Source organism: Delphinapterus leucas, chromosome 21, assembly GCF_059928025.1.
Source record: "Delphinapterus leucas isolate spDelLeu-1000000601 "Yukka" chromosome 21, BTC_Dleu_Yukka2, whole genome shotgun sequence".
In the NCBI taxonomy this organism is placed as follows: domain Eukaryota; kingdom Metazoa; phylum Chordata; class Mammalia; order Artiodactyla; family Monodontidae; genus Delphinapterus; species Delphinapterus leucas.
Window position 1 is genome coordinate 23,065,576 of NC_143149.1, and position 63,773 is coordinate 23,129,348.

The following is a 63,773-nucleotide window of genomic DNA, read 5'->3' on the forward strand; positions in this document are numbered from 1 at the left end:
ATTTACATGGTTTCCACTAACCAGAGGTTTGAGAGAAAACCTAGAAGTGTAAGAGAAAACGGGCAGGCGCCAGGCGCCGACCTCCGCCCGCCCCACACCGCGAGACGCAGGGCGCCGCCTTCTCAGCCGCCATCACGGCCCAGGCGCTCGGGCTGCAAGGCGGGCTTTCCTTAGCTCACGCTGGGCCACCCAGCAACCCCCTCCCGCGCATTCTTTTCGAAAGAAGTCCTAAGCCACTGACCTAAGTTGCCCTGCAAACGTTTATGGCCCAGACGGCGCGTTCTGTGGAGGACACCCAACCCGGAAGAAGGCACGGGGGCAGGTTCCACTCTGGCGGAAGGGCCTCTGCCCGTTGCCCCAGCGGCCAGCCGGCGCGTCTCCCCTTCTGGTTTCTCTCACCTGCTCTCTGGGTCCGCGACGGTGCTGAGCGACCCAGCCCCCGCAGCCAGCTCTCATCCCGCCACGGCCACGGCCATGGGCCCCCGAAGACCCCCTTCCCGCTGCCTCCCCCCTCGCCCCCGCCGGCAAAGGCCGCTGCGCCCACCCTGCGCCTGCCGCCGACCCCCTTCCATCACTGCCCCCGAGTTCTCTTACCTGGTGCAGCTGGGCTCGCCGCCATCGCGGAGAAGTTCACCCAGCTTGTGTGCGGAGCGGAGAAACCACGCTATCACGTGACGTTCTTAAAGCGAGACTCTGCGGCCCGCAGCTGCTCAGCTCATTTTCCCAAGGGCTGAGGGTTCTCGCGCCTCCGCATTTCCTGCCTCCCTCACCTCGGGACCTCTTCGGGGTCTCCAGCTCGCCTTTCACCAGAGCACCTCACAGTAAGAGCCAAGGCACAGAGGCCACCGTCCCAGGGACTTGGTGGAGGAGGTCATGCAGAGGACGTGACTGCCGGTTGACCTGTGAGCCCGAGCGCAATGGGAGGCTTCTCACGCCCTCCCCTGTCCAGAACTTCTGAGATTCTACCGGGAGATGCCGAGATCTACTCGTCTCGCAGCAGCCCAAGGCAAACCTGTGTGTAAGTTCCCTTGCCTATTGAACCTGCCACCTAGCAATCTGCCTCTTTCTTGGTCTCTCCTTGCCCTCCGTATTCAGGTCCAGTTTCAGATTCCACCCCGGAAGCTCCTGAGGCTTTGAGCCAACAGGACCACAAGGCCCTGTAGTCACCATTTCCACCCCTGCCCTCCTCCACCCTCACATACTCCCCAAACTTGGTCCTAACAGACCCTGCCTCTGGTGCCAGAACACCTGAGACCCACACTTCCAGAGAGAGAAAGAATCCGTACACCAGATGCTTTCCGAGAAGGGAGGGGAAACCTGCAGTTGCATCTGGAACCATCAAGCCTGACCTCTCCTTCCCTCCCCACATCCTCCTTCCTAGGACCAGCAGCCACTCCTCAAAATCCCCAAGTGCGCCAAACCTTTGGATTACAAATTACAGCTCCTTACTTAAACCTCATAGGTGAATAGCACAAGTACATCCCAAACACTACAGAAGAAGTTGGTTGTGTGTTTCTCTCCAAAAGCTTACAATCCAGTTAGAGAAGCAAGAGTGGCCCACATAAAATAGAGCCAGAATAAATAGCATAAGGGCATATAACAGTTAAGAATTGCATGTAAATCAGTGGGTTTTTTTTAACATCTTTATTGGAGTATAATTGCTTTACAATGGTGTGTTAGTTTCTGCTTCATAACAAAATGAATCAGTTATATATATATACATATGTTACCATATCTCTTCCCGCTTGCGTCTCCCTCCCTCCCACCCTCTCTATCCCACCCCTCCAGGCGGTCACAAAGCACTGAGCTGATCTCCCTGTGCTATGCGGCTGCTTCCCACTAGCTATCTACCTTACGTCTGGTAGTGTATATATGTCCATGCCTCTCTCTCGCTTTGTCACAGTTTACCCTTCCCCCTCCCCATATCCTCAAGTCCATTCTCTAGTAAGTGTGTGTCTTTATTCCAATCAGTGTTTCTTTAGCACCCATCAGACCACCTGAAAAACTTACTAAAAACAGATTAAAACTTCTGTTTATAAAAAAATAAAATAAAAAACAAATACAAACCATCACACACACAAAAAAATTTTTATAGTATGTCCAGGGTAGGCTTGTGATCTTTCTAAGAAAACCCCTGGGTGATTTTGATGCTTGAGGGCCAAGGATACAGCACAGAGATATGGCACAATAAGCATCAATCATTAGTTAGCAGTTCTGTTGCAACAACCAAATAACAACTAAAGCTATTAAAACTGTGTTTTCTCTACCACCTGGTTCTGTTACTGTACCAGTCACCACTCTTAGCAAAACCAATTACTCTATTTCAAAAAGTAGAATCAGAGACTACAGGAGAAATGCCGCTCTGTCTGGAAAATCTCAAACGCATTCCTTGACCTACAAAGCACATGAAAAGAAACAAAAAGCCCATTTTGTACCTCTGAGCATCAGGCAAAAAAATATATTCACGTTTTCTTTGGAGAAATTACTAAATTTTGTTGCTGTGGGTTGACTTAGGTATCTGGCACAGCTGCTTTAGCTGGTACTATGAAACTCGAATATTTTGAATTTATACAGGCCTTAGAACCTGAGAGCATCGGTAGCCACCCCACCTCCACCAAGTCTTCCTGCGACTTCAACACTTTATCAGCAGGACCCAGCTCAGCATCACTAGGGGGAGAAACATTCCGATAAAAGAAAACCATAATTTGGTTCCATCTGTATTTCCAGCTCAAACAAGTTCTTAATAAATGTTCTTTACTATAAGAATGACAAAATTTTACTCTAAGTTGCCCAAATTATTTTTCTCTAACTGAAAGACATCTGAAAAGAGAAGAAAAAGTGAGTTCAGATTAATTTTTTAGGGAGGGTCAGATTAATTTTTTTGGTTGACCCAGAGGTAGAGGAGACTTCTGGCTTCTGTGGTCTTGATCAATCTGCTCAGCCCTCAGGGCCATCAACCTTAGAGCCAGAAACGAGGCCACCCATGCTGCCCCATACCCACCCAGCAGACTCTCCTGCGAGCTCTTAACAATGCCAACTGCTAGGATAGAACCCTGCAATTCAAAGATGTAAGACATTGTGGTCATCCATCGTTCCACTTTTTACCAACCTCTTTATTTTACAAGTAAAGAAACAGATGCCCAGAGATTCAAGGTCGCAGAGCTAAAGCCACCTCTCCTGGAAGTGGGAAGGGCCCTCATGCCCCCTGCAGCCCAAACTCGGTGACTCCAACTTTCTCTCTTTTGGAAAGAGGGTTACAGAGATGGGAGTGGGTTTCTCTTGCCACTTAGCCTTGTGTGTTTTGAAATCATCCATTAATCCACTTGGCAGCCTTGTGATGACAATATATTTAACCCTGCTGGGGGCCCAGTAAAACTTGCTCACTAGTGGGGATCGGGCTAAATGACTTGCAGTGAGTGAAATGACTCCCCAGGGAGACAGGACGCCAGGAAGGCAACGTGCACTCGTGGGGCCACCATCTCCCTACACAGAGCCCGGAGCTAAAGGAAACAGGGAAAGCACCCGCACAAGCAAGGGATCAGGTTAAGCTTTGGTTGCAGGCTTCCTCTCTCCGGGTGTTAGGAGCCTGCAAGAAAGAGGGGGAAAAAAAGAAAGAGGGGGGTTGGGGAGAGCTCCATCTACACCCCAAAGGACTAGCAGGGCTGGGTTCGCCTAAGCGCACAGAAGAGTCTCAGCGTCCAGTGTAACCTAGAGCCGGTCTGGGGGTCTGGGCGGTCGAGGGCTGGCAGGGCCAGGAAGGGAGGCTGGGCTGGCCTCCGGGTTCCAGTGCCAGCGGGGTGGGCAGGCGAGGAAGGGGGAGGCTCTTTCCGGCTGACTCACCTCCCCCCCTGCAGCTGCTCTCTCTCCCCACCCTGCCCTCCTCCTCTCTCACCCTTTTCCCGGTCTGGGTTCAAACCTTAGCAACTAGCTCCGGCAGCTAACAACACCTGCTTACTCAAAAACCTGGCACGCCGTCAAGGGACCGGCACAGAATCTACTATTTTGACACCGCACCTTCCCGCGATGCCAAGATGCTGGAGAGAAAGAGCACAGCCCAGTGGACTGGCCCCCGGCCACGTGGCCGCCTCGGGCGCTCACATTTGCATCGGCTGCCTCGGCCCCCCTCCCCTCGGGCCCCGTCAGTGGGGCGCACAGAAACAGGTGGCAAGCGCGGCCCCTGGTGGATGCGCTGAGCGGCCACGGCAGATGCAGCGTCACTCTCCTTGCAGGTTTCTTGGCATATTCCGGCCCTTCCTGAGCCAGCGGCTCGCAGGAGCTTGCTTCCTGGGGCGAGATCCAGCCCCTTCAGCATAACTGTCCAGGATCTGGCACTCACCCCACAGGAACTGGGCACTGCGTTTTCTAGGTCATGGAAACCTCTGCCTACACCTCATTGCCTGCAGCTCTTGACGGGTCACAGAGACAGCCAGGTACAGGAGAGACCCAGATCATGGAGGCCTCGAGGAGGAAAATCATCATCCCTGGGCAGGGCAACGGCAATAGCAAAAGGAGAATTCTGGGACCCTCTGGAATACAGGTCTCCAAATCGAACCACTTACTTGTCCCACCCTGGACCAGCCAAATGATGCCCAATTTTCATAGAGCTCTCCCCACGCTTGCAACGGTTTGGATTTAAAAAAAAAAAAAAAAGATTTTTTTTTTTTCTATTGAAATGGCTATTGAGTTTTAAATTTCAAATCTTCAAATCACTGGAAATTTCTGTGCATGAAATCCAGTACCTGACCTCAAGGTGCCTATGTTCTCATAAGAAAACTCAGGTGGGCAACTATAGGTAATATATGTGTAGCTGGTTCACACAGCTCCATGACACAAGAGGCATAAAAAATGCCTATTTATTTTTTAGTCAAATTAAATCTAATAAGACCCTCCTTTCCAAAAGTGATGAAAAGTCCAGCGTCCGTCATTTCAGAAGGTTCTTTTCCCTCCCATGAGCATAAGAAACCATGGAGCTTATATGATTTAAAAAAAAAGAGGATCCTGACCATCACCCCAGGATGATATATACAGCCTTGCTCCTCATCCAGGCTGTATGCTAGGTGTATTCAGTGACAGGCAGTTTTAATCCCTCCTTTATGCCAAGTTCAACCATGAGGGAGAGTCTGCACACAGCCCAGCAGCCGCTGCCTTTGTAGGTCTTTCCACCTCTGAGATGTTGAGTTCAAGTGAGCTCAGCTCTTCCCTGTTTATGAAACTCACAAGCCTCTTTCCAGCCCTGGGGGACGTAGCCACTGCCTCCCCGTCCTTCCAGGCCTCAGCTCAAACAGCTCCTCCTGGCACTCTGTATCCCGCAGCCCTGTCATAGCTTCTTCATAGCACAGATCAGTATCAGAAACCATTTGATTTATGGACTTTTTTTCCATAACCACTTTGTTATGGTTTTCTGGGTTCTTCAGAAGAACATAAATTCCATGACAGCCGAATTTTTGCCAATCCTGTTTGCTGATATATATCCAATGCCTAGAAAAGTGCCTGGCACACGCCAGTGATAAATATCTGTTGAATGAATAACTGAGTATGCCAGGTCTCCAATCTCCTCCTTTCCTTGTACTATCCACCGTTCTTCTGCCAACAGACCCCCACCCCTAACGGACCTACGTCTTCAAAAACAGCATAACTCAGGGGTGGAAAATGGGAAAGTGTTTTTCATGCTTTCAAGCTGAGTCCACAGCAGAAGAAAAGTTAATTTTTCAATTACTTATCACACACACATATATATACAGATACATCTTTCATGTCAGGATTATTTTAAGGGAATAGTGGATTAGGATCTGAGCTGGACCACATCACAAAACTGATCTGATTTTCAGAATGGTGATTTGGACTTAGTTTAAGGTTATTTTTGCTTCTGTTTTCTACCTAGCTACCCAATGAGCAGTGAAGTGAATATGCACGAAAATAAGCTACGGTTGAGTAGCATACTCCTGTTGCCTCCTAATTCCTCACAGGGAGCCCCCCAGAACTGAGTGTTTTCATCAGGTCAAGTAGAGTAAGGAATCCACCAAGATGGAAGAGCCCAGAATCTCAGTTTGTTGACTTTCATAGGAACTTCCTAAGCCATATGGGAAATTCCTGCCGCACAGAGGGATGTATGTCTGTCCTCTATTTCTAATAGCACCAGGTGTGGCGGACTAGGCTTGGTCATAACCCACCATAGAAATTATGGTAGAAAATAGCTTGGTATCGTCAAAATAATAATAATAAATTATTGGATTATTATTTGAGTTGATGTATGGTTTAAGCAAGGAGAGTAGTGTGCTATGGAAGACAGGAAGAAGAAGATGCCTTCAAACCTAACCTATGAAGTGGTTTTGTTTAAAGACTTGGAGAAGAGTAGAAATTGTGCAGAGGGGAATAACCCACAAAAGCAAGCCTGGCTCAAAAGCCGGCTGTGGGCAGGGGTTTACATTGAGAGAATAGAGCCACCTGGTGGAGAATATTGAAAACAACCAAGAATAGTAAGAATCAGTGGAAAATCTGCTAGTGAAATCAAATCCCAGAAGTGGTGACTATAAGAGACCATTTATTTTCATATGTGATGAAATTGAGACCCAGGGAATTTAAGTGATTTGCCTAAGCTGAAAGAATCAAGTAATGGCATTATTAAATGGGTCACACTTTGATATGATTTAAATCCAATATGAACCAAAAAGTAGAGATACTGTTTTGTTTTTTATAAATTTATTTATTTTATTTATTTATTTTTGGCTACATTAGGTCTTCCTTGCTGCGTGCAGGCTTTCTCTAGTTACAGCGAGCGGGAGCTACTCTTTGTTGCGGTGCACGGGCTTCTCATTGCAGTGGCCTCTCTTGTTGCGGAGCACGGGCTCTAGGTGCGTGGGCTTCAGTAGTTGCAGCACGCGGGCTCAGGAGTTGCGGCACGCAGGCCCTAGAGCACGTGGGCTTCAGTAGTTGTGACACGTGGGCTCAGTAGTTGTGGCTTGCGGACTCTAGAGCGCAGGCTTAGTAGTTGTGGCACACGGGCTTTGTTGCTCCTGTGGCATGTGGGATCTTTCCGGACCAGGGCTCGAACCCATGTCCCCTGCGTTGGCAGGTGGATTCTTAACCATTGCGCTACCAGGGAAGCCCGAGACACTGGTTTTGAAGAACCTCAGTTATCAGGGGGGTTTTGTAATCCACCCTAATGCATTTCAACTCTTGTCTCTCCCTTAAACCCAGGAATCTATAAAAGATCAATCATGATCTCTTAGTCAGTCTTGATTCTTTACCTGGTTGATCTCCGAGATCACACGTCGGATTCACAGCTATTTGTCACAACTTCACTGCCCAGCCTGAAGGACTCCCAACAGGGAGGGAAACAGAGGCAGCAGCTCCCCTGCTGGAAGGAAGATTGCCTTCTCCACACCACCTCTTATCATTTGTGGCAATAATAAGATTCCAAATAAACTTCTCTCGATGATTAGATGAGCCTATCCTACCTCAGCTGCAGAAGAATTATGAAAATGTACCTTGTTCGGATTTACAGAGCTGCCTTTGGACCTGAAACTTGCAGAATAGATCCACTGGAGACATGCTTTTGTACACATGTGAGCACAGGCTTGATTTAACACAAGTAGAGCATGGAAGCTGCTATGCAGACAGGAATAAAACGCCATTACTTATTTCAGTAGAGATAGTCTCTGAGGCCCTATCTCAAGGATAAATACAAGTAACCAAAAGAAAAAGGAAAGCTATAACACTCAGAATTTTTAGCTACAACCTGTGAAGTCCACTCAGGCTACTTAAGCAGAAAAGGAACTTGCTGAAGTATATTAGACAGCCAAGAGAATTCCTGGGAGGGGTAGAAGGCCAGGCACTAAAACTATGCGGGCAGGAACAACACCCAACCACATTGCAGAGACTTCTGGTGAACCACCTTTGCCACACGGCTCATTCCTATGGCTCTCAAGGCTGAACGTTCAAAAGCTCACTATCACTTTCCCAAGAAACCAGCCATCTCTCACCACACTAGTCAAAAGAGCAATTCCACCATGTGGCAGAACTCCTATGCACTCACCAAACCCATGACTAGATTATATTTCTGTTGCTGTTAGGTGTGGTATGTACCTGAGTTCTGACCAATAGTATGTAGGAAGAAAAGAAGCATACCACTTCTGGGAAGAGCCTGTAAAAACCTCCTACAAATGGTTCTCTCTTGCTTCTTCAACTGCCGGAGTTTCTGAGAGCCCACGTGGAAGTCTGCTGCACCAAGAGCTCCGATATCAGACTTTGTTATGAGTGAGAAGCACGTGTATATTGTGTTTCAGTCCTGAGGAAGAGATTTATCTGATACAGCAGCTACTGTTACCCTAAGGACACCACTCACATTGCTCACTTCTAAATTGTCTTCTATGGGAAAAATCTAGGTTAAACACTGCACCCTCACTGCAAGAAAGCCTGGGGATGTAGGTTTTCTGACATCGTTCTTGTGAAAGCAGGATTCTACATGTGGACAGTTATCAAGATGTAGAGAAAATACTTAGAGCAGTGATAAATGAAGCATGATCCCTACAGAAGGGAACAAATGGTTCACAGAAAATGAAACCTCAATGGCCAGTAAATATGTGAAAGGATTGTCAGTTTTACTACTAATCATGGAAATACAGATTTATACCAAAAATAGAGTATTTCATAGCCAATAGATTGCAAAATGTTCTAAATTTTTCACAAATTGGGTGCTGATGTGGAGAAATGGCCCTTTCTCATCACCTTGGCCAAAATGTAAATTATCACAACCATTATGGAGAGCAAAACTGGACATTATATAATAATGTTGAAGCTGTACATGACAACACAACCCAGCAAGTCTGCTTCTAGACATATATCTTAGCAATGGAGTGCCTCACACCAACAGATAAATGCTGCAGCCCAGAAGTGACAAGTATTGCTTTTATTCACATACCATTAGCCAGAACTAGTCAGATGCAAGGGAAAAGGGAGAGTATTCCTCCCAAGTGTCCAGAAGAGGGAAGAAAACTGGAGATCACTTAGCACTAGAAATCTCTGCCACACTTTTTCAAAGAATGTCAATGTTGAAGCCTTTCTTGCATGAATCAGTAACAAAAGCCTGACTGCAAGAGCTTCTCACAAAGCAGAGACTTGTCACTGAAGGATTGCAAGAACTTTTGATTGAAACAGAACCCATAGTGGGGTTCCATAGAGGAATGGTTAGCCCTCGAGACTCTGAAACAGAACCCATAGTGGGGTTCCATAGAGGAATGGTTAGCCCTCGAGACTCTGAAACAGAACCCATAGTGGGGTTCCATAGAAGAATGATTAGCCCTCGAGACTCTGAAACAGAACCCGTAGTGGGGTTCCATAGAGGAATGGTTAGCCCTCGAGCCTCTGAAACAGAACCCGTAGTTGACCACTCTTCCTGCCTCCTGCTTCCGCTGGAACAGAAGACTCTCCACCCAGTAAGGGTGTGTGTGGAGAGTCCAGGAGCAGAGGGAGCAGCTGATCTCTCTGAAACTTAACAGAGAAACCCAAGAAATGGAGGGGAGTGTATTCATGGATAGCATTATAGAATCACATATTCACAGATAATATTATAGGATCACAGACTGACCCCTAGAGTTAGAAGGGGCTTTAATTTCACACCTTCATTTAACAAATGAGACCCAAGGTTGCCGAGATCACTGATGGAAACAATCACTCTTTTGTTCGTTTTTGCTCTTCCATTGCAGCTCTTTCTCCACAGAATTCAGTCATGAGACTATGAGGCTGGCGGGGGGGCGGGAGCAAACCCAAGAACAGACCTCAAATTGTGCTCAGAATCCCTTCTTCTCTGTCACTTTGCCCATTGTTTTTGAAGGAAGCATGTACACATGACTTTTTCATCCCTAAGGATGAGTTCTTTGCCAAGACGTATGTCTGCCCTCACAAAATGAACTCTCAATGGGCTCATTCACTGTCCTCCACCATGTGCGTATCTGTTTGACTTTCAGAGTAGATAAAAGTTGGACTTTCAGGCTAAGACCTTTATGACATGAGAAAAATCCAACTAGCCACCAGTGAACCAACCATTCACCTCTAACTGTACCCTAATGGGAAACAAGTCTCACCTTTCAGCCAGTCATGTGTTCCTTGGGTGAAATTCTCTGGAATGCACTGGTTGGTAAAAATATTTCCCTAAATCAAAGGAATTAACCACACAAAAAAAAAAATCAACCAAAAAGTTATCTTGCCTACTCCCTTCTTTCCTATAACAATAGAAGATGGATTTTTATAGCTGCTTTGAAAGCTACCAGCACACAGTTTCTTTTAAATCAGAAAACATCATATTCTGAAAATTAAGCTAACAAACGTTAACATAAGATGGGTGATATTAGTTATTAACTGAAATACCCCAGTCTTACAGATTGCAATTCTATTTCTATCTCAGCCCATGGAAGGTCATCATATAAAGATAACTGAAGTAATCATCACATACTAATGATGTGCATTTATCATTGGTTGAGATGTAGTCTACAAAGCATCTAGAAAAAGGGTGGAAGAAGAATGGGTCCATCTTACTTACAAGGAACAGAACTTCCTTCCTAGACTGTGGGTCTGTATAAAATAGGAATGACCAAGCCTTCAGGGTTCCCTGGCAGAATCCCCCAAATTATCCAAATCCACATTCTGACTCTGCAGATCAAGTAAATATCTGGTATTAATTTAGTTTCCTGAAAGAGGCAATATACCATAGGATTCCATTACTGAGTAACATCAGTGTAAATGGTAGAGTAGGGAAATCTAAAAGTCCATCTCTCCATAAAAGCAGTGAATAAACTGGCAAAATTTGTCAGAATCAAGTTTTTCAGAATGCCGCAATCTAATCAGCTTACAGTAACCATTAATCAAGAAAAAAACAGCTGACCCTTGGGAAAAAGAGCTCTGTGGCACTTTTAACTTACCCTGGCCCCATCCTTGAGTGGCCCAGCTTGGCAGTGGCCTTGAAGGCAACAGCCCACATTCCCAGTACAGGTACCTAGTACTGGAGGGGGAAGAGCAGCTTTTTTCTTAAAGATTGTGGTTGTTTGTTTTGAACTGTCGGGTAGTTCCCTGAAAGACTAGCTCAAAGGGCTTGCCTTTATTTCGAGAAATTCACAACTTTCCCAAGGCTGAGACTGCTACCTGGAGCCGGGAGAGTGGGTGAGGGACTCATTTGTTAAAAACATTTAAAAGAAAATATATTAGCTGATGCCACCTGGGGCAAGGAATAAACACTGGAATAAACAATAGACAAACTGAAAAGCTTAGGAGGAAAGGCTGGGGTATGAAATGCTTTGTAGAATAAGGGCTTTGAAAAGCTCCCACGTATTCCTAGGAACCTAGGAGGGTACACACATGTCCAGGGCTGGACATGCATTCGGAAAAGACCTGAGAAAGCTCTGATCTCTCACTTCTGGCCGGTGTTCGGGCTCTGCACAAGCAGGAACTGAAGGATAAAGCAGGGCTGTAAATGCCCTGGCGGAGCGCTGAAGACATTACCCAACATACCCAGACCATCTCCAAAGAATAGGAGATGTTTGTTATGGTTCCAGACGTGAAAGACATCTCTGTAGAATCACTGGTTGATCATTAAACTAACAGAGCAGAGATTTCATTGGCTACAATGACGAAGAATATAGACTTTATAAAATTAGTCCATAAAAGTCACTAAACAAGCAACAGCTCCAACAAGCAGTAACAAAATACCCTAGGTAGTGGGGGAGAATCAGATTAGCAGAGTTACCATGTGCTAATATCCAAAATGTTCAGTTTTCAATTAAAACTTACAAGGTGTGAAAAGAGAGAAGAAAGCCAATAAACAGGAAATAAGGAAATTAATAGAAATTTCCCCTGAGGAAGCCCGAGTTCTGGACTTACTAGACAAAAACATATTAACTATTTTAGATACGCTCAAGCGGCAAAAGAAATTATACACAAAGAAATAAAGGAAACAGAATGATATCTCGCCAGACAGAGAATATCAGTAAATGCCTAAAAATTATAGAAAGGAACCAAACAGATATTCTGGAGGTAAAAATAAAGTGCAATAATGAAATTAAAAATTCAGTATTATCAGTCATTAAGGAACTGCAACTCAAAACCACAATGAGATGCCACTTCACACCCACTAGGATGGCTGTAATTTTTTGAAACTGGGGAATTCCCTGGTGGTCCAGTGGTTAGGACTCTGCGCTCTCACTGTTGAGAGCCTGGGTTCAGTCCATGGTCGGGGAACTAAGATCCCACAAGCCACGCAGTGCAGAATACAATAGGATAGAATAAAATAAAATAAAATAATTGGAACCCTTATACATTGTCAGTGGAAATGTAAGATGGTGCAGCCACTGTGGAAAACAGTTTGGTGGCTCTCCAGAAAGTTAAACAGAGCTACCATACAACCCAGCAATTCTACTCCTAGGTATTACCTAAGAGAACTGAAAAATGTATGTTGAAATAAAAACTGTACACAAGTGTTTAGAGCAGCACTATTCATAATAACCAAAAGTTTCCACCAAAAGGTGGAAACAACTCAAATATCATTAACTAAAGAATGAATAAACAAAACGTTGCATATCCATATAACGGAATATCATTCTGCCATTAAAAGGCATGAAGTGCTGAGCTGTGCTGCATGATGAGCTTTGAAAACTAATGAAAGAAGCCAGACACAAAAGGCCACATACTGACATTTACGTAAAACGTCCAGAATAGGGAAATCCACAGAGACAGAAAGCCGAGTGGATGCAGGAAGCTGGTGGGAAGGGAAGACAGGAAGTGACTCTAATGGGCATGGAGTGTGTTTTTGGAGGGATGCAAATGGTCAGAGTTAGATGGTGGTGATGGTCACAAAGCCTTGTGATGTACTAAAAGCCACTGAATAGTGCACATTAAAATGGTGAATTTATGTTATGTGAATTTCATCTCAATTTTTTAAATGTGTGTGTGTGCATGTGCACACACATAGCATAGGATTAAGTTATTCAAACTGTGGTGAGTCCATAGGCTGTATTTGACACCCAGCTCTACCAGGTAGGTGAATGAAAGCAAAACACTTAACCTCTCTAAGTCTCAGTTTCCTGTGTAAAAAATGGGGATAATAATCATACCTTGCTCATAGCGTTGTTATGAGGATTAAATGAGCTAATGAAAGTAAAGAACATACCATGGGACTAGAACATAGTAAGCACCCAGTAAATAGTGCAAAACATAACTGAATGCACAGAAAATAGATACCTATACAGAGAGAGAGAGAGAAAGAGAGAAGAAAGAAACAGACTCCTACTGCGAAGGATGTGCTAATCAGCCCACAGGAACTTTCTTGTCTTGAAACTTTACTGGTAGGAATTTTGTAATTTATCATTCTCTTTTAGATTTGCCTAGAATGACTCAGCCCCCTTAAGGCAAAGTATTTGATAAAATGACAAACTGAAGTCATTGAATTAAAATGTCAAGATCCTGTTCATACGCACGCACACGTGCACACACACACACACACACACCCCGAGAGCCTGTCTGACATAGCATATTATTTCCTTTCTAAAACAGCATCAGCAACGACTGAGGAAAGCTGTTCGTTGCAAGGGAAAGCAAATGTTGTGAATTTCCACTTTGTGCAATGCATTCTCCAAAATTACAGCTCCACATAACTTGCAGCCTCTTTGCCCATACAAATCTTTCCAAGACCAGCTCAAATCTCACCTCGATTGAGCCTTTCTAATCACCCCAGCAGAAGATACTTCATCTTCCATTGAGCTTCTCAGAAAAAGGAAGGAAAGAAGGAAGGAAGGGAGGGAAAGAGGGACGGAAGGAGGGAGGGAGGAAAAATAAAGAAAAGGCACTAATTCAAAAATCCCAATCTCCTACCATAACCTTTGCTTTCACATCACTTTCTCAAGTTCCTCCAATCCCAAGACAAGAGTTCTTTGACCTCATCAATGTCCCCAACACACCGCGACACTTCCAAACATTTTATCCAGCGTGTCCTTCCTCATCCAGCTGCAATTCCAGGATCTAACACTGCATTTGCAAATACCTGCAACTCCTTGATCTCCTGCTTCCAAATCAAAACCCTAACTATGTATGGATCCAATACCACCTAACTCCTCTGTGCCTCAACCTGAAACACTAGTTATTGCTGGAGAAAAACCCCAACTAGGCAGAATGGTAAAAGGTCAAATCATAGTGACCAACCTCCAACTTACACTCAACCATGCTACAAATCTTCCTTTCTCTGCTGAGGACCTCTCCCATTTTTCATGATTTCATACCCCTCCCCTCCACTAAAATTCCGACTTCCTCCTTCCCTTATACAATGAGCTGATACTCATTCTTCGCACTTCATGAAGAGTACAGAGCCCTCCAAGCCAAGTCCCTCGTATTTCAGCCACCAAACCTCCATTTGCAAGTACTATCTTCTTTCTCTTACTGTTATGCGGAGGAAGTGCCTTTCCCTTCATGAAACTCATTTTTCTCCATATCTGCTCTGGACTGAATTTTCTCTCCACTCAGGGTCTGACTGTCCACCCAAGGTGTTTATAAGCCAGGTCTGAGTGATCATGGGACAACTGACTCTGGTTTTTCCTTTTGTTTATCTTTATTATGGAAGTTATCACTGATTACTTATATACTTTTTTAACAGAAGAAATTAAGAGAAAGGTATGATGCATTGTCTTCTGAAAGTTCTGACAGGCTTGGTGATATGGTAATACCTCCCCCCCCGCCCCCGACCACTGTCATTTGAGTCAACATTCAGCCCCCATTCCCTTTGGGGGCAGGAATAGATACTAAATTCCACCAGCCACGGAACTAGATGGACCCAAGTCTTGAGGAGATCATATTAAGTGCTACTGAATATAGTAACTACATCTTGACAGGCTGTATACAGGCTCAAGCCTCTTCCATAGCAGATATAATTGTCACTAATTCTCTAATTTACCTTACTCATAAAAACTGAGTCAGAGAGGTTACCTAATCGCCAATCTCTGAAAGAGGAGTGAATTCAAAAGGCATCTGACAGCATTTGAGGGGCTTGGGTGTGGGAGGGTTTACCTCCGGGGAGCCACTTTTCTTGTCAGTGAATCACACAGTCAAATTATAGGAGCAAGTGACAAGAATTCGGCTAGATTCCAGCTCCCGGTGTCGGAAGGTTATTCATCAACCCTACAGCAGGAGCTGTCTGTTTGGCAAGGATGTTGCTTCTAATTAGTACTGCTCCCCGTGGGCCACCCGGCAGGACCTTTATTTTCTCCACAGTTATTAATCAGCTCTCCGGTGTTAACAAGAAGATCAGATCTAGAAGTACGTAAATTCACTCTCGATTCTTTGTCCAAGTCACTCAGCAGGCCACCTTACCAGCTCACTAACGAGGTGCCGGCCAACTAACTAGCAAGCTGGGCAGCTGCTGTTCCCAATGATGACTTCCAAAATGGGATTTTTTTACATTTCAAATACATAGGCCAATCCAACCCACGGAAATGTATAACTTTTCGGCAACTTCCTGATAAAACTTTATCTAAACTAGGCCAAGTTAAAACTGAGTCACTAAATTACAATAAAATTGAAGAAATGCCCAGAATTGAAGGATTCAAATGGGCACAAATTCAACACCTGGGGACTTTACTGTCTGTCCCCAGAGAGGGAGCCTTCATCTGTATTCTGTTATCAAAATTTCATCCTTCTGATGTTTCTTCCTCTCATAACTTCAAAAATAGAATTTATACTCTGAAGCAAGCATTAGATCGAACCTTATGAAACTGCCAATTTTTGATGTCTTTTGACTTACGATCATGGCAATTTCATACAGTTCGACCTAACGCACAGGCCTTTGGAGGGTTTTTGAAGGGGACTGAGTTTTTCAGGCATAAAAATAAATAATCAAAAAATAAAAATAAATAAATAATCATAGGAACAAAGTAGAGAGCCCAGAAATAAACCCATGCATATATGGTCAATTGATCTACAACAAAGGAAGCAAGAATATACAATGAGGAAAAGACTGTCTCTTCCATAAGTAGTAATGGGAAAACTGGACAACTACATGTAAAAGAATGAAATTAGCACATTTTCTCACACAATATATTGATACAAAGGAAACTCAAAATAAATTAAAGACCTTAATGTAAGACCTGGGAAACCATAAAACTCCTAGAAGAAGACATAGGCAGTAAGTCTCTTTGACATCGGTCTTAGCAATATTTTTTTGGATCTGTCTCCTCAGGTAAGGGAAACAAAAACAAAAATAAATCATTGGACCTAATCAAACTTAAAAGCTTTCACACAGCAAAGAAAACCATCAACAACATAATATCTTATATAATAGTTTGTATATATAATAGATATTATATACATATAGATTGTATACATATATAATAGATTATAATATTTATTAGGTGGATAGATTGATAGATCTGAAATAGATATAATTTTAAGATCTGATAAACCTGGGTAGTAGATACAAGAATATTTGATATACTTTTCTCCATACTTTTCTCATATTTGATAGTTTTGTAATATATTTTTAAATTAATAACTATTCACAAGAAAATGTAAAACTGATCACTGAGGATGAATTCACTGGTTTGGTCTCTGCCGACATCTGACACAGGAGAGAAAACTAGGCGTCCAGATGTTCCCCACCTGTTCTCCTCACAAAATTCCTATCATAAGTGATGTCACTAGTAAGAAAACAGCCTAGCACCTGGGATGGGGAGGAAATCAGACTTAAGATGTACCTAAGGAAGATGGATATAGTATATATTAGGGCAGAGATTCTCAATACTGTTTCCTCTACACCATATCTGAGGAAGAAAAGTCACATTTGAGAAGCACTTCCAAAAGAGTAACCCAGATATTTTTAAATAGCTAAGATTAGCTGTGGGTTGTGAGCAGCATCATGATCTGTTGATTTGTCAGCCATAAGTCTGCGTGTTTCTCTTCCTCATATCAGAGGGAACAAAACCTTGACCTAAGGTTTGAAAAAAATAAGGCATTGACTTTAGGCATCTGACCTCCTAACCAGACTAGACCAGAGAACCAGTCCTATACCTGACCTGGGGCGTGGTTTGGGAGGGCTGGTGACGCCTTCTGGACAGCCTCTGCAGCTTCCTGACTGCTTCCTCTCTCTTTCCCTCCCACAGCTGCTCTGAGAGCCAGTCATCACCCCAAAGGGAGGTCTGGGAGTGGGGCATATTAGGGACGCTGAGAAAAGACTGAGGGATTGAAAGAGGATGCCACTCCCAGTGCTGGAGCCAGTGGTTGACAATGGTGGTTGGAAGTGGGGTAGGGAGAGGTGCAGCCAGGAGAGCTGATGTTTCCATCTTTCCTCTCCCTCTCACTACCTCTTGTGCTATTCTACCAACCCTAGTCATCTACACTCCCCCAGAGCCTACCCTCTAATAGTGTGAAAAGAAAAGAAAAGAGGAGTGGCCGCAGGCAGAAAGAAGAGAAGTGAGGGGAACAGAATGGAAGGCAGTAGAGACAGGAGAGGAGGTCCCATGACTGGACCGTTGACCCAGTGAGCTGGGTCAGTGTAGGTAGGGGATTATCAGATGGGCCAAAACTAATAGAGGATAGGGAATATACAGGGCAATTTTTCCAAAACACTAATGAAAGCTACTTTTAAAAAAGGAGATTAGATAAGCAACAAGGATTTACTGTATAGCCCAGGGAACTATATTAAATATCTTGTAATAACCTACAGTGGAAAATAATCTGAAAAAGAACATATATCTATATATGTATATATATAACTGAATCAGTTTGCTGTACACCTGAAACTAACACAACATTATAAATCAACTATACTTCAATTTTTAAAAATGGAGATTGGGAGGAATTCCCTGGTGGTCCAGTGGTTAGGACACCCCCTGCTTCCACTGCAGGGGGCACGGGCTCAATCCCTGGTCGGGGAACTAGGATCCTGCATGACCTGTGATGCAGCCAAAAAAAAAAAAAAGTGGAGATTGGAATTCATACTTTACATGATGCTTATATTTTTTTTTCTTTTTTTCAACATCTTTATTGGAGTATAATTGCTTTACAATGGTGTGTTAGTTTCTGCTTTATAACAAAGTGAATCAGCTATAGTATACGTATATCCCCATATCCTCTCCCTCTTGAGCCTCCCTCCCACCCTCCCTATCCCACCCCTCTAGGTCATCACAAAGCATCAAGTTGATCTCCCTGTGCTATGCATTAGCTATCTGTTTTACATTTGGTAGTGTATATATGTCCATGCCACTCTCTCACTTTGTCCCAGCTTACCCTTCCCCCAACCCCATGTCCTCAGGTCTGTTCTCTACGTCTGCATATTTATTCCTGACCTGCCAATATGTTCCTCAGTACCATTTTTTTAGATTCCATCTGTATGCGTTATATGCTTACATATTTTTAAGTGAAGGCAAAAGAGTCTTATTTTTTTAAAAGTTTGTCTTATTGGAACTCAAAATTTTAGTTAGTAGGTATTTCTGCTGTTCTTGAACAGGCAGTCAGTAATTTGAGGAAATCTGGCCGTTTAAGATCCTAATACTATGGGACTTCCCTGGTGGTCCAGTGGCTAAGACTCCGTGCTTCCAATGCAGGGGGAGCAGGTTCGATCCCTGGTCATGGAACTAATATCCCACATGCTGCGTGGTGCGGACAAAAAAAATAAAAGATCCTAACACTTGTTCCAATGGGCCCTGGTCTTAATTCGATCCCACACATACCCCATATTCTGTCTGCCTAAAAAATTTTTTTAAAAAATGTTTTCTGTGACTTCTTTGAAATCAAGGTAACCATCAAACCTCTCCATTCCTTCACCATTTTTCCCTCCTATGTCCAAGCTTACAGGGTGAAGCAGGAGAGGAAAGCAAGGAGACAAAACAATTTCAAGTTTCACATTACTATTTCTAGAAGGTAGTATTGGAATGGAGGCTGACAAGTCCCAAGATCTACAGGGTGGGTTGGCAAGCTGGACACCCATGAGAACCAATGGTATGGTTCCAATCCAAAGACTGGCGGGCTCGAGACCCAGGAAGAAGCTGATGTTTTGGTTCAAAGGCAGTCAGGGAGAAGGAATTCTCTCTTATTTGGGGAAAGGTCAGCCCTCTTGTTCTAGTCAGACCTTCAACTGATTATGTGAGGCCCACCTGCACTAGGGAGAGCAATCTGCTTTACTAAGCCTACTGATTTAAATGTTAATCTCACCCCAAAACACCCTCACAGAATAATGTTTGTCCAAATATCTGGGTACCCATGGCCCAGTTGAGACATAAATCTAACCATCACAACACTTAAAGATGGAAGCCAGCCAAGAGTGTGTCTTTGTCTATTTCCCACCAGTGCTACATTTGCCCTACAGAAAATGACAGTAGATCCTTTCATTTCCATGACATCCATTAACAAATTGTGAATCACTTTACAAATATGAAGTTAAGCAATACTGAACTAATACTAAGAATGTCTATGTAATGAAGATTCTGACTCCATTTTTTTTTTTTTTTTTTTGCGGTACGTGGGCTTCTCACTGCCGTGGCCTCTCCCGCTGTGGAGCACAGGCTCCGGACGTGCAGGCTCAGCGGCCGTGGCTCACAGGCCCAGCCGCTCCACAGCATGTGGGATCTTCCCGGACCAGGGCACGAACCCATGTCCCCTGCATCGGCAGGCGGACTCTCAACCACTGCGCCACCAGGGAAGCCCTGACTCCATTTTTGATGTCTGACTGCTAACAGCTTTTAAGTCTCACCCCTCCCTCTCCCCCTTGTGTCCCTGGCCCTGCATAGGAGCTCTCACCCCAGCTTCACACCCTAATCATGATTAAAACTCATTTCAAACCTGCTTGAGAGGCCTGCCCTATTCTCCCATGACACCTCAATTATGTCAGTAATAAAATTTTTTATACCCTCTTGTGTATGTGAGACACCATCAGTCTCAAAATCCAATCCACACTTTGGGTGGACGTCCATGTGCCTCTGCAGGGACCATAACAGCAAGTATTTAAAATGATTGATTATGTGTTTGCCACTATATGTGAATCCAGCTGTCAACATACTACAGTAAATAATATTATCAATCTGTTTATTGTCATGATGCTTTTGGAGCTCCCAAGTTCAAAAGAATTCATTCTCCCAGTAAGATTTCCTACTTGCAATGACTTTCCTGATTAATATGGTTTCGAGTAACTGTAGGAAGTAATTTCTCTAATTCATGCCACTGTCCCTCTCTTGCTAGCCAGAGCGTATATAGTGGGCTATTGTATGAGAACAAAACTTGTATATGATCAATTGCTTATTCATTCATCCAGTATGTGCTCTTTGAAGGCCTGCTATAAGATAGTCACTGTGCTGAGCAATGCAAATATAGTATAGAACAATATAGACAGAACCCCTGCCCTTGTGGGACTTCTACTCTAGTGAGAAGAGGTAGAAAAAATAATAATAAAGCATATAGTAAGTTATAAGATAATAAGTGCTATGGGGAAAACATGCAAGAGAGTAAGGAAGATGCAAAGTCCTAGGGCAGAAATGGGGAGTTGGAAATTATTTAAAATTGTAAAACAGAGTAGTTTGGTTTCGTTACTGTTGATTAGTAAACATATTTGGTTTTCCATTTCCAGGCCCGTGTTAGGATTGTACTTCCCTACCATATTAAAGTTAGGCATGGCCATGTGACCTGGTTAGGCCAACGAAGAGCAGAAATGACATGTCATTTCTGGACAGAAGCTTTAAGAATAGCGCGTGATTCTCCACATGCCCTTCCCTCTGCTGCAGCCACAGCAGAACACGCTGAAAGGAAGCTCTTGTGCACCAGAATCCCCGAGTAACTCTGATGAGCAGAAGGCCCTACTCATTTGATTTAACCCAGTGGGAACAGGGGATTATTTGTTACTGGTCTATCCTAATGGATGCAAGTAGTCGGAGTAGACCTCACTGAGTGACAGATGATGGTGACGTGAACCGGAGTGGCCACAGTGAAAAAGATGAGGTGTCATCAGAATCTGAGTTTGTTTTTATGTATAGAAAAGAATTAAGTCCTATGTGACAGAAAATGGGGAACCAGTGACACTGGTTCTACTAGTATGTCAGAAACATCTCATGTGAAAAACAACTAATATAAGCAACCCTCATCTTCCAGTAGCAGTCTGGGGGGAAGATTATCTATCTAGTAGGTCTACAACAGCATCAACAAACCACAAAATATTCAAAGTAGAGACTTCACTGCCCACTAACTTTGTATACTGGAGCCTTACTGCCCTCTAGTGATGAAAGAAAAAAAGGTTTAGAAAAAGCTAGACCGTGGCCACCAATGTTGCTAAGAAACATACATTTTGAACTTTTCGGTTCTCCTTGTGCCATGACAGGTTACTTCATAAGAATTTTTGATTAGGAGATACCATGAGCAATTCCTTTTTTTTTTCTTAACATCTTTATTGGAGTATAATTGCTTTACATTGTTGTGTTAGTTGCTGCTATGTAACAAAGTGAATCAGCTGCACGTATACATATATCCCCATATCCCCTCCCTCTTGCGTCTCCCTCCCTCCCACCCTCCCTATCCCACTCCTCTAGGTGGTCACAAAGCACCGAGCTGATCTCCCTATGTTCTGTGGCTGCTTCCCACTAGGTATCGATTTTATATTTGGTAGTGTATATATGTCCATGCCACTCTCTCACTTCATCTCAGGTTACCCTTCCCCCTCCCCGCATCCTCAAGTCCATTCTCCATATCTGCATATTTATTCCTGTGCTGCCCCTAGGTTCTTCAGAGCCTTTTTTTTTTTTTTTTTTTTTAGATTCCATATATATGTGTTAGCATACGGTATTTGTTTTTCTCTTTCTGACTTACTTCACTCTGTATGACAGTCTCTAAGTCCATCCACCTCATTACAAATAACTCAATCTCGTTTGTTTCTATGGCTGAGCAATATTCCATTGTATATATGTGCCACATCTTCTTTATCCATTCATCTGTCGATGGACACTTAGGTTGCTTCCGTGTCCTGGCTATTGTAAATAGAGTTGAAATAAACATTGTGGTACATGACTCTTTTTGAATTATGGTTTTCTCATGGTATATGCCCAGTAGTGGGATTGCTGCATTGCATGACACTTCTATTTTTAGTTTTTTAAGGAACCTCCATACTGTTCTCCATAGTGGCTGTATCAATTTACATTCCCACCAACAGTGCAAGAGGGTTCCCTTTTCTCCACACCCTCTCCAGCATTTATTGTTTGTAGATTTTTTGATGATGGCCATTCTGACTGGTGTGAGGTGATACCTCATTGTAGTTTTGATTTGCATTTCTCTAATGAATAGTGATGTTGAGCATCCTTTCATGTGTTTGTTGGCAATCTGTATATATTCTTGGGAGAAATGTCTGTTTAGGTCTTCTGCCCATTTTTGGATTCAGTTGTTTGTTTTTTTGGTATTGAGCTGCTTGTATTTTTTGGAGACTAATCCTTTGTCAGTTGCTTTATTTGCAAATAGTTTCTCCCATTCTGAGTGTTGTCTTTTTGTCTTGTTTATGGTTTCCTTTGCTGTGCAAAAGGTTTTAAGTTTAATTAGGTCCCATTTGTTTATTTTTGTTTTTATTTCCATTTCTCTAGGAGGTGGGTCAAAAAGGATCTTGCTGTGATTTATGCCATAGAGTGTTCTGCCTATGTCTTCCTCTAAGAATTTTATAGTGTCTGGCCTTACATTTAGGTCTTTAATCCATTTTGAGTTTATTTTTGTGTATGGTGTTAGGAGTGTTCTAATATCATTCTTTTACATGCAGCTGTCCAGTTTTCTCAGCACCACTTATTGAAGAGGCTGTCTTTTCTCCATCATATGTTCTTGCCTCTTTTATCAAAGATAAGGTGACCATATGTGCATGGGTTTATCTCTGGGCCTTCTATCCTGTTCCATTGATCTATATTTCTGTTTTTGTGCCAGTACCATACTGTCTTGATTACTGTAGCTTTGTAGTATGGTCTGAAGTCAGGGAGCCTGATTCCTCCAGTTCCGTTTTTCTTTCTTAAGATTGCTTTGGCTACTCGGGGTCTTTTGTGTTTCCATACAAATTGTGAAATTTTTTGTTCTAGTTCTGTGAAAACTGCCATTGGTAGTTTGATAGGGATTGCACTGAACCTGTAGATTGCTTTGGGTAGTACAGTCATTTTTCACAATGTTGATTCTTCCAATCCAAGAACATGGTATATCTCTCTATCTGTTTGTATCATCTTTAATTTCTTTCATCAGTGTCTTATAGTTTTCTGCCATACAGGTATTTCATCTCCTTAGTTAGGTTTATTTCTTGGTATTTTATTCGTTTTGTTGCAATGGTAAATGGGAGTGTTTCCTTAATTTCTCTTTCAGATTTTTCATCATTAGTGTATAGGAATGCAAGAGATTTCTGTGCATTAATTTTGTATCCTGCTACTTTACCAAATTCATTGATTAGCTCTAGCAGTTTTCTGGTAGCATCTTTAGGATTCTCTATGTATAGTGTCATGTCATCTGCAAAGTGTCAGTTTTACTTCTTCTTTTCTGATTTAGATTCCTTTTATTTCTTTTTCTTCTCTGACTGCTGTGGCTAAAACCTCCAAAACTATGTTGAATAATAGTGGTGAGAGTGGGCAACCTTGCCTTGTTCCTGATCTTAGTGGAAATGGTTTCAATTTTTCACCATTGAGAATGATATTGGCTGTGGGTTTGTCATATATGGCCTTTATTATGTTGAGGTATGTTCCCTCTATGCCCACTTTCTGGAGAGTTTTTATCATAAATGGGTGTTGATTTCTGTCTAAAGCTTTTTCTGCATCTGTTGAGATGATCATATGGTTATTATCCTTCAATTTAATATGGTGTATCACATTGATTGATTTACATATATTGAAGATAACTTGCATTCCTGGGATAAACCCCACTTGATCATGGTGTATGATTCTTTTAATGTGCTGCTGGATTCTGTTTGCTAGTATTCTGTTGAGGATTTTTGCATCTATGTTCATCAGTGATATTGGCCTGTAGTTTTCCTTTTTTGTAACATCTTTGTCTGGTTTTGGTATCAGGGTGATGGTGGCCTCACAGAATGAGTTTAGGAGTGTTCCTCCCTCTGCTATATTTTGGAAGAGTTTGAGAAGGATAGGTGTTAGCTCTTCTCCAAATTTTTGATACAATTCGCCTGTGAATCCATCTGGTCCTGGGCTTTTGTTTGTTGGAAGATTTTTAATCACAGTTTCAATTTCAGTGCTTGTGATTGGTCTATTTATATTTTCTATTTCTTCCTGGTTCAGTCTTGGAAGGTTGTGCTTTTCTAAGAATTTGTCCATTTCTTCCAGATTGTCCACTTTATTGGCATATAGTGGCTTGTAGTAATCTCTCATGATCCTCTGTATTTATGCAGTGTCAGTTGTTACTTCTTTTTCATTTCTAATTCTATTGATTTGAGTCTTCTCCCTTTTTTTTCTTGATGAGTCTGGCTAATGGTTTATCAATTTTGTTTATCTTCTCAAAGAATCAGCTTTAATTTTATTGATCTTTGCTATCATTTCCTTCCTTTTTCATTTATTTCTGATATGATCTTTATGATTTCTTTCCTTCTGCTAACTTTGGGGGTTTTTTTGTTCTTATTTCTCTAATTGCTTTAGGTGTAAGGTTAGGTTGTTTATTTGAGATGTTTCTTGTTTCTTCAGGTAAGATTGTATTGCTATAGATTGTATTGCTATAAGCTTCCCTCTTAGAACTGATTTTGAGGCATCCCATAGGTTTTGGGTCGTTGTGTTTTCATTGTCATTTGTTTCTAGGTATTTTTAGATTTCTTCAGTGATCTCTTGGTTACTAAGTAGTGTATTGTTTAGCCTCCATGTGTTTGTATTTTTTACAGATTTTTTTCCTGTAATGATATCTAGTCTCATAGCATTGTGGTCGGAAAAGATACTTGATACAATTTCAATTTTCTTAAATTTACCAAGGCTTGATTTGTGACCCAAGGTATGATCTATCCTGGAGAATGTTCCATGAGCACTTGAGAAGAAAGTGTATTGTTTGGGGATGGAACGTCCTATAAATATCAATTAAGTCCATCTTGTTTAGTGTATCCTTTAAAAGCGTGTGTTTCCTTACTTATTTTCATTTTGGATGATCTGTCCATTGGTGAAACTGGGGTGTTAACGTTCCCTACTATGATTGTGTTACTGTCGATTTCCCCTTTTATGGCTGTTAGCATTTGCCTTATGTATTGAGGTGCTCCTATGTTGGGTGCATAAATATTTACAATTGTTATATCTTCTTCTTGGATCGATCCCTTGATCATTATGTAGTGTCCTTCTTTGTCTCTTGTAATAGTCCTTATTTTAAAGTCTATTTTGTCTGATATGAGAATTGCTACTCCAGCTTTCTTTTGATTTCCATTTGCATCGAATATCTTTTTCCATCCCCTCGCTTTCAGTCTGTATGTGTCCCTAGGTCTGAAGTGGGTGTCCTGTAGGCAATATATATATGGGTCTTGTTTTGTATCCTTTCAGCCTGTTTATGTCTTTTGGTGGGAGCATTTAACTCATTTACATTTAAGGTAATTATCGATATGTTCCTATTACCATTTTCTTAATTGTTTTGGGTTTGTTATTGTAGGTCTTTCCTTCTCTTGTGTTTCCTGCATAGAGAAGTTCCTTTAGCATTTTTTGTAGAGCTGGTTTGGTGGCACTGAATTCTCTTAGCTTTTGCTTGTCTGTAAAGGTTTTAATTTCTCTGTTGAATCTGAATGAGATCCTTGCTGGTCATCTTGGTTGTTGGTTTTTCCCTTTCATCACTTTAAATATGTCCTGCCAAACCCTTCTGGCTTGCAGAGTTCCTGCTGAAAGATCAGCTGTTAACCTTATGGGGATTCCCTTGTATGTTATTTGTTGGTTTTCCCTTGCTTTTAATATTTTTTCTTTGTATTTAATTGTTGATAGTTTGATTAATATGTGTTGGTGTTCTTCTCCTTGGATTTATCCTGTATGGGACTCTCTGCACTTCCTGGACTTGATTGACTATTTCCTTTCCCATATTAGGGAAGTTTTCAACTATAATCTCTTCAAATATTTTCTCAGTCCCTTTCTTTTTCTCTTCTTCTGGGACCCCTATAATTTGAATGTTGGTGCGTTTAATGTTGTTCCAGAGGTCTCTGAGAGTGTCCTCAATTCTTTTCATTCTTTTTTATTCTGCTCTGTAGTAGTTATTTCCACTGTTTTATCTTCCAGGTCACTTATCTGTTTTTCTGCCTCAGTTATTCTGCTATTGATTCCTTCTAGAGAATTTTTAATTTCATTTATTGTGTTGTTCATCACTGTTTGTTTGCCCTTTAGTTCTTCTAGGTCTTTGTTAAACATTTCTTGTATTTTCTCCATTCTCTTGTATTTTCTCCATTCTGTTTCCAAGACTTTGGATCATCTTTATTATCATTACTCTGAATTTTTTTTCAGGTAGACTGCCTATTTCCTCTTCATTTGTTTGGTCTGGTGGGTTTTTACCTTGTTCCTTCATCTGCTGCATATTTCTGTCTTCCCATTTTGCTTCACTTACTGTGTTTGGGGTCTCCTTTTCTCTGGCTGCAGGTTTGTAGTTCCCATCGTTTTTGGTGTCTGCCCCCAGTGGGTAAGGTTGGTTCATTGGGTTGTGTAGGCTTCCTGGTGGATGGGACTGGTGCCCGTGTTCTGGTGGGTAAGGCTGGATCTTGTCTTTCTGGTGGGCAGGACCGTGTCCGGTGGTGTGTTCTGGGGTGTCTGTGAACTCATTATCATTTTAGGCAGCCTCTCTGTTAATGGGCGGGGTTGTGTTCCTGTCTTGCCAGTTGTTTGGCATGGGGTGTCCAGCACTGGAGCTTGCTGGTCATTGAGTGGAGCTGGGTCTTAGCATTGAGACAGAGATCTCTGGGAGAGCTCTCGCCAATATTACATGGGGCCAGGAGGTCTCTGGTGGTCCAATATCCTGAACTCGGCTCTCACACCTCAGAGGCTCAGGCCTGACACCCGGCCAGAGCACCAAGACCCTGTCAGCCACACAGCATAGAAAACTGTGGTAAAAATCTGACTGGTATCTTGGATTTTTCTTTGCTGGGCAATTTATCCCATTCTGCATAGATGTAACTAAGCTACAGGCCTCTAGTTTCAAAAATGCAGGCACTTAACAGGATCTGAAGGTGGAGTTTTCAGCCCTCTGATGTCAAAAGGTCACCAAGCCAGATACTTGCACGTGCCACCATGAGCAATCCTATGTCAGGGAAAATACAAGCTGGCATTGCTCTCCAAAATTACCCTTAATTTTCAAGAAAGCAAGAATCCTGGGGGAATTCCCTGGCGGTCCAGTGGGCAGTGCAGCCAAAACAAAAAGAAAAGCAAGCAAGAATCCTGAAACCCATTGGTTAAGATACAATGACTACTGTAGGTATAAGAATTAGTATCTACACAGATATAGAGAACAAAATAGTGGTTACTAGTGGAGAGAGGGGAGATAGAGGGGTAATATAGGGGTAGGGAATTGAGAGGTACAAACTATTAGGTACAAAATAAGCTACAAGGATATACTGTACAACACAGGGAATAAAACCAATATTTTATAATACCTATAAGTGGACTATAACCTTTAAAAATTGTGAATCATTGGGCTTCCCTGGTGGCGCAGTGGTTGAGAGTCCGCCTGCTGATGCAGGGGACGCGGGTTCATGCCCCGGTCCAGAAGGATCCCACATGCCGCGGAATGGCTGGGCCCGTGGGCCGTGGCCGCTGGGCCTGCGCGTCCGGAGCCTGTGCTCCGCAATGGGAGAGGCCACAGCTGTGAGAGGCCCGTGTACCACAAAAAAAAAAAAATTGTGAATCACTATATTGTACATCTGTAACATATATTTACAGCAACTATACTTCAGTAAAAGAAAATCAATCAATAAATAAAAAGAATTAGTAGTATATGTAGTGATAATAACAACACAAATCTGTTCTTGTCTTTCCTAGCAAAATAATGAAGTTTAATGAATATAACTGGGAATTCCTGAATTTAGGTTTTTTGTGTGACCAGTAGCTAAGGCAAGACTACCACAGGAAATTACTGTTTAGGGAGAGAGAACTTCTGCATGAACCCCCTTTCCTTTGGAAAAAAAAAGGTAAAAAAGTAACACCAATTTGTGTCAAGGCTGGTAGAAAGAAAGAATAAAACCCTTTGCTTTTATTTTTTCTGTCATTTTAATGTAAGATTGACACAGACTGCTACAACATCTGAGATTCCACAGAGAACTACATGCTTCTGTTATTAGAAAACCTTGAAGCACTTGAACTTTACTTCTTAAAAAAATGAATATGGAGGCTTCAAGCATTTTTGTCAGCACACTGCCATTCACAACAACCTTCTAGATACTTATTTTCTACCTTTTCCTAAGAAGGTAGTTCTCACTTACCAGAACCCCACACACACCACTGACAGGTTCAAAGCTCCTGAGCTCAGAAGTGATCAAAACACACAAGGAAGTATAATTAGTAGTCCAAAGTTTGGTTTAAATGTTTGAAGAACAGCAAACACCCAATAACACATACCAAATAGATTATTATCGCTTCTATGATGTAATGAATCAACAACTAAAACCACCTAAGACTGAAAATTTCTGTACTCAGTGTCTATTGGTATAAAGCCTTCATTCTTAATGCTTCTTATGGCATCACAGGTGTCAGAAATCACACAATACATTCTCAGCATTCTACAGTAGTCATCAATTTCAAAAACTATAATATACATCTGCATGTTACACAAACATGATTCTCTAGATAAGCATTTTGTCATATGTCAACTCCTAGCCTCGAATAACAGAACACAAAAAGCTATACAGGACAAAACACCACAGAACTTTTGCATATTCCCTTTCCCCAGTTGTTAGCAGGGGGCACGTTTTATAAGAGAAAGTGATGAAAAATCAGAAGTTTTGCATCCAATGTTTGATCCCAACTTTTTACTTTCTTATCGTCTTCTGGTACCACCATATCCTAGAATAAGAAGAGTAAATTTTATATTAGTTTTTTTAAATGCATTAAAATTGCTTATAAAATTACAACAGTAATACACGTTTACTGTTAGCAAATGATACAAGACACAAGGGAAGAAGGAGAGAATGAGCTTGCCAACCAAGGCTGCAGGACTCAGTGCATCAACTCCCCAGAAGAGCCCTTCCAGACATCCAATCAGCATCAAGTCTGCTAAACACACACATGCTTGCTGGCAATAACTTTTAGTCAGGAAACCAAAGACATGTTCTGTGCTGGGGCCAGCGTGGTACAGGCAAGACCCAAAGTCTGAGCCAAACAGCAGAGAGGCCAGTGGAGCCTAAGCCAGGCCCTGCTACCTCTCACGACTCCAGCGGTAAATAGAAGTAACATGGGGGAGGGTCACAGACTTTTGATGGTAAAGGTTACCTAGGCACCCCCAGCTCCCCCAAGATGCAAACATGCTAACAGACAGGTTACAAGACCACAGTGTTCCCATCTGGAAACTCAATTTTTCTCAGATCTTCCTGTAGGTTATTTGGTAATGTCTTATGATTTTCTTCACCTAAGTCCCATACATTTCTAGTTGATATATACAGTTTCTTACAATTCTTGTTTCCACTGAGAATGTGGTTTCTTTTGTCACATTATGTCCTACGTAGTTACATCTTTATATATCTTCTCAATTATTACCACCTCTTTTTCTCCCCCAAAGCAACCACTATCTTAACATCTAACACCACAGATTAGTTTTGCTTGTTTTTAAACATGTATATTTATAAAACATGAATGTTGCAATCATATTGTACATATTCTTGTGTGTCTGGCTTCTTTCTTTACATCTGATAAATTTATCCACATTATCACATACAACTATTTACTTATTCTTACTGCTGCACGGTATTCCACTGTATGAATATAACTCAATTTATTCATCCATTTTACTGCTGGAAGATACATGGATTTCTTCCAGTTGAAGGCTATTATGAATAAGGATGCTACAAACATCCTTGTACTTATCTTTAAGTGTAAAAGTGTACGCACTTCTGTTACTATGTATTTGTGAAACTGCTGGATCTTGAGTATGTTTATGTTCAATTTTAGTAGGTAATGCCTAACAGCTTTTCAAAGTGATCATATCAATTCATTCACACCAGCACTATGAGAATTCCACTCTGACATTTCTAAACATATTTAAATATATTTTCTGTCAATTTCAAGAATTATTCATTGTTCTATAACTTCTTCCCTCTGCTGAAGAAGACAAATCCAACCCCAGCAATCTATCACCGCCTCATTATCCACTACCTCCAATTCTCTGCTAATTAACTAGATATTTAACTCCAAATAATTTGTTTTTTATATTTTATCTCTGCTTCTTTACAAAATTTCCTCTTAGTCATTGCAATAAACATATTTTTGACAATGATTTAAATAATGGCTCAATACATTTTTATTGAGTTTTACCAAACTGAAAAGTTCAACCTTCTACCTAGAAAATTCCCATTTTAGAGCTTAAAGGACCCCTAGAGATTAACCAGAATTAAACATACATGGAAACCAACGTCCAGGAAGGTTTAAGTTAAAACCTTGGTTAGTGACAGACATGAGTCTAAACCAAATTTCTGTTTGAGTTTTAAAGAACAGAAGTGGGAGGAAAGAATAGATCTGAATTATATTTTAATCTCAGTTAATTGTGCAACTAATATTTCTGGTGGGTATACCACATAAAACCATGACTGCTAAATGTATAGTTAATCATCTAAGTTCCAAATTGTTTCTGTACTTTACTGAATAGGAACTTCTTGATTTTTTGCTCTCACCTGACGCTGTTCTGGTTTTTGGCTCTGAGCTTGAACACGCTGAATAGCTTCCTGGGTCTCCACGAAGTGGTGAATAAGCACGACTATTCCACGAGCTGGAGTATGAGGATGGGTAGTACCACGAGTCAGAAAAGGGTGTTGCTGCTCTATAAAGACAAAAGTGTGTCAGGCATTTTTCTTGTGACTATGATTTTTAAAAACCCTCCTATTCCTAAACCATCAGAAAACAATTTTTATCAAGTGTTTTTTCCTCAGTGTTCTGGTATATTAGGATTAACATAAAATAAACACTGTTTTATATTTCTGCCATTCTTATGGTCATTGCTATGAGGAAAGAAAATGACAGGGAATAAAGGTTCTTTCTTTCTGAATTCACATTCAAATACAATCTAAACTTAAACTACTATTTAAACTGAAGACATTCCAAAATCTGGTCACAAGCTCTTTCCACCCTTGCTTCTATCATTCTCCAACCAAACCAGAATGCCAACTGTGCCCCAAATGTTGTGTTATTTCCTGCCTTCTCAGATGTCGAGTCAACAGTCTTGCTTCTAACTCATATCTATAAGCATGACATGTGAAAGAAAACAACACATATAATATTGATCAAAGCACAGATGGCATTCTTTCCCATCCCCAGAGAATCTGATTTAATAGGGTAATGTCACCATAATTTATTTTCCTTAACAAAACAAATCCAGTCAAATTGTAAGTAAAACAAAGAAGCCTCTAAAGCAAGGCTGAATTAAAGAGCAGGTGAGATAAATGCAAAGCTTACCTATTGCTGCCAAACAAATATCCTAATATTCCTCCAGTTCCCAAGCCAGTCCAGAACCCTGGTCCTGAATTTTCATGTCCTTGTTGTCCAGTGAAAGCACTGCCAAAACCAGAAGTTGCACCATGCGGTCCTAAAAATAAAAATGATTATGTATCCTCTCTTAAACCATAGTCTACAGAACTAAAGATAATATGACATTTCAATTGTTTCATCTGTATGCTTTAATAATACTACTCAGGGGACTTCCCTGGTGGCACAGTGGTTAAGAATCTGCCTGCCAATGCAGGGGACCAGGGTTGGAGCCCTGGTCCAGGAAGATCCCACGTGCCAAGGAGCAACTAAGCCTGTGCACCACAACTGCTGAGCCTGTGCTCTAGAGCCCGCAAGCCACAGCTACTGAGCCTGCATGCTGCAACTACTGAAGCCCACACGCCTAGAGCCGGTGCTCCGCAACAAGAGAAGCCACCACAATGAGAAGCCTGCACACTGCAACGAAGAGTAGCCCCCGCTGCCTGCAACTAGAGAAAGCCTGCGCACTGCAACGAAGACCCAACGCAGCCAAAAATAAATAAATAAAATAAATTTATTTTTAAAAAGAATAAAAATAAAAAATAATAATACTTCAACTTATAAACAAGTGTATTCAAAAAGTGTATTTATAAAATACTGGTTTAGGGCTTCCCTGGTGGCACAGTGGTTGAGAGTCCGCCTGCCGATGCAGCGGACATGGGTTCATGCTCCGGTCCGGGAAGATCCCAAATACCACGGAGCGGCTAGGCCTGTGAGCCATGGCTGCTGAGCCTGCGCGTCTGGAGCCTGTGCTCCGCAACAGGAGAGGCCACAACAGTGAGAGGCCCGTGTACCACAAAAAATAAATAAATAAATAAATAAATAAAATCAAATAAAATACTGGTTTATAACTAAGGAGCACCTGCCTTTCCCAAACACAAGGAAAAGGAGGGATATGTTTTTAAGGCAGGGGAGGGTGGTTTCTTCCCGTAAGGTCACATCTGCCCTGCTCCAGATCAGCTACTAGAAGATGACCCCACGTGTCAGAGCTACTTCCTTTCTACTGTGTGGACACGTCTAGAAGCTCCAGGTTGAGAGCTGTACCTGAGTGTCTAATGGAGGAATCCAAGTGGAGGATATTTGTTGGTTGGGAAGTCGGGTCTTACAAGGGACCAAAAAAAAAATATCTTCTGCTCAGAGGAAGTTTTTCTTAAATTGCTGTATCATATACATAAAGGAAACTGTGCTAATCCCACATGTACAGCATAATAAATCTGTATGTATGTACCCAGGCATGTAATCACTACCCACATCAGTAAAACCTTTCTAGCACCCAGAGACTCCCTCACGACAACTCCCAATACATACCCACCCATGTCAGAGAGAAGCCAACTCTGACTTTTCTCACCACACTTTGGTTTTACCCATCCTTGAACTTTTTATAAATAGAATCATACGGAGGTACTCTTCTGGTGTATCATTATGTCCATGAGAGTCAACCTCCACCACTGCATATATCAGTTTTGTTTTTGTTTTTTCCTAAATTTATGTATAGTAAGTAGTCCAATGTGTGAAAAAAAACAATTTGTCTCATTCTAATGTTTACGGACATTCTATTTCCAGTTTTTGGCTGCTGTGAATACAGCTGCTGTGAACATTCTCGTGCAGATCTTTTTGCACACACATGCATGCATTTCTCTTAGGTATGCATCTAGGAATGAAATTGCTGGGTCATTGGATGGCGTATGTCTAGTTTCAGTAGATACTGACAGTTTTCCAAAGTGTTTTATCCTTTTAACTCCTTCCAGCAAGTTCCAGTTAACTACATCCTTGCCATTACTTGGTACTCTGTCTTTTTAATGTTAGCCATTAAGATGATTAAATGGTGGTTAATTAAGAACTCAGGTTTTAATCTGCATTTTCCTGAAGACTAATGATGCTGAGCACCTTTTCAAATTTTTATTGGACATCTGGATATCTTCTTTTACTATAAAATGGCTGTTCATATCATCTGTCCATTTTTTTAATTAGGTTGTCTGTCTTTTCTCAGATTTGTGGGAGTTCTTTATGTACTGTAGACACACGTGCTTTGTTGAAAATATGTTTTACAAATACCTTCTCCCAGTCTGTGGCTTGCCTTTTCACTCTCTTAATGTTGTATTTGATGACTAGACATTCTTAATTTAAACAAAGTCTAATTTATCCCTCTTTTCTCTTTGGCTGGTATTTTTTGCATTCTAAGAAAGTTTTGCCTACCCTGACAAATATTTTCCTATGTTTTCTTCTGGAAACTTAATTGTTTTACTTTTATGTTGAGCTCTGTAATACTCAGTGAATAAAATTTTGTGTGTGTTGTGAGACAGAGTTCAAGGTAAATGCTTATTACCAAATCTGATCAAGTTTGATTGAGATGATTTGCAATTTAATCATGCATCCTTAAAATAGTAATCACAATTAACCTTATAGAGAAACAGAACACAAGAGGTAAAAGAAGTTGAAGGTAAAAAAATAAGACAAATCTGCTTTGGTTTCCCAGTGCAACCATTTTCTATATCAGAAACCAGCACAGGATTCACTACCTGACTTCTATCCTACTTACTGCCATTGCCTAGGAAAACATACCTGTGAACTCAGACTTAAAGCCTGCAGGAGAGGGTCCTTCAGAGTTGGTGAATCTCTGATAACGATGGGAATATGGAGGATACTCAGAATATGGTGGAGGAGAATCATGACCATTACTAAGGAAGAATTTATAAACTCCAAAGGCAATAGCAAGTAGCACCACGATGGTAAGCACTCCACTGATGCTACAAGATTCTCGGGAGTACAACTTATTATAATAATCAGAGAAAGAGTTAAAGCCATGGTTTTTTCCAGACTCTCTCGATTTTTTCAGGCCAAGTTCCGTGTAATCTAAGTGATACTCCAAGCCACAGGAACCTCTCAGTACATACTGGTCTTCAGAGGATTCATAGCCTTCACAGCTCACCACAGTTTTTCCAAATTTGTACGCGATATCTAAATCGGTCTTACATTCCCACTGTGAAGAAAAGTAGAAACAGGTTATTAGAACCAAAAGATTTTTTTTTCATTTAATATACATTATTTGGGCTAAACAGCTGTCATAAAACAGCAAAATGAAGCAAGGGAATGATAATCAAAATTCAGGACGAGTATTTCTGTGTTGGGGGAGGGCAAACCAGGGGCTTCCAAGATACTGGTGATATTAACGTTCTACTTAAGCTAGGTGGTGGGTACATGAGTGCTCATTTTATTACTATTCCTTATTCCTTACATATAGATGTAAAGAATTCTTTTGTACATATCAAGCATTCCCTAATTTATTAATTTTAAGCAAATTTTTTAAATGTCAACTTTTTAACCACTGTTGAAGATGCTTTCTTTAAAAATAGGGGTTTTTTCAACATTAAGGCTCAAATATCAGCATCATATATGAATATCTGGTAGCTGTTGCTATAACCTTCTGAGAAAAACTTCCTACACAAATTCTATAAAAACCATGGACTACCTTTCCCAAGGTCCAATCCATTAAGTAATTTTCTTAAGTTTTTTTAAAAAGACATTTAGAAAAACTGCAAAAAGAATCTATGCTAGCCTCAAAATTTTCCAGCTTAAAAAAAAGAGCCCAGGTCTACTTTGAATTCTATAACTATTTTGAGCTGAGTAGGTAATATGCTTCTCTATCAACATTAAAAAAGATATAAGCCAAAAGAGATCTGATTGGTTCTATTGCTTTTCTCTTTTTTGGACAAATTATCTTCCTCTTTCAAACTTCAGGTACACTATATCAGCTTTATTCAGATATAATTCACATACTAGACACTCACCCATTTCAATGGTTTTTAGTGTATTCACAGAGCTGTGCAACCATCATCACAATCAATTTTAGAATATTTTCATCGCCCCCAAAAGAAATCTCATCTCCTTTAGCAGTCACTTCCTGTTTCCCCCCAAGTCTCTTAGCTCTAAGCAACCACCAATGTCTGCAAGGATTCCCCTACTCTGGACATTTCATGTAAACGGAATCATACAATACGTGGTCCTACGTGACTGGCTTCTTTCACCTGGCAGAATGTTTTCAAGGTTCACACATGTTGTAGCATAAATCAGCACTTCATTCCTTTTTATGGCTAAATAACATTCCACCGTATGGATATACCACGTTTTGTTTCTTCATTCATCAAAGACGGACGCTTGGGTTGTTTCTACTTTTTGCCTTTTATGAATAACGCTGCTACAATGTTTAGTACGTTTCTGTGTGGACACACATTTTCAAGTCTCTTGGGTACACACCTAGGAGTCGAATGACTAGGCATTCAGTAACTCTATGTTTAAACCTTTGAGAAACTGCCCGTTTTCCAAGGTGGCTGCGCCGTTTCACATCCCTAATGGCAGTGTATGAGGGTCTCTCCACATCCGCACCAACACCTGCTACTACGCCTTTCTGATCACAGGCATCCTGTTGTAGGAACTGGTGTCTTACTGTGGTTTTGATTTGTATTTCCCTGATGCTGCACACTTTTTCAGCTAATGATGCTGAACATTTTTTCACATGTTTATTGGCCATATGCATATCTTCTTTGGAGAAATGTCTAGTCAGATGCCTTACCCACTGTTAAATTTGGTTATATGTCTTCTTACTGAGTTGTAATAGTTCTTCATATACTCTGGACACAAGTCCCCAATCAGATATATGACTGCAAAAGCTTTCTCCTATTGTGTGTGTCCTTTTCGCTTTCTTGATGGTGTCTGTTGAAGCCTAAAAGTTTTTAATTGGATAATATACAATTTTTCTATTTTGTTGTTGTTGTTCTACACTATTCCATTTTTTAAATAATTTTATTTGGAGGAAGATTTATAAGCTTGTTGATTTAGGTAAATAAACTCAATCTCTATCGGTATTTCATGTTAATTGTCATTTCCTTAATAGCATATACTAAAAGAGGCTTCTAATTATTATATTTATACTCTTGGAATTAGAAGAGGCTCTCTCCTGCTACTAAACATAAGTCAATGTATGACATCCTCTATACTTTGCTCATGCCATTCACTCCCTTCTCTATCTCTTCAGCTCTAAAAATGTTATCCTTCCTTACTAACACAGTACATATAATACTTTCTTCTTCAAGTCTTTCCCAATCCCCCCAACTGGACGTGACTTTACAATACTTTGTTGGCACCTAGATGTAATGTGAGTGCTTGTCTTATCTATTCTCCTAGGAAGAGAGTTTCTTGAGGGTTGTGACTCCATCATTCATTTTTGTATAATACTGTTTAATATATGTTTAATGAATGACTTTGCCGTTAGTATCTTTTTTCCATCAAGACTGGAAAGTAATATAAAAGTAAAAGTAATTTCAGCTTTAACCTGAAGATTCTGCAATTTGGTTAGCAAGACTAGGAAAAAATGTTGTGAAATACATATCACCAAGCAAATATGAACTCTCTCCCTGAACTGCATACACTAGGCACAAAGGTTGTATCAAACAAGAATATCACTCTGATGGAAGGGAAAACTGTCAAAGCAAGTTTCTGGCCGAATGACCAACCATCTTAAATCCTTTCTGAAAGCAGGCAGAATACAAAGTAGAAATCTATTCATATTGATTTAAACTGAATTCACTTAAAATCTATTCCATTTCTAAAGGATAACAAATTTTGGAACTTCAAGGAGGTCGTCTATCCTAAGTACAAAATGCCAAAGACCTGAAGACAATAAAGCCCACTGAAATGCTTTCACTCGTAAGTAACCACCCTCAGCTCTAAAACAACTTTTTAAAATCAAGCATTTGAAGCACAGTAGGGACACAGGAACCCCACCCCCACTTACAATCTACAATTCCTTATCATCTTAACTTTATTTTTTAAGGATAGGTTGGTATTCTTTGAGGAATGACAGAGAAATGACAATCAAAAGAAATCCTCTACCCCCCACCCCCAACTATATGAAAAGTTTTGAAAATTTACTAATGTCTTATGAGAAAGTTTTGGTATAAAGATTACAATGAATATTTCCAGGCTTTAAAATCAGTTCATTTCTTTCAGAGGATGTTCCTTTCAGAGACCGAATCACTGATTTATATTTATATATTTTAGGTAACCGGAGATTTTCTATATGTACTTCCCCAAAATACTGAATAATGTCTCAATAAACACTTCACTGAAAAGGATTCCATTTAGACTTCCATCAACATAAAGAGTATTACCTGTACATCATAACCATCCCAGCCTTTGTTCTGACACTGTATGACTTTGGGGGTATAAGAATCACATCCAGCTGTGCCTCCAACACATTTCAACTGTGGGATCGGATCCAACCTACGGGAAGTAGTATAGCGGTCATAGTGGAGGGTAAGAGCTTTTATATCCCGCAACAATACTCTGTCTGAAACAGTAAGAACACAGATAAACAGATGGTAAATATCTTGTCATATAGAAAGATTCATTCTAGTAAAACTCTTGTCATCGAAAATACTTTCAAAAGTAAGGCTCTTTCTTGCCTTTTGAGGATGACTAAGGAAGAGAAGATGGAACAGTTTCCCAAATCCCAAAGCCATCGCAACAACCTTCACGCCTTTTGCACAAAAGTCAGAAAGTCACTCCTTTAAGGTCTCCCTTCATTTCAGGATTGATGTCCCCTAAACTGCTTCTATATCGTGAGTTCCACATAATTTTTGCAAAATCAGAACCAAAAGTTCATTAACCCGAAACGTTGTACTACTGTATGACAATTGACAATAATATCAATGGTTAATTAAAATAGCAAAACATATACATGAATGTTCCTGAAGCATACTTAATGACTTAAACGTCTGTCAACAGATGAACGGTTTAATAAAATTTTGGCCTATTCACAAAGTGGAATATTCTACAGCAGTTAAAATGAGTGAACTAGAATTCATGTATCAGAATAGAAATAGTAAAAACATTTTAAGCAAAATGCAAGTTGTAGAATGTTTAGTAGGATGGCTTTACATAAACCACGAAAACTGGCAAAACAGTACTACGTGTTTTTAAGGTCTATACGTGTATATACCAGTAGTATGAAAACATTCATAGGAATGACTAAACATCAAATTCAGAGCACCACTGAGGACAGAGGGAGAGCAGAGACTTTCGCTCTCTATCCCTAATGTTTTATTACTTTGCAGGGGGGAGGTTTGCTTGCAAATATAGTACAATGTAAAGATTCAATAAAACTGGGTGGTGAGTACGTGGGTTTTCATCGTGTACTTCTGTGGGTTTAACTATTTCACAATTTTAAAAATTAAAAAGTTAAACTATTTCACAAATTAAAAATCATATTGACAAAGCAGTTTAAAAAGAAGAAGTCAAAACAAGGAAATTATGGCCGGCACTGATGTATCAATACATAAGTGAATTTTGAAGTGTTATTGGAAAATGAATAGTCTTCCTACTTATCATCCTCAGATTATGATGGAAGATACTGCGGATTGGTTCACTCAACACCCATTTTGCCCTCAAACTGGTATGACTTCTTGCAAAGCTAAAAGACTCCTAAAACCTCTTGCAGCTACAAATCCCAAAAGTGATTTCGGTTCTGTCAACCGGAGGGACTTAAGCGAGATCCGGAGATCAGAGCTTAAACTCAGACTGTGCCCAGGCTAGCAGGCAGTCATGGGGGCTCAGGGTTTTCCTGACACTGTCCAGTGTTCCGTAATTAGCGTCGTGGATGCGAAAAGGCTTGATGTGAGCCATGCAGTGTTCACTGCTGCAGATGTAGCAGACATCACTTTCCACCATTTTGTTAGCACCCAACTCCCTATATTCAACCTGTCAAATTAGCAAAATTTGCTGCCTCTCAAATTCCACTGAAAGTACAATAAATGAATTGTTTTGCCGATGTGAACAAACAAGGTCAGGCAAAACAGAAAAGGAGATGGTAACAGAATTTTGGAAGGTGAAAGCAGATGGACCAATAGTTAGGTGACTAGTCCTAAATATAAGTGAAGTGCCAGACCAGCAAGCGGGAAAACTGAGAACCAACCTGACACACGTAATGGAATCCCTAAAAGCAACAGGAAATGGCAGCTCTTAAATTGGAGCTGACTAAAGTAAGCACTACAAGGTGAAAGCTGCTTGAGAAGAAGCTACATCCCTAGATGGTCTCCCAAGCTCTTTTCATTCATATACATATATATACACACATACATACACACACATATATACATACACACATACATATATATACATATTTCACAATTTTTTAAAATCTAAAAGTAACACTTTTTCCTTTTAAAAAGAGAAATCCATTGCTCCTCCAATTTCACATTTCTGTGATAACCAAAACTAGCAGCCTGGTCAGTACCTTCTTCTTGCTCACACAAACAGATACATATTCAGGGGTTGTTTTGATTTTTGTTAGTTTATTTTTATAAAATTGAATCATACAGTGCACATTACTCTTCACATGCTTTTGCACTTAATCAGACATCAACGATATTCCCTCACGTCAGCAAATACAGATCTTATTTATATTTATTTACCAAAAAAAGAGCTTAATAAATTTGACTAAGCTGAGACTTACTGGTCACGCTTCTCTCACCAAAATACAATAAAACTAGAAATATAATAATATAAAGTAATATAGTAACATATAAAATGGTAAAAAGACAGCTGAAAACCAGTAACAACAAAGAAAGGAAAATTGGGTTACAGCAATCAAAACATATCTGTAATTAAATCTATAATAATGTAAACAGTAACACAGGATTAGGAAAACTGATCATGTGCACAATGTATAAAACTTCATCCCTGATGGTTAAACACTTACCACAAAATAAACAACAAATTAAAAGTACTAGAAGAAAACACAAAAAGAAAGAATATGTTTATGATCCTGGGATGGGAAAGACCTTCAGACACCAAAAGCAAGACTGACCAGCAAGATAGTGACTATACTTGGCAAATCATGTTCAATCTATGAAAACCCAAGAATCCATAATAATACTTAAAGGGAAAGCCAAAAACTCACTTGTCTATACTTAAAGTGGCTACCAATTACCTCACTTTGAAAACTAGCAATTAAAGATTTAAAATTAAATGTTTATCCTGACTTTCCAGCCAGAACCATAATCTGAAATAGCCTCAGTTGATAAGGAAAATCTCAACTTTACTGAAGAATATCAATCAATAAATGCAGAAGTGATAGAATTAGAAAAATCACCATCTTACAACCCCTAAATAAACAGATTCAGAAAAGGATTAATTAGTTTTAAAATCATTAAGTGAATGGGTATTGGTATGCTGCCAAGTAACATTACACGGAGTGCTCTCTAGTCACAAAAGGGGAAAAATGTAACTTCACGGGGGAGAAACAAGCCACTGTAATCCACTAGTCAAACTTAGCACTGCTAACGGTATAAAGATCGATATTACACCATCTCCTATGATGTAATCCTCAGAAGTATTTAATATGAATCTAATCAATCCTTTGGACCTAGCATTCAGCTTACTAGAAATACAAGGAAGAAAAAAAATGCTAAAACAATGTCATGAGAAAACAGAATCCAGAACATAGGATATTCTAAAGGATAACTGGCCCAATCCCTTCAGCAAAGCAGGAGCATGAAAAAAGAGACCATTCTACATTTTCAAAAGACTTAAGGGATAATTCAGTCAGATGCAATGACTGGTCCTGGACTGGGCCCTGGTTTGAACAAACTAGTTTAGACATTTTAGGGACAACTGTGATATCTGGCTATGGAATGAGTAATTAGTTGATATTAAGAAATTAGGGTCAATTTTGTTAGATGTAATGTTATTTTTACTAGGTGGGGAAAAGTTCATTAAAAAAAGGCTTATACTGAAGGATTTAGTTATGGCCTATCATGATGCCTGTAACTTTCATTAAAATATATCAACATTTAAGGGCTTCCCTGGTGGCGCAGTGGTTGAGAGTCTGCCTGCCGATGCAGGGGACATGGGGTCGTGCCCCGGTCCGGGAGGATCCCACATGCTACGGAGCGGCTGAGCCCATGAGCCGTGGCCACTGAGCCTGCGCGTCTGGAGCCTGCGCGTCTGGAGCCTGCACGTCCGGAGCCTGTGCTCCGCAACGGGAGAGGCCACAACAGTGAGAGGCCCGCGTACCGAAAAAAAAAAAAAAAGAATACATTGCTTAAATAAGCGAAAAGGATATATTGTACAGCACAAGGAAATAGAGCCATTGTTTTGTAATAACTTTAAATGGAGTACAATCTATAAAAATATTAAACTAATATGTTGTAAACATGACACTAATATTATAAGTCAATAATCTGTCAATTTAAAAAAAATGGGGCTTCCCTGGTAGCGCGGTGGTTGGGAGTCCGCCTGCCGATGCAGGGGGCGCGGGTTCGTGCCCCGGTCTGGGAGGATCCCGCGTGCCACGGAGCAGCTGGGCCCGTGGGCCATGGCCACTGGGCCTGCGCGTCCGCGGCCTGTGCTCCGCAACGGGAGAGGCCGCGGCAGTGGGAGGCCCGTGTAACGCAAAAAAAAAAAAAAAAAAAGCATTGTTTTACCAAATAATAAAGCTTACTATAAAATTAAAATAATCAAAATAGTATGGGATAGTAACAGAAACAGACAAGTGAACTGTGAAACAAAAGGAAGTCTAGAAATAAATCCAGATATATGTGGAAATTCAATACAAGATAAAGTGGGTTTTTTGTGTTCTAGGTGTATTTTTTTTATCAAGCATCACCATATTTTATTTATAAAACAAAGCACAATGGCATCCTTTACCGTTGACAAAATTCAATATTCTGCACAACTCTTTCTGCCCTGCTTAGCCTGTGTGAGGAAAGACAAATGATGCATCTCAAACCCACAAGTAATTTAAGAAGTAGAGTAAATTGGGTCTGAGTTACAATGAGTTGCAGTAGCCTCAAGTGGGATCTCAGTAATACTGTACAGAATAGTGATTCTGAGACTACTCCTTAAATGAAAGGAAACTCTTCTCCAACCAGCAAAAGCAGGCTTTTCAATTTAGTGGAAAAAGGATGTCTTCTTTAATAAATGGTTTTGTCATAGCTGACTACACAGCTAGAATAAAATCCACCTAAAGCTATATAAAAATTTAATTCCACATGATCCAAATATCTAAATTTCCAAGAACTATACTAAAATAAAATATGCTATATTAAACTCAAACTACCTCCTAATAAATAAAAAATTGTAACAATGAAAATGTTCAATGGTTTAAAAAATCAGAATATTATTAAACTAAATAATGGGAATAATAACAACTTGAATTTGTTGTAGCAGGGCTGAGATAATGCAAAGAACACTGAACTAAATTCCCACCACCAACTTGCTATATGACTTTGGCCAAGTCAATTTATCTGTATAGAAATGACCTGTAAAGTTAAAACGATATCAACCTTAAAATTGACTGTGAAGTTTAGATATGATTTACTAAAATTATCTGGCAGAGTACTCGACACATAATAGGTGATCAAGTATGATAAATACTATTGAGAATGTTTAAGGAGCCATATACCTATGTGTTATCATTACCATGACTCTACAGCATCTTTCCTCCCTAGAGATCCTAAAGGTTACTATGTTTTGTAACCAGAATACATATATTGAAGCCGTAATCCCCACTGTGGTGGCATTTGGAGGCAAGGCCTTCAGGAGGTGATTAGTTTTAGATGAGCTCATGAGGATGGAGCCCCAGTGATGGGATTAGTGCCCGTGTAGGAAGAGGAAGAGACCAGGGCCCCCATCCACCCACTCACCCCCGCCTACCCCCACCCCGCCCCACCCCCACTCTTGTTATGTGAGAACATAACAAGAAGACAGTCATCTGCAGAGCAGGAAGAGGGCCCTCTCCAGACACCAAACATGCTCGCACCTTGATCTCAGACTTCCCAGCCTCAGAATGCAAGGAATAAATGCTGCTTACCACCCAGTCTGTGGTATTTTGTGATAGCAGCTCGAACTAAGACAAGGTCTAAGAACAAAATGCTCACAACCTTACTCCACTAGTACATCAGTCAAGGGTGACACACAGTTCCCTGAAGTCCAGACTCACAAATCAAAATCCACTTGCAGGTCTCAAACTTAAGATGAACAAAACCAAACTCCCCCAAGCCTGATTCTCCCACAATCCCACATCTCAGGAAAGGGTAATTACATCCTTCTAGTCACTCAAGACCCAAACCCTTGGAGTTATCTTTGTCTTCTCTCTTCCTCTAACCCCTATATCTAATCCCTCAGAGTATCATGTCATCTCCACCTTCAGAACAGCTGAGAAGCCCACCACTCTCACCAACTGCACTGCTTTCCCCCGCCCCCCGCCGCCAACCATCACCACTCTCGGGACTTACTGTACAAGCAGTCCCTTCACTGGCCTCCCAGCTTCCCCCCACCCACTCTCGCTCCCACAGTCTGTTTTCCACAGAGCAGACAGAATGTGCCTTTAAAATACAGATCATATCAGGGCTTCCCTGGTGGCACAGTGGTTGAGAGTCCGCCTGCCGATGCAGGGGACACGGGTTCATGCCCCGGTCCGGGAAGATCCCACATGATGCGGAGCGGCTAGGCCCGTGAGCCATGGCCGCTTAGCCTGCGCGTCCGGAGCCTGTGCTCCGCAACGGGAGAGGCCACAACAGTGAGGGGCCCATGTACCGCAAAAAAAAGAAAAAGAAAAAAAAAAAACAGATCATATTTAAAAAATATAGAACAGAATAGAATGGGATAGAATACAGGTCATAGCAGACCCATCCCTTCGGGGTTCTCATCAAATGTCACCTTAACAGTGACTTCTTCCCTGACTAACGTATATTTTGAAAATCCCTGCTTCTGCCTGCACACCCTGTCCTCCTTACCCTGTTTTTATCAATGTCCAAACCACTATTCACAATATGACACGCTATTTACCTGATTTGTTCATTTTCTATTTCTCCTCAATAGGTGTAAACTCCAGGGCAAAACACTGTTTTGTTCACTGCAATATTCCCAACACCCAGAAGAGTGACAAATACAAAGTAGCTCAATAAAGAATTGTGAAAAATTTTAGGTAATCTCTTTAGAACTGGTACAATTTTTTTTTTCTGGACAAATTTTTGCTTTATGTTAGCTGAAGACAAAGTGAGTACAACCAAAGTCAAACAAAAGACAAACGAGGGACTGACTACTGCTTGATAAAACTACTTGAAAAAACTAACTCAATAAAATGCCTTCATAAAATAGTTCCTCAAAAGTAATTTAAGTCCAAGTAGTTTGATTATGTTTACTCTGCAAAATATTTTTGTGCCTTTTGTTCCAGAACAATAGTTTTATAGAGTAGGTAGACAAAGAGCTACCAGGAAAAGGTTCATTATTAGTTTAAATTTGGCTCCGTTTTTTTACTCCCCTGACTCTTCATCTGTAAACCATTTTTTTTAAAAGCTCCTCTTTTTATTCAAGAATTGATTGAGGGTTCAACTAATGTTTTAATCCAGTTTTTAAATTGTAATTCTGATCAAAGTCTTCTATCTATATAAAACTTTCTAGAAATACATAAGGAAAATGTACAGACATTTAAATCCAACTTGGCTTTTTATTAATTAGTAATAAAACATCCACATCAAAGGAGTACTCAAAATCAAGTACTTACAAATAGCACCTTCTCTCTCATTTTAGCATTTAAGAATAAAAAATAAGAAGCTACAGAAATAAATCCGTTGCTTAAGTTCAAAAACACAGGCATTTCCTATCACCAAATCACGACTGCAATATGGGTACACTTTCCATGCTTTTAACATCTTTACTCCCCAAAACAAAAATGATGTTTTCATTGTTTGAAAGTCATTTTTTACATCACTCCAACTTAACAGCATGCATCATTTATTAAATGGAAAACTGTATGTATGTATGTATACATATACATACACACACATATGTATTAATTACATGGAATATTCTCGATCCCATAAAAATTCGTTAGACAATTCTAATAACATAGTGATATGAAAGAACTATTTTTCCTAGAAATCACTTATCGTGTACCATCACACACAAAAAATTTTTTTTAATTCAACAGGAAAAGCTGGTGTAACGCAATGAACGTCACTGTAATGGTCAGAATAAGCAGCGTGAGTTGTGATCACATAGTACAGTCCATGATTCTGCTAACCTACCTCCAAGGTTTGCAGCCCTGTCCACGAAGTGTGACTCAAGGACTGCCGGTGCCATGGCAACTGCCAGGTACAGCAACAGGCAGCCATGACAAGAGTCAGCGACGATGACATCAGACAGTCTTGACAACAAAGCAAAATGCGCAGGTGAGGGTCGAGCTTTCCAGCCAGACCCAGGGGATGAGGGCTGTAGCCCGAGAAAGAAGAAGGTGGGCAAATTCTGGGAGTCCAAGCAAGGGAGAAGGGAACATTAACAACACTAGAGTAGTCCCGCCCCGCCCACTCCCCAACAGTCCACACTCGTCCAGGAGGACGTCTGGGAAGAGCAAAGAGGGCAGGCAGGGCACAGATGAACAGCGAGGAGGATGGAAATGAGGAATTAGGGTAGAAGGGCTCAAGGGGCGGCGAACAGAAATGGTGGAGCCTCTTAGCGCTGCTTGAAGGCAGCAGGAAGGGGGGAGTGAAGGCAGCACTCACCAGGGTCTTTCCAGCCCCGGGCAGAGCCCGCGATCAACAGAAGCAAAAGGAGGCTGAACAGAGCGCAGCGCCCAGCCGCTTCCGGCCCGCTGGCCGCCACCATGGCTCTCGGTGAAGATGGCGCGCGGCTGTCGGGAGCTCGCAGGTCGGAACCCTGGCTGCGGAAGGCCGCGCACCGTTAAGCACCGACGCCGGCAGCTTCCGCCGCGGAAAAAAGAAGGTCTACCGCAGGACTCCTGCTGCAGGGAAGGTCCGTGCGCCAGTCTGACGTCACCACAGCGGCGGCGCGTGGGGGAACTGGAGTGGTCGCTGCTGTCCCCGCCCAGCGGCTGCGGGCGGAGTCGAGGGCGGGGTGCCGCCGTTGAGGGCGGAGCCAAGTGCGGGACGCAGAGGCTGTGGGCGGGGCCTAGGGCCGCCCTCCTAAAGGTTCAGCGCGAAGACTGAAACCATCACAACGCAAAATCTAAGTGTAGTCACGTTATTTACAAAACCTTAATAACCTTCCCGAGGGACGCTACTGTGCCTTACTCAACTTCACGTCTTCAGCAACTAGCATAGCGTCTGGCGCATGATTTGTGTTCCATTAGTTTGCTAAATACAGAGTGGATTTGAGAGAGGCAGCACGGAAATATATTGTCTGGTTTCAGAAGCTCAGAACCTTTACATATTTCCTTCCACGTGGAGACAGTGGGAATTTACAAGATATCCGGAGGAGAAACTACCACCTAAATAAAGAACCAGCCAGGGAAAACAGTTAAGAGTGCATAGGCATTATCTTTGAGGTCTGACAGTCCTGGATTTCTCTCCTTCATTCATTCATTCAACAAATATAGGTTGAACGCCTAGTATGTGTCTGGCGCTGTTTTCAGCTTGGAGTATGCAGACAAGGTCCCTGTACTCATGGAGCTTACACTGATGAGAACTAAGATAAACAAAATTAAATAATAAATTAATAAACAAAGATAATAGTGATAAGTGCATTGATGAAAATAAAACAGGGTGATACAGTAGAGACTAGGAACCAACTTCAGGGAAGGCCTTGCTGAGGAAGTGATTTTGAAGCTTTGAGACCTGAATGATGAGAAAATACAAAGATCGGGGGAGAGCCTTCACCGCCTGGGGAACAGTGGATGCAAAAGCCCTAAGTTTCTGTTTTGAGGAACATCATTCACTAATTTGATTAACACCTTTATCTATTTATCACCTAACAGTACCTGCCAGGCACTGTTCTAGGCACTGGGGATACAGCAATGAATAAAACAAAACTTAGGGGTTGGGAGAGGCAAACAAAGCCAGGGCAACTGAAGCAAAGTAAGTTTGGGGAAGAGTGGAACAAGAGGAGGCATAACAGTGGTGGCTTGGAGTGGGACTGGAATAAAGATAATAGAGAATTCTGGTCTCCACATGTTAGGTTTGAGGTGACTTTTAGGAATCCAGGTAGACATGTCAAATAGACACTTGGATATACAAGTCTGAATTTCAAAGCCAAGGTAAACTTGGTAGTTATGCTATCAAAAAGAAGACAGTATTTAATGCCACAGGAAGAGATACAATTCATAGGGAGAGAACTTAGATATAGCAAAGACGGAGGCCCAGGACCAAATTAAGAGAACACTAACATTTGAACCTTGAGCAGAAGTTCCTAGAAAGAGTCTGAAAAGAAATCTCTGATGAGGTATAAGAAACAAACAGGAGAACAGTGGTATGGTAGTTGAGAGAAAGAATGGTCACCAGTGTCCATTGTTGTTGAAAGTTTGGATCAAAAAGTGACCTTTGGGGGGCTTCCCTGGTGGCGCAGTTGTTGAGAGTCCGCCTGCCGATGTACGGGACGCGGGTTCGTGCCCCGGTCCGGGAGGATCCCACATGCCGCAGAGTGGCTGGGCCCGTGGGCCATGGCCGCTGAGCCTGAAAGTGACCTTTGGATTTTGAAAAGTAGAGGTCACTAATTACCTTAAAAAGAGAATTTCTGTTATTTGAGATCCCATCAGTTGCCATGTACAGTTCTAGACAGTGGTGAACAAACATAAAACGTTGTACAAACTTACACTCTAGTGGGAGAGACAGCCAACAAATAATATAGTTCAGATAAATAATAAGTGCCTTCAACGAAGATGCAACACAGCCAAAAATAAATTAATTTTAAAAAAGAAAGGAAATTAGGGGACTAGCACTTCCCTCAGCCACCAGGGCTTGTGCCCCAAAAGGCTTCCTAAATGTGATCTTCACCTCCCCCACCCCTGTAAACACTGTCCCTTCCCCATGATGGCTTTTCCCTTTTCTCTCCTAGTTACACACCTGTTCATCCTGCTGTTGTCCCTCCCTCGAGGAAATCTCACCTGACTGATCTAAATCAAAGACTGTCACAGGACTATCTATCCACTTTCTTTGCAATTATCATTGTTGCAATGTTACGCTTTTTCGTGTGTGTCTCTCTCACTAAACAGTAAGTTCCTTGAGGACAGAAACCGTACCTGATTTTGCTCACCTCAGTGTTCCCCACACATAATATCAGTAAATGTTCAATCAATTTGTAGGATTACTTAACTAAATGTATTTGTACCTCTTATTTCTTTCCTAGCCCTGTTACTAAAAAAAAAAAACAAAACTCACAGACTCCCAAGAGCTCGGATTTGTATTAAATCCACTTGTTACTGAGTCCCGCCGCTCCTCCCTCTGGAGGTGGGTCTCACCAGACCCTAGTTCTGTGTCGTAAAGCGAGAAGCCTAGTGCAGACCACCCAACTGGCCTTACTGCTCCATTATTACAAGATAGGGAGGAGAAAGAAATGGGTGCGCTTTGAAGGACGCAAAAGGATCCCCCAAAGGCATCACACCAGGCCTCCCAAAGGACCGCGTCGACTCGCGCTCCCTTCCCGAAGGATGGGGAGGTTGCAGGATGCGCGTTGGGGTCTGCGGGATGGAGTTTCCCGGACACTGCAGGGAACAAGGGAGCTGGAGTCTCCACGGCCCGGGAACCGGGGCGGGGCCGGGAAGCCTCACAGGTCGGCGATCCCACGGGAGCAGAGCCGGGGAGGAAGGGGTCAGCCCGAAGGCCCCCAGCCCGGCGCGCCCCCAGCGCCCCAGCGCGAGCGCGAGCCGCCGGCGGAAGTGCTGCGTAGCGCACTTCCGGGTGTTGTCTAGCTGCCGCCGCGCGTCTCCGGTCTCCCGGCCGCCGCCGCCGCCGTCGCCTTGGGTTCCGGAGGCAGGAGCGACGTCACAGCCATGGCTGGCATCAAAGGTGGGCCTGGGGCGCTGGGCGGCCAGAGGGCTGCGCGGCCGCCCCGAGAGCGGGGGAGGGGTTCCACGCAGGCCCCGCACGCCGCCTCCCGGGGCCGGGCGCGCGCCGCGGGGCCGCTGCGCTGGCGGCAGAGCCCTGACCCCCGACCCCAACTCCCGGCCTGCGCCCTCGGAGCCGAGGTGGGCGCGGCGGCCTCGGGGAAAGGACGGCGGGGTCGGCGGCTTGTCCGCCAGCCCCCACTTTCTGCTGAGCTCGGCAGCCTCGCTCCCACTCGTCGCGCCCCGTACGGAGAACGAAGTGGCCCGCGGGGTGTTCGGAGTCCCGCAGCCGCTCGGGCCATCACACATGTTTTGCAGGAGTTTGCGTCCGAGAGCGAGGCGGGCAGAGGGTGGTTTTGAGAGGGTCGCTAGAGATGCCAGTTACGGTAAATCAGTGTTATTTCCCATTTAAAGGCAAGAGTGCGGTCTTCGGGCGCTGAGCCCAACCGAGTCCCCCAGGAACGCCCTGGAAGGCCTTAGGGATGGTTCTTTCCCAAACCTCGGCGATCACATACACGCTCACGACCCGTACTCAGAGCTTTACGCTCCTAAAACGGATGCATTTTGATTTGCGGTGTTGGTCTGACAGGATAGACCCTGTGAGCGACCCCAAAGGGCTCCTTCCCCCTGCCCTCTCTACAGTTGCACGTTGAGGCGTTTTCACATTTCAAAGTTTTTATTTAGTTGGTTTTTTTTTTTTTAAGGCAAAAGAGTTTTTCATTAAAACTCAATGGAAAAGTACTCGTTTATTAGTCAGTTTCCTTTAGAAATAAGGGATGTCGCATGCTTTCCAACTGTTTGGTAGTTTTGTTAGCGTGGTTAGAAGCAAATACCATTACGAACGTTTTCAACTTAATTCTTGACAACGAATTACATTGATTTCCTGACCTGAGGCTTTGTAGAAGGGGCAGGCAAGCAGGAAGTGAAGAACTTCAATAACAGTGTTTTTTATTTGCTTTAAGGACAGCTTTTGCTGAGCTGCTTCCCCAGAGTCACATTTTTACTGTTTCTTATTTGTTTGTAACGTCTGAAGACATTTCATTTCCTATAGAAAACTTTGTCAATTGACCAGCTGAGTTACTTTCCAGTCTCCTTTTGAACTCTAACAGACCTTTTAAAATCCCTGTGTGAAAGGCAGTTACGGTAGAATGCTGGTTTTTTTTTAGGATGTTGCCAGTTTCTCAGTTCTTCTCCATTTCTTTACTGTCAATAAATGCAGGAGTCTCTCTCTCCAGAAAATAACTTTGTGATTGTGGACTTAGGTGAATATTAATCAGCAGAGTGTCTCAGATAGGATTGTACTTACACTTTTGGTTTCAGTAAGATTTTCTGATTGCTATGATTGTTTCAGGATATTTTCTTCCTGTTGGCCTATCTTTATGCTGCTATGATTAAATCCACGACTTATTTCTTAAGCCATTTGCCTATTACTTTGTTATATACTGGATTTTTCTGGTAACTCCCAGGTTAGGGAACTGGTCCCTTCTCCTACTGCAGTCTCTTCGTAATCACGAACTAGCACCCAGTCTTTTGAGAGTTTAGATAAATCGGGCTGTTCCATCCCCAGCCTGGAGGCTTTGGGAGTAGAAACCAGACTCATCTAAGTTTTGCCTTCTGGATGTCAAATCACTCAATTACAGCATAAAATTTTGCCTCATTGATGTGTCATCTAGGACGACTATTTATACACAAATGAGGAGTTTTGTATGTAAATCAGCCTAATTGCTGATTTCATAAGACTGGAGAAACTTTACAACTTTTGAGAACACTTCTGAGCAGTTTATTTAACCCCGTTGGCATTTATCTTATCCGTTGTGACTGGGAGGTGAGATGTCACATAAAATTATTTTTTGATACCTGAATCTTATTTCAGTTCCTTGGGTTGTTTTTTTTTTAAGAAATCGTCTTCATTAACTTTTTAAGAGTGTACCCAAAGACTTTAGACTCTTTTTTGAGGATAAGAACGTAAGTAGGGAATTCCCTGGTGGCACAGTGGTTAAGAATCTGCCTGCCAATGCACAGAACACAGGTTTGAGCCCTGGTCTGGGAAGATCCCACATGCCGCGGAGCGGCTGGGCCCGTGAGCCATGGCCGCTGAGCCTGCGCGTCCGGAGCCTGTGCTCCGCAACGGGAGAGGCCACAGCAGTGAGAGGCCCGCATACCGCAAAAAAAAAAAAAGGATGTTAGCTTTAGTGTATGGGCTTTGTGGTATCTTTGTTATGTCTCTGTTTCCTTTAGGAGTCTAAGGTCTATGCTGCATAAATGGCTTTTGAATAAATAAGGTGTTATTATAGTGATGAACTTAGCTGTTTGGCAGTTATATTTCACAAAGCAGAGATGGTGTTTTACTTCTTCAGCATGTCTTATAACAAGTATCTTTAGTGTTCAGAGAAGTATTTGCATTTTAGATCTAGTCCAACCCTTATTTTATAGAAGAAAGAACTGATATTTAGAAGACTTAGTCAGCTAGTAAGTGGCTGGTAGGAGCTGGGACCCAGTGCCTCCTGACTCTCAGTTACGGCTGTTTCTGCTCTGCTGCATTGGGCTCTCTTCTCTTTTTTCATCTCCCTCTCTCTCTTCTCTTTGCTCCCTTTCGTTCATTCTACACATGTTTATTATTGAGTGTTAAGAGCTGAGGCCTGAGCATCAGCAACAGAAGAACTCTTTCCCTGCTCTTGTGGTGTGAACAGCTTACAAGGGAAGACACATACAAATCAGTATAACATTGCAGCTGTGATAAATGAGCACAGGGGAGGCATCCAGAGCAAAGAGGACCTCTGCACGTGCACGTCCCTCAGCCTGGAATGTTCCCCCCAGATAGCCACGAGATTGATTCACTTCTTCATTTCATATAGATCTCTGCTTACATGTCTCCTCATCAGAGATGCCTTCCCAGCTGATGTATCTAGAATAGCACCCCCACCCCCTTACTTGATTTTTTTCCCCATAGCATTTGACATTTATTTGCTTACTTTTTTAAAAAATTGCTTTATTCTCCCACCAGAATGTAAGCATGAAAGCAAGAGCTTCGATTTCTTTACATTGCGCTGTCTCCAGTGTCAAGAACAGTGTGTGACACACAGTAGGCACTCAGTAGATATTTGTGGAATAAGTGAATAAATAAACGTAATGGGAATCGGTCTAGTCAGGGGCTTTGCAAAAACTTCACTGAGGAAGACATAACTGGGCTGTGACCTGAAGGAAAAGTAGGAGTTCGCTTGGCAGAAAGAGGCAAGGACTGGGACAAGAATTCAAGCTCCGTGAGTGACATGGCCTTGCCTGTTCATTAACATGTCCCCAGCACCTGTTAGGTATTTGGTTCTATGTAGACATTTCTTGAATGAAATAAGTGAATGAAACAGCGTCTGAGGTAGAAGGGATAGCATGTGCAAAGGCCCTGTGGGTGAGGGAGCCAGCTGATTTCCAGGAGAGGAAAGGGGGCCGGTACAGCTGCAGTGCCAAGACCAAGGGGTGCTAGCCTGGGGTGATGTGTGTCCGAGCAAGGAAGTGGGGTCAGCTTATGAGGCCCTGTCTTGAACTGAACAAAGCAAACGGTGAACTTGGTATTTTCCTCACTGCTTACATGGCATCCCTTATAAACGTGAAGCTCCTCTTTTGCTGCAGATTAAAGTGCAAATGTGTCTTTTTCTTTGTGCAACTGAAAATCTAATGGCATTAAGGACTAAGCAAATGTGTTCACGGTTGACATGACCTACATCACTGATCTGAATGAAAACTAAATCTGCCCGGCTCCCATGTCATTGGGTGTCCTTGATTATGACCATCTTAATTCAGAGAAGTATATCAGTAGTTCTTAGCAGCATTTAACCCCTTGTGTTAATTTTGGTTTGTATATGTTGGATTTTTGTCTTGGTAATTTGTAGACTTTCGACAGCTCTTTTGAATTTTAATGTTTCTGTTAAGGTTAGTGGACTGCATCATTAAAAAAAAAAGTAAGTTATTCTCTTAGCCACTGTAGTTGCAGAAATATAGGTTGTATAGAATTCAAAATAAATTGATCATTTGTTTCTTTGCTTAATTCTAGGCCATTGGTTAACTATGTATATTCAAGGAAGTTGTTTCTACTCACTTATCTACGTGAAAACACTTTATAAAACATAATGCTTTGTATAAGTGTGTGTGTGTGACTTCAGAAACTATATTTCAGCTATAGAATGCATCTGTTGCTTGTGGTAATGTCTTAAAACAGTGATACCACCAAAGGACTGTACCTGTTATCCTGCAGATTTTCTAATGTGTAGGAACTTAGGGAAAGAAACCCAGCTATTGTTTTGCAAACGATTTAAATTTCTGTAGCAGAATTAATTGACTGAGATTACTGACTACAGATATCCACGGACACTTTTCACCTGTGCCTGTTGGGGGTGTGTGTGCAGGAAGTAGGAACTGCTCAGGAGAGGGTTTCCCATAGATGAGGCTTCTGAAGTCCAGTAAAGTTGACTGCGGAGTTTCTCCACATACCACTTTTCAAAACTGTAATGATCTGAGGAGTGAGTATCATACTAATGCCTGGAGGAGCATTGATCTCGCAGACTGGGATGCTCATTTGACATGGAACCAGTAATTTGGGAATGTGGTGACGTGCTGGCGATAGGTCAGGGCTTTGAATATCAGTATCACTGTATTTTGCTTTGAAGATGCCACAAAAGACTTATTCTGAAACCAGATAACTTCAGCTTTTGAAGATGATTCACTAATACATTTGCTTTTTTTGGTGTGTTTTCTTTGCTTTTTGCCTCTGGGATCACAGGTAATGTTCAGACTGCTAATAGTAATATTAATACAAATAGTGTTAATTTAATTTAATTACTATTTCTATTTGTCTTTTTATTATTTACTTTGCAGCTTTGATTAGTTTGTCCTTTGGAGGAGCAATTGGGCTGATGTTTTTGATGCTTGGATGTGCCCTTCCAATATACAAGTATGTAAAATTTTTGTCTTTTTGAGTGTTTAAGTGTAAAATTTTTCTACTTTTAAAATTAAAAAAAAATTTTTTTACTACAATAAAAGTAATCCTGAGAAATGGTCGTTTACCAAGGACAAACTTTAAGTCTTCACTTAAAAGGTGTTTGAAAAGATTTTAGGACAGCAGTGTGCAAAAAAGACATTGGCTCTCCTTGACTACCGCTAAGTCTTTAATGGCAGAATAGCAACACAGTAGCCCAGCACTACTGCTTAATTTTGAGAACCAATTGATTAAATTAAATGCAAGAAAATGTAAAATGTCTTTTGAGCAAAAACAAACAAAAGCCTGTAAGCAGAGTCAAGAGCAACTGACAAAAGAAGTCATGTAAATGACTTTTGACAATTACTTTCCTTAGGACAGAGAGAATTTTTTTTAATTAATAGGATAAATTAGTAAGAAAAATACAGGGCTTCCCTGGTGGTGCAGTGGTTAAAAATCCGCCTGCCAATGCCGGGGCCACAGATTTGAGCCCTGGTCTGGGAAGATCCCACATGCCGCGGGCCAACTAAGCCCATGCACCACAACTACTGAGCCTGCACTCTAGAGCCTGCGAGCCACAAATGCTGAACCTGCGTACCACAACTACTGAAGCCTGCACACCTAGAGCCCGTGCTCCGCAGCAAGAGAAGGCACCGCAGTGAGAAGCCTGCGCACCTCAATGAAGAGTAGCCCCCGCTCACCATAACTACAGAAAGCCCGCACGCAACAACGAAGACCCAACACAGCCAAAAATAAATAAACAAGGGCTTCCCTGGTGGCGCAGTGGTTGAGAGTCTGCCTGCCGATGCAGGGGACATGGGTTTGTGCCCCAGTCCGGGAAGATCCCACATGCCGCGGAGCGGCTGGGCCCATGAGCCATGGCCGCTGAGCCTGTGCTCCACAACGGGAGAGGCCACAGCAGTGAGAGGCTCGTGTACCGCAAAAAAAAAAAAAGGGAAATAAATAAATAAATAAACAAAATAAATAAAATTTTTTTAATCAAAAAAAAAATACAGACAATGCAATAGAAAAATGAACTACAAATATGAAAAAAGAACTGCAGATTGCTACTAAGAACATATACTCACCCTCACTCAAAATTAAATGAAATCCATTGGCAAAGATAAAAGATATGGCAAACAAGCACTGTTATGTACTCTGGGTGGAAGTTTAAATAGGTGCAAGTCCTCTGGGAGGCCAGCTTGCCAGTAGCTCTCAAAATGTATATATTCTCTGAACTAGCCTTTCCACTTCTTAGAATTACTCATAGAAATCCACTTACAGATGTTTGCAAAGATATGTGTAGTCGGGGGAGAGTATGGATGTTCATGGCAGCCTTGTTTATAATAACAACAGCAACAAAAAAAAAACTGGAAGCATCCTAAAGGTCTGTCAAAAGAAAAATGATAAATTATAGTACATCCATCAATGAAAATACTAGGCAGTCTTAAAAAGAATAAGAGCTGGATTGCTAATATGTAAAATAAGATATATCGTTAAGGGCTTCCCTGGTGGCGCAGTGGTTGAGAGTCCGCCTGCCGATGCAGGGGACACGGGTTCGTGCCCCGGTCCAGGAAGATCCCACATGCTGCGGAGCAGCTGGGCCCCTGAGCCATGGCCGCTGAGCCTGCGCGTCCGGAGCCTGTGCTCCGCAACGGGAGAGGCCACAGCAGTGAGAGGCCCGCGTACCGCAAAAAAAAAAAAAAAAAAAAAACAAAAGCAAACAAAAAAGATATATTGTTAAATTTAAAAGTGCAGTGATTCATTCATATCTTTAAAGTTTATCTATATGGGGATATGGAAGGACCCAGATCAGTAGGAGTGGGGAAGACACAGACAGCCTTGGTTTTTCACTTTCTGTGCTTTTATAATTTTTGCACATTTTTTCCCTTAAACTTATGTCCATTTGTAATTTTTTTTTCTCAGAATATTTAGGAAAAGATCTTTTAGGAAAAACATATAGATAAATCTTTGCTTATCATAAGTGTCTGAGTACAAGCAAATCTCCATTATGATGTGTGTTTTATTTTATGGCAGTTTTAAAAGCCATCTGTTTCTTTTTAACTTTTTATTTTGAAATGACGATGGGCTATCAAGAAGTTGCAAAAGTAGTACAGAGAAGTCCCTTATACCCTTCACACATCTTCTCCCAGTGTTAATATCTTACACAACTGTTTTATATGATCACAGACAGGAAATGACATTGGCACAATACAATAGCTAGACTGTAGACTAAAAGCCATCTATTTTTATTGTGATAAAGTTCATATTCTGACTGAAAGTTTTCAATATTACTGTCAGTTCATTTTCTGTATTTTGATTTCAGTATTTTGGGAGTTCCTAGTGACCTATGGAAAGTTTGGGAGTGTTTCAGCTTCATGCTAAGGCAGGATGTTAGAAGTCAAGGGCATGAATCTTGAATTTTAAAAATTACTGTTAATAATTCCATTTTTCAATAATCCCTTTTTATTTATAACCTAAAATGAAAAAAAAATATATTTTTAATTTTGGGCTTTGATTCCAACTGTTAAAATTCATAAAGTGTTTTCTTTTAATTTGAGAAATATTTAATCATTGTATCATAACTTTAGGAATACTGTGACTCTAAATGTCCCTCTTTTCAGTGTTCAGGTTATAGCTTATTTTTAAACTGTGTTGTATTTTGTACCTTGCAATATGCTTCGGTCCTTATTTTTAAAAAGAGTGGATCTTGTGTGAGGAAAATGACAAAGATAGCAAAAACTACATTAACTTATTTTTCTTTTTCTAGCCAATACTGGCCTCTCTTTGTTCTGTTTTTTTACATCCTTTCACCTATTCCATACTGCATAGCAAGAAGATTAGTGGATGATACGGATGCTATGAGTAATGCCTGTAAGGAACTGGCCATATTTCTTACAACAGGCATCGTGGTCTCAGCTTTTGGACTCCCTATTGTATTTGCCAGAGCACACCTGGTAAGTGAAAGCATTCTTCTACTAATGGTTTTACATTAGATTATGTTCAGTTTTTCTCAGGAAAAAAGTTTTTGTTAAATGACATGAAAAAGACGAGAGACATAGGGGCCTAGAGGATAAGAGATAAAAATCTTACTTTTGTTGTTGTTAACTGGTGGAAATACTGGAGAGCATTGGCAGCGACAGTTGGCTTGCCAGTACTTCACTGTCAGAATTGGGCACATGGACTCGGCCAGTGCTGAACAACCACAGGCCTGCCCTGTATAGCTTAAACATGGAAGACCCGAGGAGATCCGTGTTCTCTGCAGGTGGGAAAGTACCAAAGAGTAGAAGAGGCTTCCCAGACTCACCAGTCAGATTCACTCCTGCATCTCTGGGCGGGTGGAGATGGCAGAGAAGACGGCCTGGCTGCCCTTCCACATGGAGAGGGTGATGACTCCCCACCTCTTGAAAACAATGTGCACGAGTGTGTTTGCATCTCTGATATTTTAAATTTAATCTGCTCTCTAGATAAAATTTTTAGGTTCACTATTGAAGAGTTGGAGCAAACTTCTTTGTAAACAGAAAATTGTAGAATTGTGTGCTGCCTCCTCATGGCCTGGAAGTTAGGCTTGCTTTTGAATAATTACCATCTTCCATGACTTTCTGTCTCTTTAAAGGAACCAGCGATACATAAGAACAGCATTACATGTTCAGCAGCGTCAAAGTTATTATTACAAGTTGTATTTGTTTTGGATCGTGATTGGCTGCAACTAGAGCCTTGATTCACTTTTCGTTTCATTATTGTTTTTCATGTCTGTTAACTGAGCGTTTCTGTCTTCTTCTGTAGATCGAGTGGGGAGCTTGTGCACTTGTCCTCACCGGAAACACTGTCATCTTTGCAACTATCCTGGGCTTTTTCTTGGTCTTTGGCAGCAATGATGACTTCAGCTGGCAGCAGTGGTGAAAGGGATTACTGAACTCTTGTCAGATGGACTTCTTGTCATTTCTCAGCCGTCCGTGCACACAGGAGGTGGGGCAGTGATGCCGAGCAGTGGAGCGAGCCTCTTGGGGGTGTTCTAGGCGCTCCTTCTCTCTTGTATTGTAAGCATACTATTTTCACAGAGACTTGCTGAAGGATTAAAAGGATTTTCTCCTTTGGAAAAGCTTGACTGATTTCACACTTATCTCTAGTATGCTTTTTGTGGTGTCCTGCTGAATTTAAATATTTATGTGTTTTCCCTGTTCAGTTTTTTTTTTAACCAGTATGCAACGTTAAATATTTTTTAAATCTAATAACCATTTGCATTGGTTAGGAACTAGAGTTCTGCTGGCTATTACTGGGCTAAAGTACTTTTTTTTCCTTAAAATTATTTAACCTCCATTACTACACAAAGTTATAAAGATAAGTTTTTCAATCAGTCAGGATGACATCACTCCCAATTTTATGCAAACATGCAGACTATTAGCATACCTAATAGACGATATACTCAGTGCAAATATAGCTGCATTTATACCTCAGAGGGGCCAAGTATTAATGCCACGCCCTCCATAAGGATTGCTGGTTTTGCTGGAAAGCAGGTGTTTTGTGAACTGAAAATTATTTTATGGAATTGCTACAAAGGAGTGCTTTTATTCTCAATTGTTAGAAGAACTTATTGTTAAAGGTAAGAGTGTAAAAGCAGATTTTTGAGATATGGTTTTTATTTATGTTACAATTAGAGTGAGTTGCATTGTGGGAAGAAACGATGTTGAAATTCCATTTTTTTGAATCCTGTTTCTATTTATAAGTGAAATTTTTAATCTTCTTTCAGACTTTCATGTTTTACATGGGTAAAGGGACACACACAGAACTACTACTGATACGGGAAAGTGTATGTTTGCATCCTACATACTAGAAAACCTTTTCCTGCCTCCTCCTTATAACTTATTTTATACATTGTATATATTAAGTAAAATAACTTTTCCAATATGGTTTAATAACACGTTAAACTAGAGGTTTTAACACATCTGGAGAGTGATCGCTCCACCATACATTCAGAGTGCCCCAGCCCCGCAAGGCCTTGATGTGATTAACAAGTGACTTGTTCGTTATGCTCATAATTCATGTATTAACAACTCGAGATTTAGACCACGGTAATTGTAGTTCTTATCCCCAAGGTTATATCATATGTAATTTTTAAATATTTAAGGCAGGTTTCCTGTATACCTCTCAACTGCTTTGATTTTTATTTCACCGTCATAGATTTGCTGTTACCTTTTAAAAATGGCCTTGATTGTGTGAATTAATGCGAAGTAGCCAAATCCAGCTGTATAGCAGCTTCAGACACAAAGCTGACCAAAACATCCCCAGTAACCAGGTGTGATCAAATTGTAGTGGTCATTCCATCTCACGATTATCAGTACTTGTTTTCAGGAGCTAGTTTTGAAAATGTTCAAGTTGGTCTGACAGTATTTTGTTAAGGACATTTGTTTATATGTTTATTCAGTATACTTACATAAAATCTGTTCTGCCTTCAGACGAAAATGGAGTAATCATGACAACTGTCTTGTTTTATAAAGTTGATTTCTCCAAAAAATGGGAACAAATTGTGAGTTTGTTCAGCTTTTTACTAAAGATGCCTCAAGGCCACGGGCTTTATCGCCCAACTCAAGTTGTTACTTTGAGCCATGAGATGGGAAGCAGAATAAAAATGCGTGCGTGTGGCTGTCGCATTTACACACAGGCTGAAAGCAGCTTGCAGTGTTAGGGTGTGGTAGGCGTAAAGACGGAGGAGGGGCAGCCACACGTGGATTAGGCAGCTGGTGATACAGTTGGGAACTCAGTGCCTGTGATCTACTCAATTTTTTTTCTTTTTTCTTTTTTTTTTTTTTTTTGCCAAAAGTACATTCTCTGGTCTTCCCCCATCCATTTTCTGTTCTAGAATGTCAGTGCAGTGCACTGCTACTGTTTCATTTACTTGGCCATAGACTCTTTTTCTGAGAGCTGCGTATTTCTTCTGTATACTAATCGCACTGGCAGCATTGTGTCTTTGGCCTTGCAAACTAGCTTGACATAGTGCTGTCTCTGATTTCCAGGCTAGTTACTTGAGGTCTGAATTTTCCATAGAATGTGCACTGATCCTGCATTGCCATTCTTCTATGGAAAGAGAACTTTTGATGATGAAACAATAAAGATTTTAAATACCTATTCTAGTTTGTGGGTGTTTTTGAAATGAAAATATACAACACACTTCAGTTGCTGAAGTGCATTATCCATTTTAACAATGTGATATAAAGCAAGGATGACGTTAGTTATAAGGTTAGTCTTGCAGAAGTTTCACTTCCAAAATAAAAGTGAAAACATAATAATAAATACTACACTGAAGCTGTATGATTTTGAGCTGGAGTAAAAGGATTGGTAATCTGGGGGAGTAGAATTTTTACTGACCTTTTAGAAAAATAGCCATAGAAGGTTTTGTTGACATAAAAAGACTACTGACCGTCAAAAGTCAAGGTTGTACTTGTTCTTAAATTTTCAGAATTTTTTTTATGACTGCACGTTTTACTATATATTTATTAGTATTCATCATTAGAGCATTTTGCTTTTTGCAGACATTTCAAACAGTTAAAGGTAAAAAAATTTATCTGTGTGGTACAATGTGAACAGAGAAAAGTACTGTTCTCTTATCAAACATGAATCTTGTCCCAAGTTGTCCTAATTATAATCTCATTGTATACTTAAAAAAAAATTCAAATCATAGGTTCTTAGTGTCTGCTTTAATATGATTTTGGGGGCATTGTGAAAATAATCCAGACTTTTAAAAGTAAACTCTAGAATGTTTATATTGAATGTGACTAGTTTTATAAGTGTCAGGTAACTTTAAATCACATCAAATTTAGCAAGCAGCCATGCAATATTACTATTAAGTGGTGTGTACATTTTAGATCTCAGGAGGCTTTTTGATGCATAAATTGGGGGGAATTTCAAATTCATATTTCTTCTGTATAAGCCTGTATTATCTTTTCTGTCAGAAAAGATTAGGGAGCTCTTGTTTTATTGCAGGACTCCTAATTTTCATGCAGTCCCAGGAAAGAGAACATATCCTGTAAAATAAATATTCCAGACAACTAAAGCTTAACTCAAAAAGAACTATGTTTGTTTTAACTATTTTGACCTAAGTATTAAATGGATCATATACTTTTATACTTTCTTAGGATATATTAAAACATTTTGATTTTTCCTTGGTAATTTAGAGTTATCATAAATTATTTTTCCCCTGTTTTTTATTTTTATAATTGTTTATTGATAGTTGATGTACAATATCATATAAGTTTCAGGTGTACAATATAGTGATTCACAATTTTTAAAGGTTATACATTTATAGTTATTATAAAATATCGGCTATACTCCCTGTTTGTACAGTATATCCTTGTAGCTTTTTTTTTTAACTTTTTATTTATTTAATTTAATTTATTTATTTATTTGTTTTGGCAGTATGTGGGCCTCACTGCTGTGGCCTCTCCCGTTGCGGAGCACAGGCTCCGGACGCGCAGGCTCAGCGGCCATGGCTCACGGGTCCAGCCGCTCCACGGCATGTGGGATCTTCCCGGACCGGGGCACGAACCCGTGTTCCCTGCATCGGCAGGCGGACTCTCAACCACTGCGCCACCAGGGAAGCCCTAAACTTTTTATTTTATATTGGATTATACTTGATTAACAATGTTGTGATAGTTTTAGGTGTACAGCAAAGTGATTTTAGTTATACGTATACATGTATCTATTCTTTTTCAAGTTCTTTTCCCATTTAGGTTGTTATATAATATTGAGCAGAATTCCCTGTGCTATTTTCCCCTATTTTAAATGGCCCCCGATCTGTATTTTTCTGGAATTGTGTCTTTGCCAGCTTTTCTTACAACTGAGTGTTCTAACACTCCTTAACTTCTTTTATTTCTAATTTTCTAGTCAGTAATATGTTAGTAAGAATGGAATGTGGTCAGGGGGAAAAAATGAGGTAACCAAGCTGACTGAATCAAGTATATAACATTTCTGTACACAATACAGCATCACTGGAGTTAACTAGGGTGTCTCCCACCTCTTACACAAATGAAATGCTTTGTGACGGAAATGGCTCTTTAAAAAACTGTCACTGTTAACTGTATACAGATAAGGGGGAGTGGGAGGAGCGCCAGATAGGGAGATGGCACAGTGCTGAGCAGAAGCGTTAGAGTTCAGTTTTCCACACTTTCATGTAGGAGTTATTCCGAGCTTAAGTTCCTCACAGACCTTTGTCTGACTTCTGAGATCTTACATCTCTCTTCACCGTCTGTTTTCAGTTGCAGAAAGTCTAGATAGAGACAGTTTTGCTGTTTATTTTTATAGGAAACTTCGTACTGTATATTTTGCTTCCAATCTCTTGAAGATAATTTGAATTCATCCCTGGGTTTAGGACTGTAGGACTATATGCTGTAGTCACAGCAATTCACATATTAACTCTTAATCTTGTAAATTCCAGCTGGAAGGAATAAAACAGAGAGAGTCAAAAAGTGTTTCCACAGCTGAGAAATTAAGACCATAAAACATTCCTTTTTCAATTATAGTTGTTTTCTTTTGTGTATTTAGAGGCAGCACTAAAAGGGGGAGTCAGGAATCTTATTTCAGGAGCCAGTAGAACGGCTAATACTATGAAAGAGAAACTTTGTTGCAGTTTACAACCATAGGAACCATCAAATAGAATAAAATATTATAGAACAAACATGAGTATTTACATATGTGTTATAATAAGAGCATTACTACTTTATAATTTAGTTATCCTGATTTATAGTTTGGCGTTTCATATCAGAAGTGTCTTTTTCTCTTATCAGATCAGTTATTGTTTAATATTATGTAAATATAGTGTGAAATAAGTGTCAGTGAACTTGTGTAGATTTGTGAACCTCTCCAAAATAGGACAGGTGTTTTCCTGAAAGCTAGGTATACTTAACATAGAACATTTGAAAATTGTTTCTAAAAGTGTTCACAATTGAACAATTTCTTAGGATAGGACTAAGATGGATGGATTTTTATTTATTTTCGTCATGCTCCAAAACACAGGTGAGAATCAGCTCTAAAACCTAGTTATGAGTATAGTAGTGAGGAAGAGGGTGTTAGTCTCCCAAGGATTAAGGAAAGCTGGGTTTGGGAATTCCCCGGCGGTCCAGTGGTTTCACTGCCGAGGGCCCAGGTTCAAGTTCAGTCCCTGGTCGGGGAGCTAAGACCCCACAGCCACATGGCACAGCCAAAAGAAAAGAAAAGCTGGGTTTGAGCCATACTCCGTACCTAGAAAAGTTCTTTGTTCCCAGCGGCAGTTATACACTACAGGACCGATTCTAGGTACTGTTGGGGAACAGAAAAAGATGGGGACACGTGGTCCCTCTCTGAGCTGTCA

General features: G+C 41.1%; 2 protein-coding genes across 3 annotated transcripts; one reads left to right on the top strand and one right to left on the bottom strand.

Moving 5' to 3' along the window:
* Positions 1-28,121: 28,121 nt before the first annotated feature.
* Positions 28,122-46,516, bottom strand: SARAF (store-operated calcium entry associated regulatory factor). 2 transcript variants are annotated; one of them, XM_089903699.1, is made up of 7 exons: positions 46,190-46,294; positions 45,716-45,834; positions 37,796-37,974; positions 34,191-34,608; positions 31,560-31,689; positions 30,782-30,927; positions 28,122-28,961 (listed from the first exon to the last, which is right to left on the bottom strand). In XM_089903699.1, exons 2-7 carry the CDS (start codon positions 45,768-45,770, stop codon positions 28,936-28,938), a joined length of 954 nt encoding a protein of 317 aa, XP_089759825.1. In that variant the 5' UTR covers positions 45,771-45,834; positions 46,190-46,294; the 3' UTR covers positions 28,122-28,935. The 2 variants fall into 2 exon arrangements, with proteins under 2 accessions (XP_089759825.1, XP_022426844.1); XM_022571136.3 differs by lacking the exon at positions 45,716-45,834 and having other exon boundaries at positions 46,190-46,516.
* Positions 46,517-49,212: 2,696 nt separating this feature from the next.
* Positions 49,213-60,554, top strand: LEPROTL1 (leptin receptor overlapping transcript like 1). Its single transcript, XM_022571137.2, has 4 exons — positions 49,213-49,426; positions 54,331-54,406; positions 57,201-57,387; positions 58,217-60,554. Exons 1-4 carry the CDS (start codon positions 49,411-49,413, stop codon positions 58,331-58,333), a joined length of 396 nt encoding a protein of 131 aa, XP_022426845.1. The 5' UTR covers positions 49,213-49,410; the 3' UTR covers positions 58,334-60,554.
* The last annotated feature ends 3,219 nt before the right edge of the window (positions 60,555-63,773 follow it).

Excerpts from the sequence above, each read along its gene's own strand:
- LEPROTL1 (XM_022571137.2), top strand. Across the intron at positions 54,407-57,200 it reads TGTGCCCTTCCAATATACAA|CCAATACTGGCCTCTCTTTG; the intron begins GTATGTAAAATT and ends TTCTTTTTCTAG. Across the intron at positions 57,388-58,216 it reads TATTTGCCAGAGCACACCTG|ATCGAGTGGGGAGCTTGTGC; the intron begins GTAAGTGAAAGC and ends CTTCTTCTGTAG.
- SARAF (XM_022571136.3), bottom strand. The coding sequence starts at position 46,292 with ATGGTGGCGGCCAGCGGGCCGGAAGCGGCTGGGCGCTGCGCTCTGTTC. Across the intron at positions 37,975-46,189 it reads CCGGGGCTGGAAAGACCCTG|ACAGAGTATTGTTGCGGGAT; the intron begins GTGAGTGCTGCC and ends TTACTGTTTCAG. Across the intron at positions 34,609-37,795 it reads GGGATGGTTATGATGTACAG|TGGGAATGTAAGACCGATTT; the intron begins GTAATACTCTTT and ends TTTTCTTCACAG.